The 67,236-nt window shown below is 42.1% G+C and overlaps 1 protein-coding gene and 1 long non-coding RNA gene across 4 annotated transcripts; one reads left to right on the top strand and one right to left on the bottom strand.

Moving 5' to 3' along the window:
• Window positions 1–18,735: 18,735 nt before the first annotated feature.
• On the top strand, window positions 18,736–47,043 carry LOC122690168. 3 transcript variants are annotated; one of them, XR_006339999.1, is made up of 4 exons: window positions 18,736–18,938; window positions 38,424–38,587; window positions 42,729–42,811; window positions 44,451–47,043. It is a non-coding gene; the product is annotated as an uncharacterized LOC122690168 (long non-coding RNA). The 3 variants fall into 3 exon arrangements; XR_006339998.1 differs by having other exon boundaries at window positions 42,705–42,811; XR_006339997.1 differs by lacking the exon at window positions 42,729–42,811 and having other exon boundaries at window positions 18,738–18,938.
• Window positions 47,044–56,003: 8,960 nt separating this feature from the next.
• On the bottom strand, window positions 56,004–56,333 carry LOC122689474 (protein FAM209B-like). The gene has a single exon (XM_043895918.1). It carries the CDS (start codon window positions 56,331–56,333, stop codon window positions 56,004–56,006), a length of 330 nt encoding a protein of 109 aa, XP_043751853.1.
• Window positions 56,334–67,236: the final 10,903 nt, after the last annotated feature.

The following is a 67,236-nucleotide window of genomic DNA, read 5'->3' as shown; positions in this document are numbered from 1 at the left end:
TTGACTTACACCTTTCCCAGTTTGGAAGCAGTCTGTTGTTCCATGTCCAGTTCTAACTGTTGTTTCTTGACCTGCATACAGATTTCTCAAGAGGCAGGTAAGGCAGTCTGGTATTCTCATCACTTCAAGTATTTTGGAGAGTTTGTTGTGATCCACACAGTCCAAAGATTTAGAGTAGTCAATGATGCAGAAGTAGATGTTTTTCTGGAACTCTTTTGTTTTTTTGATGATCCAGTGGATGTTGGCAATTTAATCTCTGGTTCCTCTCTCTTTTCTAAATCCAGCTTGAACATCTGGAAGTTCATGGTTCAGGTACTGGTGAAGCCTGGCTTGTAGAATTTTGAGCATTACTTTGCTGACATGTGAGATGAGTGCAACCATGAGGTAGTTTGAACATTCTTTGGCATGGCCTTTCTATGGGATTGGAATGAAAACTGACCAGTTCCAGTCCTGTGGCCACTGCTGAGTTTTCCAAATTTGCCAGCATAATGAGTGCAGCATTTTAACAGCATCGTCTTTTAGGATTAAAATAGCTCAGCTTAAATTCCATCACGTCCATTAGTTTTGTTTGTAGTGATGCTTTCTAAGGCCCACTTGACTTCACATTCCAGTATGTCTTGCTCTAGGTGAGTGATCACACCATCATAGTTATTTAGTTCATGATGGTCTTTTTGTGTAACTCTTCTGTGTATTATTGCCACTTCTTAATATCTTCTGCTTTTGTTATGTCCATACCATTTCTGTCCTTTTTTGTTCTGATTTTTGTGTGAAATGTTCCCTTTGTATCTGTAGTTTTCTTGAAGAGATCTGTAGTTTTTCACATTGTTTTGTTTCCTCTGTTTCTTTGCATTTATACCTGAGGAAGGGTATGTTATTTCTCCTTGCTATTCTGTGGAACTCTGCATTCAAATGGGTACATCTTTCCTTTTCTCCTTTGCCTTTAGCTTCTCTTCTTATGTTGGGATAGTTTCCCTCTATGCCCACTTTCTGGAGAGTTTTTATCATAAATGAGTGTTGACTTTTCTCAACAGCTTTTCTGTGTCTATTGAGATGATCATAAGGCTTTTATTCTTCAATTTGTTAATATGGTGTATCTTATTGATTGATTTCAGTATGTTGAAGAATCCTTGTATCCCTGGGATAAATCCCACCTGATCATGATATATGATCCTTTGAATGTGTTGCTGTATTTTGTTTGCTAGCATATTGCTGAGGATTTTTGTGTCTATGTTCATCAGTGAGATTCGTCTGTAATTCTCTTTTGTGTATGGTATCTTTGTCTGGTTTTGGTATCAGTGTGATGCCTCCTGGAGAGTTCCTCCCTCTGCAATTTTTTGGAAGAGTTTGCAAATGATAGCTGTTAGCACTTCTCTAGATGATAAATTTGACTTTGAAGCCATTTGGTCCTAAACTTTTTTTTGTCGCAAGCTTTTAAATTATGGTTCCGGCTCAGATGGCAAAGAATCTTGCTGCAATGCAGGAGACTTGGGTTCAGTCCCTGGATCAGGAAGATCGCATGGAGAAGGAAATGGCTACCTACTGCAGTATTCTTGCCTGTAGAATTCCAAGGCAGAAGAGTCATTTCTTCACATCAGGTGGCCAAGGCAGCTACAGTCGATGGGGTTACAAAGAGTAGGACACAACTGTGTGACTAACACTTTCATTTTCATTACTTGTGAAATTGGTCTGTTTATATTTTCAAATTCTTCTTGGTTCACTCTTAGAAAGTTGTATCTTTCTAGGAATATGTCCGTTTCTTCCAGGTTGTCCATTTTATTGGCATACAGTTGCTTGTAGTATTCTTTTATGGTCCCTTGTATTTCTGCAGTGTTGGTTGTAATATCCCCTCTTTCATTTCTAATTTTATTAATTTGAGTCGTCTTCCTTTTTGTTTCCTCTTGCAGTCTTGCTAAGATTTACCTGATTCTTTTTATCTTCTCAAACAACCAACTTTTACTTTTATTGATCTTTGCTATTGTTTACTTCATTTCTGTTTCACTTATTTCTTATCTGATCTTTATTATTTCTTTCTTTCTAATGACATTGGGTTTTCTTTGTTCTTCTTTCTCTAGTTGTTTTAGGTGTTAGGTTAGATTGTTTATTTGAGATTTTTCCTGTTTCTTGAGGTGAGATTGAATTGCTATAAGTTTCCCTCTTAAAACTGCTTTTGCTGCCTCCCGTAGATTTGAGGTCAATGTGTTTTCATTGTCATTTCTTTCTATGTATTTTTAACTTTTCTCTTTAATTTCTTTAGTGATCTGTTGGTTTTTTTTTTTAGCAGTGCACTGTTTATCCTCCATGTCCTTGTGTCTTCTTACAGTTTTTTTTCCCTGTAATTAATTTCAAATCTTCTAATGTTGTGGTTGGAAAGGATGCCTGATAAAATTTCAATTTTCTTAAATTTTCTGAGGAATGATTTGTGACCAAATATATGGTCTGTCCTGGAGGATGTTCCATATGCACTCGAGAAGAAAGTGTACTCTGCTGCTTTCAGGTGAAATGTCTTTTAATCGATTCAGTCCATCTGGTCTATTATGTCACTTAAAGATTGAGTTTCCTTATTAATTTTCTGTGTGGATGATCTCTGCCTTGGTGCAAATAGAGCGTTAAAGTCCTCCAGTGTTATTTTGTTAGTGGCAACTTCCCCTTTCATGGTTGTTAGCATTTGCCTTATGTATTCAGGTCCTTCTGTGCTGGATGCATAAATATTTGTAGTTGTTATATATCCTTCTTGGATTGATTCCTTGATCATAATATAGGGTCCTTCTTTCTCTCTTGTTGTTGTTCTTCAGTCGTTCAGTCCTGTCCAACAATTTGTGGCCCCATGGACTGCAGCATGCCAGGCTTCCCTGTCCTTCATTATCTCCCAGAGCTTGCTCGAGCTCCTGTCCATTGAACCAATGATCCATTCCAACCATCTCATCTTCTGTCATCCCCTTCTCCTTCTTCCTTCAATCTTTCCCAGCATCAGGCTCTTTACCAATGAGTCATCTCTTCACATCAGGTGGCCAAAGTATTGGGGCTTCAGCTTCAGCAACAGTCCTTCCAATGAATATTCAGGGTTGATTTCCTTTAGGATTGACTGGTTTGATCTCCTTGCAGTCCAAGGGACTCTCAAGAGTCTTCTCCAACACCACAGTTTGAAAGCATCAATTCTTTGGTGCTAAGCCTTCTTTATGGTCCAACTCTCACATCCATACATGACTACTGGAGAGACCATCGCTTTCACGACACACACTAGCTTTTGCTTGTCTGTAAAGTTTTTGATTTCTCCATCGAAGCTGAATGAGATCCTTGCGGGGTAGAGCAATCTTGTTTGTAGGGTTTTACCTTTCATCACTGTAAATATATCCTGCCACTCCCTTCTGGCCGGCAGAGTTTATACTGAAAATCCAGCTGATAACTTTATGGAATTCCCTTGTATGTTATTTTTGCTTTACCCTTGCTGCTTTCAATATTCTTTCTTTGTATTTAATTTTTCTTCGTTTGATTAATATGGGTCTTAGTACGTTTCTCTTAGGATTTACGCTTTATGGGACTCTGCACTTCTTGAACTTAGGTGGCTATTTCCTTTCCTATGTTGGGGAAGTTTTTGACTATAGTTTCTGTGAACATTTTGTCAATCCCTTTCTTTTTCTCTTCTTCTTCTAGGGCTCCTGTAATTTGATTATTAGTGTGGTTATTTTTCTCCCAGAATTCTCTAAGACTGTCTTTAATTCTTTTCAGTCTTTTTTTTTATTATTATTATTATACTCAGCAGTTATTTCCATCATTCTGTCTTCCAACTCACTTATTCATTCTCTTGCCTCAGTTAGTTCGCTATTGTTTTTTCTGGTGTATTCTTTCATTTGAGTTATTGTGTTTTCATCTCTATTTGTTTGTTCTTTAGTTCTTCTAGATCTCTAGACACTTAAACGTGTCTTGTATTTTCTTGATCCATGCCTCCATTCTATTTCCAATGTTTTGAATCATCTCTACTATCCTTGCTCTAAAATGTTTTTCCTGTAGGTCACCTATTTCCACATTTCTTTGGTCTCACAGTCATTTTAACTTGCTCCTTTGCCTGTAACATATTTTTTCTCATGTCATTTCTTTTGATGCATGGGACTGTGTTCCTATCTTACGAGTTGTTTGCCCTGAGGCATACAGCACAGGAGTTTCCAGGCAGTTTGGTAGAATCAGATCTCAGTGCTGAGATAGGGCCCTCCAAGAGACCTCACTTCAATTAATATTCTTTGGGGCCTGATTTTCTCTGTTAGTCCAGTAGTTTGGACTCCATGCTCCCACCACAGAAGCTGAGGCCTGATCTCTGGCCCATGAATCAAGATCCTGCAAGCCACATGGCACAACAAAAAATAAAGAAAAACAAGAAAGAGGAGCAGGACAATAACAAAAAAATAAAGTAAATTTAGAAAACTAACAGATATACTAGAAAAAATAAGCATATAAATGAAATAATCACTGGAGGTAGAACAAAACCACAATAGGATAATAGCCAGCCCCCCCACCAAAAAAAAAGCCTTTGTGCTGTGGAGGTGGGGCTTAGGTGGATGGAACTTAGCCAGGGTAGGGTCAGGCACGGGTGGGGCTTGGGGACCCCACAGGAGTGGGGGTGGGGTGAGGGGAACACCAGGTGTATTCCCCTGAACTCTGGAGGGTCCTTCCCATCCCAAACTGATACCATGGAAGTAAGAGTGTCTCTCCAGGTCAGGGAAAACCTTTCCTCCCCTAGCTGCCCCTCAGGGAAACCAACCACAGCCAGACTCCACTTCTCCTCACTCTTACTACCCACCCCCCGCCCCCCAACATCCTACCCCATTGCTCAGGGGTTCCTCTGTTCCGTCTGGCTGTCAAAGCTCCCTTCCAATCTCCAGTAGGTGCCCTAGCTGTCTCGCTTTTTTGATAATGTCCTTTGAAGGATAAAAGGTGTCATTTTGATGATTCCAAATTGCGCATTTTTCCTTTTGTTGCTTGTGCTTTTGGTCATATAAGGGAAATCATTGCTTAATCAAAGATTAACATTTACATCTATATTTTCTTCTGAATGTTTTATAGTTTTAGCTCTTATATTTAGGTTTTTGATCAGTTTTTAGTTAATTGTTATATACAGTGTGACATATAGGTCTAAATTAATTCTTTTGCATATGACCATCCAGTTACCCCAAGACCATTTCTTGAAACATTATTCTTTGCCATTGAATGGCCTCTGCACCCCTCACAATAATCAATTGAACACAGAGATATGGGTTTGTTTCTTGACTCTATTTTATTCCATTATCTATCTATGAACTATCCTTATGTCAGCACCATAATGTCTTAATCATTGTAACTTTGAAGAGGGGTTTGAAATTGGTAAGTGTAAGTACTTGTCCTTTTTCAAGACTGTTTTGTCTGTTCATGAACACTTTTATTTCTTACAATTCTAAGATCAGTTTGTTGACTTCTGGGGGAAAGAGCAGTTCAAATTTTGATAGGGGTCTATTAAGGGAGTACTGCCATCTTAACACTAATAGTAAGTCTTCCAATCCATAAATGTGAGATCTCTTTTTATCTTATTTTACCTTTATTTATCTAGACTGTCTTTACTTTCACTCAACAATATTTTGTAGTTTTCAGTGTAAAAGTCTTGGATGTGTGTCGAAATATATTTGATTTTGGTATATGATCTTGAGAGGGTAACAGGCAGGAAGGTTAGGGGCTCCCAAACGGAGGAAATACGCGGCAAGTATCAGACATTTTATAAATCTCTCTTAAGTGGCAGGAGGAAACAAACTACAAGTGTCAGATTTTTTTCCCTTCTCTATAAAAATTAAAAGGAGGTTTCCTTTAAAATTCTGTGTTGCCATGATGACACCTGGTTCCATCTGAACTTAACTTTGCTCACCTCTTGAGCTGACGAATGCGTTTTTCTTATGGAAATGTTTTTCTTAAGCTATGCTAATGAACCATGTATTTACCTTAGACTCTGTCTTTCTTCAAGTAGTTTCCACCCAAGACTCAGAACCAACTTGACAAACCAGTATGTTTTGCTCATGCAAATGTTCTAAAAGCTATGATAATGAGACTATGTATTTGCTTGGAAACCTGCCTCCCTTCAAGATTCATGTCAATCATTTTATGGCCCGGGGTGATGCACCTTGTGCCAATGTTATCTCAAAATGCATGTTGTGTGTGAGGGGCCTGGTGCCACTCTCTGAGTGTTGAGACATTTCCTTTCTCTACTCAGCAGCCTGCTAGTCGTTATATAACTTCCTGCTAAAGACTAGCAGGGGGCGCTCTTTCTGCCCCCTTCTGAGGTCTATGTCAGAAGCTTTCTCTATCTCTTTTATACTTACTAAAACTTTTTTTATACAAAGCTCTGAGCGATCAAGCCTCACCATTGGCCCTGGAATGAATTCCTCTTTTCTGGCGGCCAAGAATCCTGGCGTCTTTCACAGCTCAGCAACAACCTTTCAATCTGTACCCTGAGCCCCTGTATTAGATCTAATAGTTTTGGAGGAAGGGGGTTCTTTAGAATTTTCTATACACAAGATTATGTCATCTGCAAATAGAAAAGTTTCACTTTCTTTCCAATGTAGATTCATTTTATTTATTTCCCTTGCCTAATTATCCTGTACAGAACCTCCAGAACAATGTGGAACAGAAGTGGTAAGAGATGATATCCTTGTATTGTTCCTGATTTTAGGGTGAAGCATTTCTGCCTTTCATCATTAAGTACAGAGTTAGCTGTGGGTTTTTCATAGGTGTTTTATATCAAGGTGACAATGTTTCTTTCCTCTTCTAGTTTGAGTCTTTTTATCCTGAAGGGATGCTGAATTTTGCAAAATGCTTTTTATGTAGATACCGAGATGATAATGTGGCTTTTGTCCTTTATTCTGTTGGTGTGGTATATTAATTGATTCTTATTATTAAATCAATGTTGTATTCCTGGGATAAATCCCACTTGCTCATGCTATATAATTTGGTGTGCTAGTATTTTATTAAAACTTTTTGTGTCTATATTAATACAAATATTGGCCTGTGGTTTTCTTGCTTGTGCTATCTTTGTTTGGTTTGGTATCAGGGTAACAACAGCCTGATAAAATTAGGTAAACTAATTAACTTCCTTAATAGATATGAAGTTATTCATATTTATTTCTTTTTGAGTGACCTTTACTAGTCAGCATTTTTCAAGGAATGTTCTCATTTTATCTAAGTATCAATTGTTTTGGAAAATGTTTGTCTTCTGTCCTTTTTAAAATAGCTTTATTGAAGTATAAATGATATAGAACAAATTGTATACATTTCATGTGTACAATTTGATTAGTTTGGACATATGCAAACAATGATTATATCATCACCACAACCAAGGTAATAGACATATCCAACACCTCCTAAACTTTCCTTGTGTCCCTTTATTTTATTATTATTATTTTTTTTGTTAGGTTTTATGTGTGTGTGTGTGTGTGGGGGGGTATCCCAGGTGTCACTATTGGTAAAGAACACGCCTGCCAATGCATGAGACAAGAGATGCGGGTTCCATCCCTGGGTTGGAACGATCCCCTGGAGGAGGGCATGACAACCCACTCCAGTATTCCTGCCTGGAGAATCCCTGGATGTAGAAGCCTGACAGGCTATGGTCCATAGAATCGCAAAGAGCTGGATATGACTGAGCAACTTGGCACGCACAAGTGTGTGCATGTATGGTGAGAACACAATATTAGATATACTCTCAACAAATTCCAGGGCTTCTCAGGTGGCTGAGTGGTAAAGAATCCACCTGCTGATGCAGGAGATGTGGATTTGATCCCTGAATCAGGAAGATCTCCTTGAGGGGGAAATGGCCACCCGTGTAAACTCTAGAGCCTGGAAATTTTCCAGCTAGTATTCTTGCCTAGAAAAATCCCATGGACAGAGGAGCCTGGAAAGCCACAATCCATAGGGTCACAAAGAGTCCAATATGATTAACCATGCAACAAATTTTGAATAATACTTTAAAAATCTTCCTTCATTGTGCATTTAATATCTGAAAGCTCTGTATTGATGTCTCCTATGGCATTACTGAAATTGGTAATTAGTGTCACAACTTTCCTTCTCTCTCTCTTTTTTAAAATCAATCTGGCTGAAAGTTTATTATTCTGTTAATCTATTCAAAGTATCAACAATTGGTTTCATTGAATTTTCTGGTACTACTGATTTTCTGGTTTCTATTTAATTGATTTCTGCTCAGATGTTTGTTATTCTTTTTTTTTTTTTTTTTGGCTGGTTTTGGATTAAATTTTATTATACTTTTCTTGTTTCTTCAGTAAGATTATTGATATTTGAACCATCATTGGCCTTTTCCCTTTTCTAATGCAAAGATTTAATGCTATAAATTTCCCTCTATGAAGATTTGGTGTCACCTCATGAATTTTGATCTGTCATATTTTCTATTTCCCCTTTGATCTTTGCATTAATTTGAAATGCTTTTTAATTTATAAATAGTTTGTGATTTTCCAGCTATCTTTCCACAGCTAATTTCTCTTTTAATTCCCTTGTGGTCAGGGAATATACTTTGTATGATTTCAGTCCTTTTGAACTCTTGAAGTTTTTAAAATCACATATCTTATGAATTTCCATATTCACTTGAGAAGAATATGTATTTGCTTGCTGTTGTTCTGTAAATGGTCTTTCCAGGTGGCACAGTGGTAAAGACTCTGCCTGCCAATGCAGGAGAGGCAGGAGACGCAGGTTCAATCTCTGGGTCTGGAAGATCCCCTGGAGTAAGAAATGGCAACCCACGCCAGTATTCTTCCCTGGAAAATCCCATGGACACAGGAGCCTGGTAGGCCACAGTCCATGGGGTCTCAAAGAGTTGGACACAACCGAGTGACTGAGCACATTCTATAAATATCAGTTAGGTCAAGCTGATTAATAGTATTATTCAAGTCTTCTATATATTTTCTCTCTTTTTTTGTTCCTTTAGTGTATTAATGATTGAGAGTGAAAAGTTAAAGTCTCCAGCTACAACTGTGGATTTGTCTGTTTCTCCTTACCATTCTATCAGCTTCTGGCTCCTATATTTTTTAAATTGCATACACATTCATGATTGTTATGTCTTCTCAATGAATTGAATTCTCTATCATTATGCACTGTCCTTCTTTATCTTCAGTAAAAGTCCTCATTCTGAAGTATACTTTAACGTGATTAATTCAGCCTCTCCAGCTTTCATTTGATTTGGGATTTGGAGGTATAAGTATCTCCACCCATTTAATTTTAAATTATTAACTTATTTAAGGTGAGATTATTTTTGACCATACATAATGTGACCTGACAAACTAGGTCTTTATTTATTTATCTGGCTTCATGGGTCTTTGCTGCTCATGCAGGCTTCTCTCTAGTTGCAGTGTGTGGGCTTCTCTTGTAGCAGCACAAGCGCTTAGTTGCCTCACAACATGTGGGATTTTTGCTCCCAGACCAGGGATCAAACCTGTGTCACCTGCATTGGAAAGCAGATCTCTAACCACTGGACCACCAGAGGAGTCCCCCAAAGTAGGTCTTTTAATTGACATGTGTAGGCAACTTACAATTAGTGTGTAAACAGTTCAGTTTTAAATCTACCATCTGGATATGCTTTTCTTTATATCACATATTTTTTTTAGTGATCAGTTGTCCATTTCTTCTCTTCATTTAGATGGTTGTTTTCTTTAATTAGTCCATTCGATTGCCTCTATTGGCTTTCTAGCTATACATCTTATTAAAAATCTTTCTAGGGAAGTCCCTGGCAGTCCAAGGATTAGCACTTGGTGCTTTCACCGCCATGGCTCCAGGTCCAGTCCCTGGTCAGGGAACTAAAATCCAGCGAGCTCTGTGCACAGCCAAGAAACTCTTTCTAGGGGTGGCTCTGGAGTTTGCAATATGCATTTTATACTTCTTACAATATGCCTTCAAGTAATACTATACCCAGTTCATATTTAAAAACCTTAAAACTGTGTGTTTCCCTTTCCTTCCTGCTATCCTTTGTGCTATTGTTTTCTTATACTTTATTTTTGCATATGTAACAAACACCACAGTACACTTAATATTTTTGCTTTAGACAATTGTCATTTAAAGAGATTACATATTTTTAAAATGTATCTTTATAAAAAGTTTTACTATTTCCAGTATTAATCAATTCTTTGTACAGATCCACATTTTCTTCTGATATCATTTTCCTTCTCCCTTAAGAACTTCATTAAAAGACCTTGTAAGGCAGATCTGTTAGGAATGAATATTCTTAGATTTTTGGTTTGATAATCATTGGTTTAAATATTTTCACTTCATCTTCACTTTTCAAACAGCATTTGCACTGATTAGAAAATTCTGGGTGGTTTGAATTCTGCCTTTCTTCATTCTGTTCCTGTGTATGAAACGTGTCTTTTTGTTTCTCTTTCTGCCACTGCTGATGTCACATCAGAATCACTGCTGATGTTTGAGTTCATCTTTTCAGTAGTTGAGCTGGCCTTCAGTTGTTTTCTGGCTATAGACATTTTCAATGCAATATAATTTTTTACTGTATACTAGACATGGAGAATTTTACCTTGTTGGGTTCTGGATTTTATGATAATAGTAATAGCAATAATAATAATTCCTTTCAGTAGTTTTGAAACCAATCCTGTGATGTATTTCAGATGCTTAGAAGGAGACATCCTTTTCAGGCTTGCTTTCAATCATTGTTAGATTGGACAAGAGCAGTCGCTAATCTAGGGCTAATTTGCCCCACTAATGAGGTAATATCTTGCTGAGTAATGTACAAGAACCTGCATATTATTTTCTTCTCTCTGGCAGCTAAGAAGAACTATCTCCATCCCTCTGTGAGCTCTGGGATTGCTCCACCCACTCCTATTTGGTGATTCTTTTCTTGGCCTTAGGTACATTCTGCACATATATGAGCTGATCAGAATGGAGCAGGGGACTCTCAGGGAACCCTGTGCAAATATCGATAGCCCTTGCTCCTGTTCTCTCTCTCTCTGCAGTCCTCCCCCTCGGTGCAGCTCCCCTTTCTCTTGTCCTGTGTTCCAGGAATTCTAGCTGTGTTGGCCTCCCTGAATGCTGTACTCTGTTTCCTCAGATCTGGGAGAGTGCTGGCCTCTGGCTGGGTTCCCTCTTCCTGCACTAATGCTTGGAAAGCTTCTTCAGAAAGTAAGCTAGTGAAAATTGTAGTTCTCAACTCATTTTTCCCCTTCTCTCAGGCATTAGCATCCTATGTATGAAAACTGTCACAAAATTTTAGTTACTTAAAGTGGAAGGATAAATCCAAGCCTGTTAATTCCTCATGGGAAGAACCAATTTCTAGGTCAGTGTTGTTTTTTATTTTTTTTAAATTTATTTATTTATTTTAATTGAAGGATAATTGTCTTGTTTGTAAAAAACAGTTTATCTTTAATTGATCTCTCTACAATTTACATTTCTGTATGTATTTTGTAATAGACATAATTTATTAGCACAATTGTAAACCTGTAATATAAATAGAGAGTCTGTGCACCGCAAGCAAAGATCTGCAACTCAATTTGGGGTGCACGGACTCTCTAGTTGTGCCATAGGCTCAGTGGCTGCAGTGAACCCGCATGCCCTGTGCTACAAGGTGAATTCTTAACCATAGGACGACCAGGGAAGTCCCCTCAAATCCATCTTAGTTATTGAATTCTGGGTTCAGAGGATCAGTTATCTTTCCCTATGGCGTGTGTGTGTGTGTGTGTGTGTGTGTGTGTTTGTGTGTGTGTGTGTGTGTCCTGTGGTGAAAAGGTTGAGGGGAAACTCCCAAGAAGTTTACATCAGTGCAAAGATGTAACAACTTTGATGCAGTCCTGAAAATTACCACTATTTATGATGCAGAAAAGACCCTTACTTCTTGGAAGGAAAGTTATGACCAACCTAGATAGCATATTAAAAAGCAGAGACATTACTTTGCCAACAAAGGTCCGTCTAGTCAAGGCTATGGTTTTTCCAGTGGTCATGTATGGATGTGAGAGTTGGACTGTGAAGAGAGCTGAGCGCCAAAAAATTGATGCTTTTGAACTGTGGTGTTTGAGAAGGCTCTTGAGAGTCCCTTGGACTGCAAGGAGATCCAAACAGTCCATCCTAAAGGAGATCAATCCTGGGTGTTCATTGGAAGGACTGATGCTGAAGCTGAAACTCCAATACTTTGGCCACCTGATGCAAAAAGTTTACTCACTGGAAAAGACCTTGATACTGGGAGGGATTGGGGGCAGGAGGAGAAGGGGATGACAGAGATGAGATGGCTGGATGGCGTCACCGACTTGATGGACATGAATTTGAGTAAACTCCAGAAGTTGGTGATGGACAGGGAGGCCTGGTGTACTGCAATTCACAGGGTTACAAAGTGACACAAAGAGTTGGACACGACCGAGCGACTGAACTGAAATGAACTGATGATGCAGAGGAGGTTGTCACGAGGGTCTGGAGTCTGCACCAACCCCATCTTCCCTATTGTACCTACACCAGAAGCAGACCAGCAGGGAATGTTTACCATGGCCATGTGCTGCTCTTCCTACCCTCACATGAGCTGGGTTCCCTTATGCACACTAACTTCCTGGCCCTGGGCCATGTAAGTTTGAGAACCCTGTTCCTGGACATCTCCCAGAGGCCCTCACATACAAATGCTCTGTGGTACAGGTACTGTTTCATCATATGACCTTGCTTTATATATTAACAGTTACTCAAATATTATCTGAGTACGGGGCTGATGAAAGATTCCATTAGTATATCAGTACATGGACTAAACAAGTCATCTCTCTCCACTTTGTCTACTTCCAGGGCCTACCACTGGGGTTAGTTATTGCTGCCTCCTTGTTCCTTTCAAACACGTGTCTCTGTATTTAAAACTACACACACACACATGGGGCTTCCCTGCTAGCTCAGCTGGTAAAGAATCTGCCTGCAATGTAGGAGACCCCAGTTTGATTCCTGGGTAAGGAAGAACCTCTGGAGAAGGGACAGGCTACCACTCCAGTATTCTTGGGTGTCCCTGGTGGCTCAGATGGTAAAGAAATTCACCTGCAATGCCGGAGACCTGAGTTTGATCCCAGGGTTGGGACGATCCCCTGGAGGAGGGCATGGAAACCCACTTCATTATTCTTGCCTGAATAATCCCCATGGACAGAGGAGCCTGGAGGGTTACAGTCAGTGGGGTCACAAAGGGTTAGACACCACTGAGTGACTAAGCACAGCACAGCACACACCCAGACACACAGACACAGACACAGACACACACACACACACACACACACAGACACACACACAGCAGGCCCCACTATGAGCATCTCCCATTTGCTTCCACTTCCCACAACTATTACCGGCATGTCCTGAAGCAGTTCCATCTGATCAGTACACATTGGTCCCTTCATTGTGTTCCGTGGCCAGTGTGTGCTGCATGCTATATCATGAACCCCTCACCGTTCATTTACCATCCAAAGATCATTGACAATTAATGGACATAAGGAGGTTTTGCACAATTATTTGCTACCACCTTCCTTCTACACATAGGTCTACAAATGTGGGTGTGTTGATTATACATTTTTAAAGTGAAGCTGCTGGATCAAGACTCAGTCAGTCACCAATCACCCAATGAGTACCTACTATGTGCCACACACTGGGGTGACTGACAAAACTGGACAAAAAAATGTCCTTCCCTCAGGGACAGGACAAGGGATTTGTCAGGAGTTTTCACTTTGATAGATGCTGCCACAATGCTGTCCATATCTGGTGCAGAAGAAGTCAAGCTTGCTTACTACCTCCTCACATCATTCTTGGGGCAGACAGAGGGGAATCCCCTTTCTCAGATGTCCAGGAGGCCACTCCACACCCATCCATGGCAGATTTGAATACACTGGCGGCAGTGATTGGTTGTGGAGCTTGGGAGGCAAGGAATCCTAGACCACTCTGGGCAGCCCAAGTGGAAAACGCAGATGCAGGCTCTCGTGGGGTACAGGGACAGAGACCCCAGATCAGACCAGGGCTCACATAGTCAGGCACTGAGGCTGATGAGCAAGAGCTTGCAGTGGGGGCCTGGGGCCTGAGCACTGAAGGACCAGTGGAAGCCAGTCTCCAGGAGTGTTCGCTGCCCAGTCAAGAGACTGGTGACGCTTCTCCAATCAGTGGCTGTTTTAGTGAGGTCAATCTAGGAGTCAGCTGGCATCTATGGGTGGGGCTCTGAGTTTCAGGTAATCATTCTTCTGAATTGCAGTGTCCTAAGCACTTCTAAGGTGTCATCTCACTTCTTCCTCATTAGCCCCTTGAGGATAACCCCGTCACACCTGTGGGACATTGAGTCTAGCTCTTTCTCTCAGAGACCCTCTCCCTTTCCCACCAGCCCTGAGGGAAGTGCCCTGGACTCCTGGTCTGGGTTTGAATTTTCTCTGGATCCTGGAGATTTTCAGTTCCTGCCTCACCAGGACTTTATGACAGACCTCTGTGTGTGGGCAGGAGAGAGGTGTCCTGAAGAATGCAGGGAGTAGACAGGGTCCTCAGGGGATCCCCTGAGGCAGTGCAGGTGCTGGGTGAGAAGCCACAATTGGAGTGAGGGTGTAAATGAGGCCCTGGGAGTAGGGCTGGGGGAGGGGCTAAAGAGGCCCCTGAGGTGGGAGGGGAGGCCTCTTGGAAGATGGGGGGGGGTGGGAATTTTGGAGAGAGAGGAGTTGTGGCAGCTGTCACCAGGCGAGGGACTCTGGAAAATGACAGATGATTAGAGGGATGTAAGGGAGTTGTCATAGGCACAGTGAGGGGAAAACCTCTCCTATCTCCAGAATTCAGTAGCCCACAGTGGGTGCTGAGATAGAAACAACCAGGTCCCTGGGGCTTCTTCTATGGATCTGGGATTCATTCTGAACCTCTCCAGGGGAAGGATACAAAGTTACCATGACCAGAGGTGACTGGGGATCTGGGAGGGTTAGGGTCAAAGTCAGGACTCAGACATGGGAAATCAATTTCAGAACCCATCAACTCTAAGGCACACCACACCTCTGGAATGAACCTGCCTTCCTCAGAATGACATGCAGGTGAATGCAGACTCCAGGGGTTGCAAGACTGGTGGCCTCTCTCCCTTGGGATTGACTTAACAGAGCCTCACTGCCACTGCCCACACAGAAGCCCAGAGGGAAAGATTTGGTGCTCTGTGTCCCAGGGTGCAGCCTGTAGGCCCTGTGGGGAGGGCTGTGGGGCCTACGAGCTAAAGGCGAGGGGTTAGCTTGAGTAGTGTCTACTTAGAGAAAAACATACAGTGGAAGTGTTGTGAGTTTAAGTTGGATCCAGGGTCTTCTGGGGACTAGAGCCCAGGACACAGCTACTCTGTTAGCTCTGAGGAAACTGCTCTGAGGAGGTAGCAGAGAAGTCAATATGAGTTTGGCTAGAAAATACATGCAGTCAAGCATGCATATTGGTTAAAGATTACTGTGAAACACAGAAATCAGATATCACAAGTTAATGCTTTCATGCTTTTCTATGTTTGGGAAGATGCAAGAATCTGGGGTCACTGAACTTTTTCCTGAGGCATCCGAGTAACTAAATAAAGGCCAGCTTGTCCAGCCCATAGTGTGCCTCATCCTGTTTTTCACTCTCAATTCCTTCAGAATTCAGTCTCATTCAGCAACCACATAGGTTACAACTTCACCCCATAGAACTGGCTGTGAGCAATGCTGTTTGTTTTAGGGATCCTAATTCATCTGAGGCCACAGTGGGAATTTCTGAGCTGGTGTGGGTCTGTGTCCTCAGGTGTGACATATTTGAACTGATTGGAGTTGCTGTCCAGGATGAGCAGGCTCTGAACTATTTGTGGATCTCTGTCCAGGCATGGAGTCTCTGAACTATCTGGGGGGGGGGGTGGTCTTTGTTCAGCAGGTTGGGCCTCTGAGCTGTTCATGTATCTGCAAATGAGAGTGTTCTTGAGATGTAGGCTGGATGGACCCCACTCTCACAGGTCTTAGAAGTAGACCTGTGATTTCACAGTTGCTATGATTTCTACCATGCCTCCCTACAGAGGTGAAATCTTGGGGCCCCATCCTCAGGGAGAGTAAGTAATGTGCTATTCACAGGAGCCCATGGTAATAATCCTGATAAAAAACAAACCTTGCTGACATGACTACCACCCTTGATAGTGGCCCTGTGACCAAAACTGTGTTCACACACTCACTCATTCAATCTGCCCAACCCACAACAAGGAGGGCACCCTTTGCAGATGGGAGCCCAACGCAAAGCCCAGTGCAGATGGAAGGTCTCAGCACATGAGGAGGGGAGAAACTGGATGTAAGCTTGGGTTCCTTGGAGGAGGCAGGGAAGACTCAGCACAATCCTGGCCAGGTAGTGGGGGAGGGGGGCGTTTGCACTGGGCCACAAGGACCCTGTGACTGATGCACTATCAGGATATGTCTCTGTGTCTCCCCATCACACACCCAGCTTGTTACTGGACACATGGAATGTAACCTTCTCATTCCCTGGGAGGTGGTGCTGAAAGTCACAGAGATTAGCTTCCAACCAGGTGGGGAGAAACCTCACATTCACCAATTTGCATGAGGCTCCACCACAAATGCAGAGATCCCTGCCTCTTTCCCCCATTCAAGCATTCATTGGCACTGAGGTCAGCAGGAGGGCAGTCTGGACAGAATAGGTTATGAGGGACCCTGTGTACAGCATGAGCCTCCCCATGACTGGAACATGTCCTTGTGTTGATGGGCAGAGGCCCCTGATGTGTATCAAGGGAGCATGACTGAGGCCCAGGCCATGGGCAACTGAGTCATTCCCTAGAGGCAGTCCCTGGGGAGGGGCCTCTTTTCTCCTGTAGAGACAGGTACATCATCCAGTAGCAGGGCTGGGGCCCATAGGTGGATGATAACTAAATGGGGACACTTTGCTTCCAAAAATAGTCTGTCTGCTTCTGTCTAATGCTCTAGATTTGTCTTTCTCCCTGACAACTCTGTGACTGTTACATCGTCCCTCTTTGCCTTTGCAAGACTGAATGTGACCTCATTCACACCATGAGGGTCCTTTTCTGTCTCTCCTGAGGGTATCATCAATTGACATGGATGTTCACTGGGAGCAGTAGGGGGGATTCCCCTTGAGAGTGGGGGATTTGAGGAAAGGCACGTTCAGTTTCAGAGGGCCTGTGGTTTTCTTGGTTTAAAAAACGAGTTCCTCAACAATCATTGTGTGATCTGGGCCTCTGAATGAAGTATGGGGGCTTCTCTTGTAAAGAACCCTCCCGGGGCTCAAGTCAAAGTCCTCCCCATGGCTAGTAGGCACCATGGGCCCTGCCCCTCATTACTTCTTTCATCAGATCTCCTGGATTTCCCTCCATCACGCTGTGACAGTCACATCGGCCTCCTCACTGTTTACACACGCACGGCACTGAGTTCCACTCCCCAATTTTTCCACTGGCCATTATTTCTGTCTGGGGTACTTTTCTCCCAGATAGGCATCTCCTCTAGGTTTTTGCTCAAATGTCACAATCTTAGAAAGAACTTCCCTGGCCACTCTTTCTATACATGATCCCCTCTCTCTATTTCACTCACCCAATTTAATTTTAATCATGGCAATTACAAACACCTGAAAAATTACTTATGGTTTGGGGCTGTAATATCCGAACAGAATGTACATTCCATGAGGGCAAGCTTGATTTTCTCCTTCTTAACACTCATAGTTGTGCTTCACACATAATGTGGAGAGACTCAATGAATGACAGAATGAATAAATTTGTTGAGAGAGGCACAGCTAGACAGGCTGAGGATTCTGCTAGGGAATATATTCAGGGATGACAAGATGATGACAAAGCTGTGGTCTTTATCTCACCTACATGGTGTCCTTGGGTCCCCTTGGAGATGACCCCTTTCCTAACCGAAAGGAAAGTCCTGTTGTCCTGTCACCTGTCACTTGCAGTCAGCGACAGAGGCCGTCCCCATGCCAGGCCTTCAGATCCCATTCTCAGAAGCTTTATCTCTCCTGCCAGTTGGGGGACTGTGGCTGGCTTTCCCCATGAGACCTATTCTGTATTAAACAGAAAAGCACAAACAAGCACCAATGTCCAGCACAGAGAAAATTCTTTGAGTACTTCCTGTTACAATAGTGGCCATCACAGAGGAGCCATCTTTAGTTTATGAAGACTTTTTTCTGAAACCAAGAGTGTGGTAATCGGTGGGGTTTTCATCCTGACTTTGTCTTTCCATCCTTTGCATATCATCCTGGGATGGTAGGGGCATCTACGTCTGTTGTTCCCCAATCTCACCACCAAGGGGCGCTGGAGAAGAAACAGTTCTGTCCTGGGATGTACCACTGAGGAGTAGCGGTGGGACCACCCACTCTGGAAGGTACCATTGGGGGAGTGCGTGTGACGACACAGAGGGAGCCCTGACAGAGCGTCGCGCCTCGACCAAAGTTCCCAGCGGGTGCATTCATGGCGCTACTGGGTCCAACCACACTCGCTCCACTCTGTCTTCCCGCCGCATTTGAATTCGAGTGGATACCGATATTAATTTGCAACTTTCTTTGTCTCTTTTCCAACTCCACCCCTTCGTTTCTACACGGTCACATCCAAGGTGGGAATGGCTACAGAGCCGGAGACTGGCTGCCGCTTTGGGGGTACGGCGACCGGGAGATTGCTGGAATTAGCTCTTCCGGGGCGCGAGTACACCCGGAAGCCTGGCTACTCCCGCCCTCCTTCGTCTCCTGATCAGTTCCCATTGGCTGTCTGTCTTTGACAGGCACTGAGGTCCCGGAGCTGGAACACTGGGCGAGAGGCGTGTGTATACCAGTGCGCCTGCATTCGCTTTCGCGGCTTTTCAGAGTGCAATTTTTCTCCGAGTTTTACCGCTTTTCCCGAAGGGGTTGAATAGCTGCCTTGGTTAGTGGCGAGGCTCGGCACAGTCAGTGGCTGTGCAGGGTGACGGTGTTTCAGTCTTACTTAGCCCTCAGTCTGGATCATGTGGCAACGCGCGGTAAGTCGCACAGATGCACGCAATTCATGACCAGGGAGAGGTCTCTGGGCTTGTTTCGCGTCTCTCCCTGGAGAGTAACCTGTGTCAGGGAGCTTGGGGTTGTGTATGGCTACGTATGACATCACAGATGCTGTTTGGGGTACATTTGATCTCTCTGAGCCATTGGCTAGGATTGTGGGTGATGGGATATTTGATCTGAGTGGATTTTGCGAGCCATAGTCCAGAGCGTCTAGGATGTGTGTGCCTGTATGCCGGGATGTGCATTTTTGGAGCTTTCGGGCATTTGAGTCCCTGGGTGTGAGATCTCTGTGTAGGCATCTGCGCCCCGGAATTGGACATCTCTGAGCTTTTGATTCTGGGTCCCAAATTGTGATGTCTCTGAGCTGCTTTGAGGAGGGGTTTGTCTTAAGGTGTAAACTATCAGCTGCTTGGGGTCTGTGCACAGGGTGCAGGTTTTCCATTTGTCTGGGGACTTTATCTTCAGGTTGTATGATGTTCTTGAGTTACTCAAAGTTCTTTCTGTTTAGGGGTTTCTGTTTAGGGGTTTCTGTGTTAGGTTAATAAGTGTCCGGAGTGGTTCGGAAGTCAGTCTCCGTGATGTGACGTATCTGTGCAATTCTCATTTGTTTCTGTCTTGAAGACCTTGGTCTGTTTGGAGGCTCTTTGTCGCAGTGCGTTTGGTCTCTGTCGTGTTTGAGGGTCTGAGACTCGAGTTGTGAGCTCTCTGTGCAGATACTCAGTGACCTCTTTTTGGTGTCTCTGGGTATGTACCTGAGCTGTTTGGAGTCGTTGTGTTAGAAATAAAACCTCTTGCGTTCTTGGCTGTGAGGTCTCTGTCCAGGAACTGAAGATTTGGAAGCTGGCAGATATGATTCCGAAGCCTGGAACCTGACATGCTGACTCTGTGTTGTTGAGCGTGTCACTCATCTCCTGGAATTCCAGTATGTATGAGAATTAATACAGTGGGGCCAGTATCCGGCTGAGAGGGTACCTGTGCATGTTAGCAATGTGTGTAAAGGGCCTGGCTCCCGACTGTCCTTCAGCAAATGTTTTCTGAGCACCTGCCATATACCAGAGCACTATTTGAGGAGTTTGTGACAGGACAAAATGGACCAAGTTTCTCATTTCATAGACCTGGTAGTAAGTAAATCAAGTGTGGCAGGCACTATGAAGAAAGATAATGCTAGATCACGGGAAAGGGTGTGTGTGGGTATGATGTTATTATTTTATTCAAGATAATGAGGGAAAGTCTCCCTGAAAGATGGCAATTAAGCAGAGATATGGAGGAAGTGAAGGAACAGGCCTTGAGGTTTCCTAAGGGAAGAGCATTCCAGGCAGAAGGAACAATAAATGCAACAGTCCTGGCAGGGAAATCTACTTGACATACTTCTGAATGTCAAGGAGTTCTGTGATGCTCTGGGTTTGGCATGATTCAATGGGTTTAGCACTCATTAAAAAGGGTCTGGTGCTGCTGTCTCTGTTTCTCCCACAATTTGTGGTCATCCGCATTTCACAGAGGAAGGATTCAAGGCTCAAACGTGTTCCCTGCATCTTCTCTCCTAGCTATACCTGAAATTAGGAGTGAGACCTTCTGGTCCATGATGAGAGACAGAGATCTTGAGTATACCAGCAGCAGGGATGATAGCATCCATGCTGAATGTCAGTCAACCAGCAGATAGCAGTTATAATGCGAGAATCGTGCCTCATAATATTGCTACTCTTGATGGAGGGCAGGACTTGAGAAGGAGAAGGCAACTGGGGCAAAGGAGGGAGGCAGGAAGGGGAAGCTGGACGACAATGAGAAAATAAAAACCAATGGCTTCATCACATTGCTTGGATTTGGCCCAATTTACCTTGAGTAACTGATTGCATTAGAATATAGTCACATTTTCTCTGTCCCTACCTATTTTTTCCCTCCCTTTCTCTTTTGGACCAGGAATACCACCTGAGCATGGAGATATCTGTAAATTTTTCAACTACTAGCTCGGTTTTTCAATAAATTATTTATTTCTTTTCTTTTTGGCTGAACTTAGTTAGTTAGTTCATTTCACTGAAATTGCCAGATGTAGTTATGTAGAATCATTGACAGAATCCTTTTAATTTCTGTGGGATCTGAAATCTGTTTTACTCCTGATATTGGGAAGTGTTGTCTTTAGTTATCTTGCTTTTTTTGGTCTATATGGGTAGAAGTTTATGAATTTGTATTGATCTTTTGAAAGAGCCAGCTTTGGGTTTTGTTGATCATCTCTATATTTTTTTCTCATATCTGTTCTGATCGCTATTTCCCTTATTTTGCTGACAGTCTCACTACTAAAGGGGTTTAATAAAGTCCCTGAGAGTTTCCCAAGCATAGTGAAAACTGACAGATTCTAGGGCACTATTGTAGCTGCACTAAGTGAGATTCACTGAGTGCGGATCATGAAATCTGATTTTTTTTTTTTTTAGAATTCCTCAATTCTGATTCACATGGACAGAGGAACCTGACAGGCTGCAGTCCATGAGGTTGCAAATAGTTGGACACAACTGAGTGACTAACACTCTAATAGTGAGTGATGGCGAATGTCCCTTAATGTCTTTATTAGCCCTCTGTATGTCTTCTTTGGAGAAATATCTGTTTAGGACTTTTGCCTACTTTTTGACTGGGTTGTTTGTTTCTCTGGTACTGACTTGTATGAGCTGTGTGTACGTTTTGGAAATGAATACTTTGTCAGTTGCTTCAGTTGCTATTATCTTCTCCCATTCTGAGTGTGGTCTTTTCACTTTCTTTATAGTTTCCTTTGCTATGCAAACACTTTTAAATTTTATTAGCACCCACTTATTTATTTTTGTTTTTATTTCCTTTATTCTAGGAGGTTTGTCCTAGAGGATATTACTATGATTTACGTCATACAGTGTTCTGCCTATGTTTTCTTCCAAGAGTTTTATAGTTTCTGGTCTTACATTTAGGTCTTTAGTCCATTTTCAGTTTATCTCTGTGTATGGTGTTAGGAAGTGTTCTAAGTTCATTCTTTTGCACTTAGTTGTCCAGTTCTTCCAGCACCACTTACTGAAAATGCTGTCTTCTTCCCATTGTATATTCTTGCCTCCTTAGTCAAAGATAAGGTGCCCATATGTGTGTGGGTTTTTCTCTGGGCTTTCTATCTTGTTCCATTGGCCTATACTTCTGTTTTTGTGCCTGTAACGTACTGTCTTGATGACTGTAACTTTGTAGTATAACCTGAAATCAGGTAAGTTGAGTCCTTCAACTCCATTCTTCTTTCTCAAGATTACTTTGGCTATTCAGGGTCTTTTGTGTTTCCGTATGAACTGTGACTTTTTTGTTCTAGTTTTGTGAAAAACGCCATTAGTAATTTGATAGGGATCACATTGAATCTGTAGATTGCATTTGGTAGTATAGTCATTTTCACAATATTGATTTTTCCTACCCAGGAACCTGGAATATCTCTCCATCTGTTTATGTCATCTTTGATTTCGTTCATCAAATTATAATTTAATGTATACAATTCTTTTGTCTCCTTAGGTAAGTTTATTCCTAGATGTTTTATTCTTTTTGTTGCAGTGGTGAATGGAATTGATTCCTTAATTTCTCTTTCTGGTTTTTCATTGTTAGTATATAGGAATGCAGATGATTTCTTTGTATTGATTTTGTATCCTTTGACTCTGCTAAATTCACTTATTAGCTCTAGTAATTTTCTGATAGTATCATGGTTTTCTATGTACAGCATCCCATCATCTGCAAACAGTGAGTGCTATACTTCTTCCTTTCTGATCTGGATTCCTTTTATTTCTTTTTCTTCTCTGATTATTGTAGCTAGGACTTCCAAAACTAGGCTGAATAATAGTGGTGAAAGTGGACACCCTTGTCTTGTTCCTGATCTTAGGGGGCATGCTTTCAGGTTTTCACCTTTGAGAATAGCATTTGCTGTGGGCTTCTCATATGTGGCCTTTACTTGTTGATGTAGATTCCTTCTATGCCCATTTGTTGAAGTGTTTTAATCAGAGCCAGTGTCCCCACAGACTGAGGGGTCCACAGGTAATGATTTTAGAGCCACACACCACTTGATTTATGCTGGATGACTCTGCAAACCCTCCAAGCCCTCTTACGGATACAAACACACACAATAGCACAGTAGAAATTGTGAGCCTGTCTTTGACTCCTGAGGTAATTGCAGATTTGTGGACTCACTACCCAGAGCTGTCACAGGCCATCCTTTGCTCATTCTTGTCCTGGACAGGGGCACCACAGAGATGCGAGGACCAGTCTCCCCTAGTCTATGAACGTCTCTTGCCTCCTCTACTCATCATTAGACATCTTATGTTCTTTCGCCTTCATCTCCGTGTCAGCAGGGGGCTGGGCTCATGCACACACATGCAAACACAGGTGACACAAGCACACACTGGTACACACGCATGTCCAAGCCACAGGGATACAAATGGAACAAATGTGTCAGTATCTGAAGAACCAGTGGTTCATACAACATACAGTGATTTCTTATTTCTATAGGAAAATCTCCATTCTGATCTTCAAATGTGAAATATACAGAAGTCCAACTTCCATGAAAGTGTTCCAAGCCTAGATTTTGATATAAGAAATACAAAGAATTTTATATGTCAGGGAAAAACAGTGGTGCACATATTTTCATTTGTGAAATAGAGATAACTCCAATACCATATTGGCTCTCCATATCTTAAGAAAACCAAAGCCATGATTTTCATCTGTGAAATACAGAGATTTCCATATTTGGTGTAAGGAAGTCACCACCCAAATTTTCATATATGAAGTATAGAAAATACCATATTTCATATAAGAAACTCAGCATACAGAGTTTCATAAAGTAAAATACAAAAAGTTCAATATTTCATGACGTCAATTCAGCACTGACATTTTCATATGTAAAATATAGAGAATTCCATTTTTAACTGAGTAAAATTTTACCCTGATTTTCATATGTGAAATATGCATATTTTAGGTGGTAAAATTGGTGTATAGAGTTTAATATCCAAAATATACATGATTCCAGATTGCACATGTTTTTAGCACCCAGTTTTTCATGTGTGACATACATAATGTTCAGTACTTCCTAGAGGATAATTTGAGCAGAGACTTTCATATGTGATATATAGAAAATTTCATAGTTTGTGGTAAATGGGTGCCTAGGTTTCTAATGTGATATATAGAGATTTCCACATTTCATGTGGGAAAATTGGCAATCATATTTTCATATATGAAATATAGAGTTCAGTATTTTTTGTATGAAAATCTGTTCACTGATTAATATATGTGAAAAGTAGAGATTTCATATTTCATGTAGGTATAGTTTTTCCCAGTTTTGCATAATGTGAAATATAGACAGTTACATATTTATGTAATCTTAATTAAATCTTAATTAAGATTTTCATATATGAAAAAATCCAGAATCCCATGTAATACAGAGGTCCATATTTCATTTAGGAAAACTTCCAATGTGATGTCCACATGCAAAACACAAAATTCCACATTCATATTTGAGAATCTATGCCTACAAAACCCATGCTAATGTTTTAATATGTGAAGTTTAGGGAATTTAATAGTTAGTGTAGAAAAATGAATGTCTGTATTTCCTTTTTTTTAATTTATTTTTATTAGTTGGAAGCTAATTACTTTACAATATTGTAGTGGTTTTTGCCATACATTGACATGAATCAGCCATGGATTTACATGTGTTCCCCATCCTGATCCCCCCTCCCACCTCCCTCCCCATCCCATCCCTCTGGGTCTTCCCAGCGCACCAGCCCTGAGCACTTGTCTCATGCATCCAACCTGGGCTGGCGATCTGTTTCACACTTGATATTATACTTGTTTCAATGCTATTCTCTCAGAACATCCCACCCTCGCCTTCTCCCAGAGTCCAAAAGTGTGTTCTATACATCTGTGTCTCTTTTTCTGTTTTGCAAAATACCAATACAGTATACTAATGCATATATATGGAATTTAAAAAGAATGTCTATATTTTCAAATGCTAAACACAGAGAACTCCATATACCATGTAGGAAAATGTGCAACCAATATTTATAAATGCAGTACAAAAAATTCAATATTTCAATTGTGAAATATAGAGAAATACATATATTGTAGAATACATAGCACCCATATTTTCATATGTGAAATATAGATTAGTCTATATTTAAATCAAGGAAATTTGTGCTCAGATCTTTTATATGAAATGTAAAGAGTATCACACATCATGTAAGACAACCACTATCTTGATTTTCATTTGTGAAATGTACACATTTTGTAATTCTGGAATGAATATTTGCTTATGGAATTTCATATTTGAACTATAGAGAATCGCATATCTCTTGTCAGAAAATTTAATTGAGAAATTCATTTATGAAAGTAAATTCCATAATTCAGCAGGAGAATGTATGCTCAAATTTTCCTATGTGAATAATACAGAATTCCCTATTCATGCAGGAAAATATGTGCCCATATATCCACATGTGAAACATGCAATTTCCATATATTATGACCAAATATACACAGCTAGATTTTCTAACATGAAATACAGATTTCATACTTCATGTGGAAAAATCTGCACCCATATTTTTGTGTATGAAATATAAAAAGTTACATATTTCTGATAGGAAAGTCATCATTCAGGCTTTCCTATATGAAATATAGAGAATTCCATATATTAAGCAGGAAAATCTGCTCTAATACTTTAATACAAGAAATGTTCAGAATTTCATATTTCATGTAGAAAATCTATGCCTAGATTTTCATATGTGAAATAAAAAGAATTCCATCTTTCATAAAGTTAACCTGTCCTCATACTTTGATAAAGGAAATACAGAGAATTCCATATTTCATGTGGGAAAATCTAGACCAAGATATTCCTATGTGATATGTAGCAAATTACACATATTATGGAGCTAAATCAGGGTCTACATGTCATATAGGAAATATAAGAATTCTGTATTTCATAGAAGCATATCTAAGGTAAGATTTCCATATTGGAAACAGAAAATTCCACATTTCATGTAAAAAAATCTGAACTCAAATTTTCATCTCTAAAGTATACACGGTTCATATGTCATGTAAGAAAATCTATACCCTGGTTTTCATATGAGAAATGAACAAAAGTCCATATTTCATCTCAAAAATTCCTCATCTTGTTTTTACTTGGGAAATATAGAGAGTGCCATATATTTTCTAAAATATCTGGACTGAGATTTCCACATATGAAATGTGAAAATTTTCATATGTGATGCGTGAATTACAGAGATTTCATATTACATGTAGGAAGATCTGTTCCCAGATATTTATATGTGAAATTAGTTACATATTCTATGTCAAAAAAATCATAACAAAGGTTTTCTTATATGAAATATGCAGAATCCCATATAACAATATAGCAGAAAATCTACACTTATCATCTGTAAGATATGCATGATTTCATACTTCATTTAGGAAAATTTGCACTCAGATTTCCACACATGAATCATACAGAATTACATATTTTCACAGTTGAAAAGCTAGGCTCACAAAACCTGTGCTAATATTTTAATATGACTTCTATAGAGAATTTAATATTTAATGTAGGTTAAGGAATGTCTGTATTTTCCAAAATTAAACACAGAGAATTCCATATATCATGTGCAGAATGTGCACATAGACCTTAATCAGTGAAAAATAAAACATTCAACATTTAAGCAGGAAAACGTTTATCCAGATTTTCATATAACATATTATATGTTTCATGCAGGAAAACTTGTGTCTAGATTTTCAATGGGAACTACAGAGAGTTATATATTTAATGTAGAAACATCAGCACCCATGTTTTCATATGTGAAATATAGAGTATCCCAAAACAAGGAAATCTGTGTCCATATTTCTTTATGTGAAATGTGAAATATACCAACTTTCATGTGGGAAAATCTATACCTAGATGATCATTTATGAAATGTACAAATTTTCTAGTTCAGTAATGAAAATTTGCCTCAGTGTTTCACATTTGAACTATGGAGAATTATATACTTCATGTCTGAAAATCTTAACTGAGATTTTCATTACAAAATTACAAAATATTCCATACTTTATTCAGGAAAATATGTGCTCAAATTTTCCTATGTGAAATATACAACATTCCATATTTATGTAGGGAAAAAGGTGCAGAGATATCCAGATGTGAAGTATGCAATAGTCCATCTATCATGACCAAAAATATACAGCTAGATATTCAAACATACATACAGATTTCAAATTTAATGTAGAAAAAACTGTACCCATAACTGATATGTGATATAGAGAAAATTGCGTATTTCATGCAGGGAAATCATCATTCAGGTTTATATATACATAAAGGAGGGCATTCAAAACCAGTGCTCTAGAACAACCCATAGAAATAGGGTAGGGAGGGAGGTGAGTGGGGCTTGAGGATGTGTGGGACACATGTATACCTATGGCTCATTAATGTTGATATATGGCAAAAACCATCACAGTATTGTACAGTAATTATCCTCCAGTTAAAACAAATAATTTGAATTTAAAAAAGAAAACAGTGGAAGGAACTCTACTCAGTGCTCTGTGGTGACCTAAATGGGAAGGCAATCCAAAAATGAAGGGATCTATGTATGCCTATAATAGATTGACTTTGATGTACAACAGAAACTGATATAAGGTGGTAAAGCAAATCCATTCCAATAAAAATTGTTTTAAAAATATTACAATTCAACTATAGCTCCAGCAGTGAAGGAATGAATGGTTCCCCCATTTGCAATATATATGTCCTAGGGGACATTATGCTTTTTAAGTATAATATTTCAGTTAGAGGAAGATAAAAACCATATCATCACATGATATTGTTAGTTAATTTATTTAAGCTATAGAAACAGAGTAGAATATGATTACCTGGGGCTAGTGGAAATAGACCATGATGTTTTAAGTTCCCAACTTTCAGTGAAAGGTTGCATAATCTCACCAAGGAAGATACTGTAATAGGGGCAAGATGGACATGGAGCTGCTGTCCTTAGCTGAAGACCATAGAGGTTAGAAGACCAGGTCCTCCAATAGTCAGCCTGTCAGCAGAGTGTAGTAAAAGATACATTTCAACCTTCGTCCATGGCCCTTCAGGTCCTCTGGCCTTGGTCTGGGTAGCAAGGTGTGGAGCCTCAGGACAGGCTAAAGGCTGAGTCTCGCAGAGGTCCAGAGACCTTGCTAGAGCCACTCACTGGCCTGGCCCAGGGTTCAGAGCAGTAGCAACCTACCTCTGCCATCCCCACCTCCATGACCTAACGCTTGAGGCAATCTCATTGGGTCAGAGTCTACAGGACCAAGCACCACCACCCCCCACCCCCCACCCGCCAATTAGGGTAAACTGAGAAGGCTGAGGGCAGCTGTGGGCTGGGCACCTGGCTCCCTCATTTAAGGTGGCTGGGCAGGGTATGGGGACCTTGGTAAGAGGAGAGCCCAGAGACTGAGATCTGCCTCTTCAGCTGTGACTGGCCACTGGTGGGAGGACCAAGACTGGGTGCTGGATGAATGTCTCAGACAGGATAATCAGCTTGCCCAGGAACTCCCTCCTCCTAAACAGGACCTTGGAGTGTGAAAGTCAAGCTTGGAGTCTTACCTTTCAGCATAGAGAATAGTATTTGTTCTGCTAGAAGTTTACAGGAACACAATTACCTCACCGTGACTTTTCTTCAAGAATAGAATATCTGACAGCAAGCAGTTTGTCACAGTGAATCACATCCCTCCCTCAAGTTTTGTATAAGTGGACATTCTTGAAAGATTTTGGAAAGTCCAGGATTTTTAAAGGCATAAGCCACCCATCTCCTTGCATGGCCCTGCAAGAAAATGCTCTTTTCTTTAAACTCCAGTGATGTAATATTGTTTGTCTAACTAACCCATGGGTACATCAGTTCAGTTCAGTTTAGTCGCTCAGTCGTGTCTGACCCTTTGCCACCCAATGGACTGCAGCACGCAGGCCTCCCTGTCCATCCCCAATGCCCGGAGTTTCCCCAAACTCATGTCCATTGAGTTGGTGATGCCATCCATCCATCTCATCCTCTGTCGTCCCCTTCTCCTCCTGCCTTCAATCTTTCTCAGCATCATGGACTTTTCAAATGAGTCAGCTCTTCGCATCAGGTTGCCAAAGTATTGAAGTTTCAGCTTCAACATCAGTCCTTCTAATGAACACACAGGACTGATCTCCTTTAGCATGGACTGGTTGGATCTCCTTGCAGTCCAACAGGCTCTCAAGAGTCTTCTCCAACACCACAGTTCAAAAACATCAATTCTTTGGCACTCAGCTTTCTTTAGAGTCCAACTCTCACATCCATACGTGACTACTGGACAAACCACAGCCTTGACTAGACAGGACTTTGTTGACAAAGTAACGTCTCTGCTTTTCAATATGCTGTCTAGGTTGGTCATAGCTTTTCTTCCAAGGAGTAAGCGTCTTTTAATTTCATGGCTGCAGTCACCATCTGCAGTGATTTTGGAGCCCAAAAATGTAAAATCTGCCACTGTTTCCACTGTTTCCCCATCTATTTGCCATGAAGTGATGGGACCAGATGGCATGATCTTAGTTTTCTGAATGTTGAGCTTTAAGCCTACTTTTTCACTCTCCCCTTTCTCTTTCATCAAGAGGCTCTTTAGTTCTTCTGCACATTCTGCCATAAGGGTGGTGTCATCTGCATATCTGAGGTTATTGATATTTCTCCCAGCAATCTTGATTCCAGCTTGTGCTTCATCTAGCCCAGCATTTCTCATGATGTAATCTGCATATAAGTTAAATAAGCAGGGTGACAATATTCAGCCTTGACATACTCCTTTTCCTATTTGGAACCAGTCCATTATTCCATGTCCAGTTCTAACTTTTACTTCCTGACATGCATACAGATTTCTCAAGAGGCTGGTCAGGTAGTCTGGGATTCCCATCTTTTTCAAAATTTTCCACAGTTTATTGTGATCCACCTAGTCAAAGGCTTTGTCATAGTCAATAAAGCAAAAATAGATGCTTTTCTGGAACTCTCTTCCTTTCTCAATGATCCAGCAAATGTTGGCAATTTGATCTCTGGTTCCTCTCCCTTTTCTAAAACCAGCTTGAACATCTGGAAGTTCATGGTTCATGTATTGAATGCTGGCTTGGGGAATTTTGAACATTACTTTACTAGCATATGAGATGAGTGCTATTGTGTGGTAGTATGAGCATTCTTTGGCATTGCCTTTCTTGGGGATTAGAATGAAAACTTCTGAGTTTTCCAAATTTGCTGGCATACTGAGTGCACCACTTTCACAGCATCATCTTTTCAGATTTGAAGTAGCTCAACTGGAATTCCATCACCTCCTCTAGCTTTCTTCATAGTGATGTTTCCTGAGGCCCACTTGACTTCACATTCCAGGATGGCTGGCTTCAGGTGAGTGATCACACAGTCATGATTATCTGGGTCATGAAGATCTTTGTTGTACAGTTCTTCTGTGCATTCTTGCCACCTCTTCTTAATATCTTCTGCTTCTGTTACGTCCATACCATTTCTTTCCTTTATTGAGCCCATCTTTGTGTGAAATATTCCCTTGGTAACTCTGATTTTCTTGAAGAGATCTCTAGTCTTTCCCAATCTATTGTTTTCCTCTATTTCTTTGCAGTGATCACTGAGGAACATTTTCTTATCTCTCCTTGCTAATCTTTGGAACTCTTCATTCAAATGGGTACATCTTTCCTTTTCTCCTTTGATTTTCACTTCTCTTCTTTTCACAGCTTTTTGTAAGGCCTCCTCAGATAGCCATTTTGGTTTTTGCATTTCTTTTTTCTTGGGGATAGTCTTGATCCCTGTCTCCTGTACAGTGTCATGAACCTCCGTCCATAGTTCATCAGGCACTCTGTCTGTCAGACTAGTCTTTTAAATCTGTTTCTCCCTTCCACTGTATAATCAAAAGGGATTTGAATGGTTTTCCCCACTTTCTTCAATTTCAGTCTGAATTTGGCAATAAGGAGTTCATGATCTGAGCCACAGTCAGCTACCTGTCTTATTTTTGCTGACTGTATAGAGCTTCTCCATCTTTGGCTGCAAATAATAAAACCATTCTGATTTCGGTGTTGACCATCTGGTGATGTCCATGTGTAGGGTCTTCTCTTGTGTTGTTGGAAGAGGGTGTTTTCTATGACCAATACATTCTCTTTGCAAAACTCTGTTAGCCTTTTACCTGCTTCATTCTCTACTCCAAGACCAAGTTTGTCTGTTACACCAGGTGTTTCTTGGCTTCCTTCTTTTGCATTCCAGTTCCCTATTATGAAAAGGACATCTTTTTTGAATGTTAGTTCTAATAGGTCTTGTAGGTCTTCATAGAACCATTCAGCTTCTTCAGCATTACTGGTCAGGGAGTAGACTTGGATTACCATGAGACTGAATGTTTTGCCTTGGAAATGAACAGAGATCATTCTTTCATCTTTGAGATTGCATCTGAGTATTGTATTTTGGACTCTTGTTGACTATGATGGCTACTCCATTTCTTCTAAGGGATTCTAGCCCACCGTAGTAGATATAATGGTCATCTGAGTGAAATTCACCCATTCTAGTTCATTTTATTTATTCACCCATTCCAGTTCGCTGATTCCTTAAATATCAATGTTCACTCTTGCCATCTCCTGTTTGACCACTTCCAATTTGCCTTGATTCATGGACCTAACATTCCAGGTTGCTATGCAATATTGGTCTTTACAGCATGGGACCTTGCTTCCATCCCCACTCACATCCACAACTTGGTGTTGTTTTTGCTTTGGCTCCATGTCTTCATTCTTTCTGGAGTTATTTCTCCACTGATCTCTAGTAGCATTTTGGGGACTTCCCAACCTGGGGAGTTCACCTTTCATTGTCCTATCTTTTTGCGTTTTCATACTCTTCTTGGGTTCTCAAGGCAAGAATATGGAAGTGGTTTGCCCATGGGGACATGGTATATGTTCATAGTAGGATCTTACCTCTCAATTCTTAATAGTAGCATCTTATCTCTCACTTCTGTGGAGGGTAACAGGCTATCCGAATGTATGCCTCATTCCAAAGCCACCCTGAATCATAAAAGTATGTGAAGTTTATCATTCTTCTGTAGAAACGAATTAGCAAACAGTGATGGTTACCCCAACTACTATGTAAATTTAGGACAAAATAACTGTGACAAATGTTTTAATCAGGTCTTATTTGAGGACTGCTTATTATTTTGAATATTTTGTAATAAACTGTGCTTGCCAGGATCACTTCAGTTGCCTTCTCGTGTCTGAATCTTTGCGACCCCATGGATTGCAGCACGCCAGGCTTCCCTATAATTCTTTATCTCCTGGAGCTTGCTCAAATTCATGTCCACTGAGTCGGCGATGGCATTCAACCATCTTGTCCTCTATCATCCCTTTCTTCTCCTGCCTTCGGTCTTTCCCAGCATCAGTGTCCTTTCTAATCTGTTGGCTCTTCGCATCAGGTGGCCAAAGTATTGGAACTTCAGCCTCAGCATCAGTCCTCCCAGTGACTATGCAGACCTGATTTCCTTTAGGAATGATTGGTTTTATCACCTTGCTGCCCAAGAGACTCTCAAGAGTCTTTTGCAACACCACGGTTCAAAAGCGTTAATTCTTTGGCACTCAGCATTCGTTATGGTCCAACTCTCACATCCATACATAACTACTGCAAAAACCATAGCATTGACTATATGGAACTTTGTCAGTAAATAATGGGTCTGTTTTTTAATATGCTGTGTAGGTGTGCCATAGGATTTCTTCAAAACAGCAAAACTCTTAATTTCATGGCTGCAGTCACGTTCTGCAGTGATTTTGGAGCCCAAGAAAATAAAGTCTGTACTGTCTCCTTTGTTTCCACATCTATTGCCAGGAAGTGATGGGACCGAATGCTGTGATCCTAGTTTTTTGAATGTTGAGTTTTAAGTCAGCTTTCTTCAGTCGCCTCTTTCACTTTGAACCAGAGGCTCTTTAGTTCCTCTTTGCCTTCTGCCATTAGGTTGTTGTCATCTGCATATCTGAGGTTATTGATATTTCTCCCTGCAGTCTTGATTCCAGCTTGTGTGTCATCCAGTCCTGCGTTTCCCATAATGTAGTCTGCATATAAGTTAAATAAGCAAGATGACAATATTCAGGCTTGACATACTCCTTTCCCAATTTGAACCAGTCCGTTGTTTCCTGTTTGGTTCTAACTACTGCTTCTTAACCTGCACGCAGATGTCTCAGGAGGCAGGTAAGGTGGTCTGGTATTTCTATCTCTTTAAGAATTTGCCACAGTTTGTTGTGACCCACACAGTCAAAGACTTTAGCGTAGTCGACAGTTTGCTAGGATACATATTTAAAATATCTCTTTTCGTTGCAATGGTGAATGGTGTTGTTTCCTTAATTTCTCTTTCTGTTTTCTCATTGTTAGTTTATAGAAATGCAAGGGATTTCTGTGTGTTAATTTTATATCCTGCAACTTTACTATATTCATTGATTAGCTAATGTAGAGGATCATGTCGTCTGCAAACAGTGAGAGTTTTACTTCTTCTTTTCTCATCTGGATTCCTTTTATTTCTTTTTCTGCTCTGATTGCTGTGGCCAACACTTCCAAAACTATCTTGAATAGTAGTGGTGAGAGTGGGCACCCTTGTCTTGTTCCTGACTTTAAGGGAAATGCTTTCAGTTTTTCACCATTGAGGATAATATCTGCTGTGGGTCTATCATATATAGCTTTTGTTATGTTGAGGTGTGTTCCTTCTATTCCTGCTTTCTGGAGAGTTTTTATCATACATGGATGTTGAATTTTGTCAAAGGCTTTTTCTGCATCTATTGAGATAATCATATGGTTTTTATCTTTCAATTTGTTAATGTGGTGTATTACATTAGTTGATTTGCAGATATTAAAGAATCCTTGCATTCCTGGGATAAAGCCCACTTGGTCATGATGTATGATCTTTTTAATATGTTGTTGGATTCTGTTTGCTAGAATTTTGTAAGGATTTTTGCATCTATGTTCATCAATGATATTGGCCTGTAGTTTTCTTTTTTGTGGCATCTTTGTCTGGTTTTGGAATTAGGGTGATGGTAGCCTCATAGAATGAGTTTGGAAGTTTCCCTTCTGCAATTTTCTGGAAGAGTTTGAGTAAGATAGGTGTTAGCTCTCCTCTGAATTTTTGGTAGCATTCAGCTGTAAAGCCCTCTGGTGCTGGGCTTTTGTTTGCTGGAAGATTTCTGATTACAGTTTTGATTTCTGTGCTTGTGATGGGTCTGTTAAGATCTTCTATTTCTTCCTGGTTCAGTTTTGGAAAGTTATACTTTTCTAAGAATTTGTCCATTTCTTCCAAGTTGTCCATTTTATTGGCATAGAGCTGCTGGTAGTAGTCTCTTATGATCCTTTGTATTTCAGAGTTGTCTGTCGTGATCTCTCCATTTTCATTTCTAATTTTGTTGATTTATTTTGATTTCGTATTTGATTTCTTCTATGATTTGTTGGTTATTCAGAAGCGTGTTATTTGGCCCCCATATGTTGGAATTTTTAATAGTTGTTTTTCCTGTAATTGACATCTCATCTTACTGCCTTGTGGTCAGAAAAGATGACTGGAATGATTTCAGTTTTTTTGAATTTACCAAGGCTAGATTTATGTCCCAGGATGTGATCTATCCAGGAGACGGTTCCATGTGCACCTGAGAAAATGATTAAATTGTTTTGGGGTGAAATGTCCTATAGATATCAGTTAGGTCTAACACTATATGCAAAACAGAAAAAGAGACCCAGATATATAGAACAGACTCTTGGCCTCTGTGGGAGAAGGCGAGGGTGAGATGTTCTGAGAGAATAGCATTGAAACAAGTATAATATCAAGTGTGAAACAGATCCCCAGCCCAGGTTGGATGCATGAGACAAGTGCTCAGGGTTGGTGCACCAGGAAGACCCAGAGGGATGGGATGGGGAGGGAGGTGGGAGGGGGGATCAGGATGGGGAACACATGTAAATCCATGTCAATGTATTGCAAAAACCACTACAATATTATAAAGTAATTAGCCTCCAACTAATAAAAATAAATGAAAAAAATATCTCTTTTCTCTTTGCAGTCTTTTAGTAGTTTGCTTATCATGTGCATCACATTATGCTTTAATACTTATTCAATAATAGAAAAGTTTTCCATCCATTATGTCTTTGTGGAGAGGATTTCTAGATTGATAAGAAATTTGAATTTTGTTTTAATCTGTATTACTCCCAAACAACCCGTTTTTTCTTAAGAACTGCTTTCTGTGTCAGGCGACCTGGTTAGTGGGGTGAGCTTTGGGAGACAGATGAATACATAGCAGTACCAAGTTGAGAGAAGAAAATCAATATTATGAATAAATTGTATTCTCTCAAAATTTGTATGCTGAAGATATAACTCTCTGTACATTATATTTAGTCAAAATGTTAGTAGATTGCCCTTTCTTCTGACCCTATTTGGAAATAGGGCCTCTAAATAGGTAGTTGGGTTAATTCGACTGCTTCTTTATAAGAAAAGGAGATCAGTCACAGACAACATTACAACAACACAGAAACATTACTGTGTGAAGACAAAGCCAGAAAATTCTGGACTGACACAGTCCAGAACAGAACAAATCTCCTGATCCTTTAACTATTGATTTGATCCCCAAAAGCTTGAAAAAACATTTTTAAAGCTACCTGGTATGGTTCTCATTGTTCTGGCAACCCTACAAAACCAGTACACCCACTTCCTCTTGAAAAGAGGCTTTCAGTTTCAAATGAGGCCTCCTTTTCTTACCTAGGTTTCATGGAAAGGAAACTGGTAAAGGAATCTCTAACACATAAACTGATGATCCTCACAGATACCTAACTCCCCCTAAGAGTTTTCATTGTTTCTTTAGAGATCCAATTGGGCTAGTACTTGTTCCTATTTCATGGGTAAAGTTGGCCTGGGAGTACTAGAATGAGCATCATTTACAGTAAGCGGTAGAAGAAAATAAGCCTATCATGAAGGCAGCCCCGCCTCATAAAATAGATGCAGTCCTCTCCTTTCATCTGTAAGAGGCAAAGGGAAGTGTTCAAGGCATTGCTGCCTATTGCTTTAGTAATGACACAGAGTCGTGAAGTCATGGCAACCGTGCCTCCCTAAACCTCCCCTAACCAAGACACTAGGCTGTAGTAGCCATGGGGCAGCCTAGAGAATCACAGGCCCTCCCAAACTGTTAAAACCACCTGGGTTTTCCCCCCAGAGAGTTTGCGAGGTGTGTTAGTGTTACCTTCTCCATGGCAGAATTCGTAGTCTGTGGCCGCCACACTTATCAGCAGTCCTCTGGTTTCCTGAGAATCGCAAGAGACCAGCATTCCTACTTGCAAAGTACATATCTGGAGGAAAAAAAAAGAGAGAATGCAATCCAGTCCAAACTAAAGGGCTCCAACCCATGGAGATGTACAGGGCCTTCAATCCCAACAAGGGCTGTACAAGCAGGAAAACCACAGTTCCAGGCAACCTCAGCATTAACACCTGCAGCCATGCCAGCGATATGTCACAAGTTCCACACTTCAAGAGCGCAGACTTTAAGGCCTCTACGAACTTGAGAAATTGTGCCAAGAAGATCTCTTGACTTCCATCTTAACCAAGCCTAAAAGACAGACTCTGTAGTGTAGCACATCAGGCCAAATGCATGATCAACTGAGAATATTTGTATGTAAGAGTACCAGGTACAGGGTATTGTGGAGAAGATGTGCAGCGCAAGTGAAGTCACATGAAAGTCTTTTGTGCCACTTTCAGAGGGAAGCTATTCATCTTCCAGATGATCCAGTCGATAGGATTCGTATCACTAATAAAATTCAACTCAGCCACAAGGCAGTGCAGGGTCCCTCTGTGGAACGTAGTAAAGAAGTTCCCGTGCAAGCCTGTCTGCAGCCTCTAATTTCCATTCCTCAAAGGTTGTCATTCAATCAGCAGACAGTTCAAAATATGGACAATGGGCAGGCACTCGTGGAAGATGATGAAGACTGCAAGAACAGAGCATCTTTCCAGGGCAATGAACACAGAATGCTGCAGGTTGGTGATAAGATGGAAGAAAGATGGACCGGAGAATGAAGGGGAGATTTCAGAGCTAGGATCTGGCTTTTTGGGGTGTGGTGGGAGCTGCTCCAGACCTGCGTGCAAGCCTTGGGGACATATTTCAAAATGTAATAACCAATGTGATCTCTGGCCTCAATGAGCTTTGACAGTCTTAATGCCTCAGCATACTAGGCTAGACCAATTGCAGTGCAACAGCTTAGAAATTCAGGAGATATTATTTGGGGGAAGGGGGATCAGTGACTTAGAGGAGACTTGCTTGTTGGAACAGTGTGAATACTTAATAGAGCTGGAGCCGGGATTCACCTATATACAGACTGTTCTCTTAAGCATATTTCAATTTCGAGATCATAACTAGATAACCACGTATCTGTGATTTCATTTTCTTTCTCGTTGAATACTTCTCTACTTATACAACCGGAAGATAGCATTAACTTGGAAGTTACATTTTTGTATTAGGACTTTTCTCTCACTTTTCCAACTGTACCAGTTGTGCTAAATGACTTCCTACCAATAAAGATGGCCCAGTTCAGAGTAACTCCTCCTGCCATACAAGACTCTCTCAGAAAACCAAAAAGACAGATAGAATGCAAAAGCACAGACAAGCCAAGTTTCTGAAGACTGTTTGAAATAAAGAAAGGCCATGGGAATGTAGGCCATGAGTTGGCTGATTGACATAGTAGTGTTGTTATAGAATCTGTGGCACCAGAAAGAGACAAGCAACACTCAAAGAGGCAGAACAGCCAGGTATATTCAGCAGCGGTGTGGGCTCAGTGGAGTCGCCTCCAAAGACTGAGTGCCCCGGCTTTTTCTGGGTATCTTTTTGTTGTTGTTGTTTGTTTGTTTTTCATTTATTTGTATTAGTTGGAGGCTAATTACTTTACAATATTGTAGTGGTTTTTGCCATACATTGACATGAATCAGCCATGGATTTACATGTGTTCCCCATCCTGAACCCCCCTCCCACCTCCCTCCCCATCCCATCCCTCTGGGTCATCCCAGTGCACCAGCCCTGAGCACTTGTCTCATGCATCCAACCTGGGCTGGTGATCTGTTTCACACTTGATAATAGACATGTTTCATTGCTATTCTCTCAGATCATCTGCCGATAACCCTATATGCAAGACAGAAAAAGAGACACAGATATATAGAACAGACTTTTGGACTCTGTGGGAGAAGGCGAGGGTGGGATGATCTGAGAAAATAGCATTGTTCTGGGTATCTTGTAACACCGTAAATTTCCTGCTCAAACGGCTCAGATCCCTCCCTTCCCTAGGTAGCCCTAGTTCCCGACAAGGTAACCAGCAAGCAAGAGATCAGACATGGAAGCGGTGATTGATGAGCAGCAGCTGTTAACACAAGATAAAGGAAGGGAAAGCAAAAGATTGTTACTTTAATTGGGGGCTTTGACTGGTTTCTACCTCATTCCCCCTCTTGATGTTTAGGGTGCATCTGCAGCTATCAGAGGACATCATCATCCAGAACTGGCTGGTAGCCCTTTAAAAGCAACAACTAGGTGGCTGTTCTCCGTTTGACAACTGTTTCTGTGAATGAACCCTGTTACGTTTTTGATTAGGATGGGTATGAAGCAGGGAATAAGCAGACATTGGTGAGTATGACTACGGCAATCCCAGTTATTGTTTTAAACAGAAACATTGTCTGAACCAGAGCATATGCAATCTTCCCAATAGTTTTAGCTTTGTCTGCCACAACTTTTCCATTGTCAGCTATTTGTTTTTTTTTTTTAATTTTTATTTATTTATTTATTTTTTTGTCATACATTGATATGAATCAGCCATAGATTTACACGTATTCCATTGTCAGCTATTTGGATGCAACAGTCACAGTCAGTTTGGTAGAATTTCCAACAAGCTCCTCCTTCCTCCACAATTCGACTGGATAGATGGCAGTCCTCATCTGGGATTGTTGCTGTGCCAACAGCAGTTGCAATTTCATTAGTTAAAATGTCAAAGACCGCCTGCAGTCAGATTATTCGGTTGAGCATGTAAATGGGGGCCCTGCATCCCCAACTCCCGTCTTGTGCCTATATGGCCGGACCATAATACTGGATTATCTGTCGGGGAGGACCCTCATCTTTGCCCCAATTTTGTTTTCTCCCTAGCTCGAGGAATCATTTTACTCTGTGTCTCAGGTTGTCGCAAACTGGGAACACCAGCGTGTCCCCTGGTGTCGGGTAAGAGGAAGAAACCTGGCTAAATTATTCTTATGGTGCAGATTCCTCCACATCTGGATGGGAGACCTGATTAGGCCCCTCTCCCGCAGAACCAAAAAGTCCCTCTCGGGGCTGCCATAAGTCTGGGTTTGTGGAGTAAAGATGCTTCCAATATGGGCTAATGCCTGGGATTGCAAGTAAGGGATCAGGTTGATTAGTATCAGGTTGATTTCCTGTACAGTTTTGCTCTAGAATCCCAGAAGTGGAGTTGAAGGGAGTGCAAATGTGATTTCCATTCCCTCCTTTTTGGGGAGCCCAATACCAGGTTGGGGCCCCTGGCATCATGGAAGTTTCTTACAGGTATCATTATATACCAGGGCTCTTCTGCATTTTGTTTCTCCAACCCAGGTATAATTTATTCCTTCTAGGCTTAGGCATTCTTTGCCTACTGTTTCTGTGGACAGGGTCCAACTCTGAATAGCACCCCCTGCCCGCCTGCTGGTTGTTCGATTCCATCGGAATAGCAGAAAGGCATCCAATGCAGTAGACTTCCAAGGCCATGTTTTACACATCAGATCCCCTCCACAAACCCAGCAGCTAGTGACATGAATTCTGGGGCCACCTCCTCGGCTAGATGGATAAAAGGATTATTTCCAATAGTGGGCATTTCTAACTTAGCTTTGAGGGAGGCTCGAAGCTGGTTGTACAGTCCAGAGGACCCCGTCTTTGGACCTGATGCCAATGGATCTGGTTTGATTACTTGGGCCTTTAACCGTTTGACCACCTCTTGGGCTGGTTCTTTCCTATCCTGGATTGCCACACCCCCATCTGACATCCCAAATTGAATCTATCGAGTCCAGCAGGCCATCTGTCTTGGGGTGCCATAGCACGTTAGGCCATTCACACTGTGGGCTCTAATTTCTCCCTTCCAGTAATGCTTCCCTTCCCTAGTGCATGGGAAAACTGAACTATAACATGTGGCTAGTTTGTATGTATAGTCAGTGAATCCTTGGGCCCATGTACCCTCATGGTAGAAAGACTCCATACATTCAGAACAATCATCCTAACTCTCAGATGAGGAGGGGATTTTACAACTTAACAGAACTGTGAGGCAAAAATACAGTCTTTTCATATTTAAGATGATCACAGTTGGAGGAGACTCCCAAAACCAAGAATTATGAAGAGGTAGGCAAAGCAGAGAGAGAGTTTTTGGATACAAGTCCACTCTAGGGGAAAGAGTAAAGCCCTATTCCAAATGAGATGAATAGGGGGAGTCTCAGACCAGTTACTAACCAATACATCTGCCTTTTGTGGGTCCTATTGGTTCCTCAAGCTTCAGCCATGCTTTTATTGACCAGCTTCCAGTGTGACCAGAGAGGGGCTTTGGGGTGCTTGTTTCCTTTGCAAGGTCAGGCACAGGGCTTCCTCCAGACTAAGGGTCGTTTCTCACTTCTCCTGGCTATCAGTTGGACTTGCAGGTTTGACTCTGGAGTAATGGATTGAAGGGTCTGTTCCTGCCACCTTGAGATCAGTGTGTGTAGTTAAGATTACAAAATAGGGCCCTTTCCACTTGGGTTTTAAAGACTCTTTTTTGCAATCCTTTACCCATACTCAGTCCCCTGGTTGGTGAGGATGTAGTGTTATGCCTAAGGAAATGGGTATTCTATTAATTATCCATGTATGTATTTGAGAGATTGTGTGTCCTAACCCTTGTGGCTGCCTATATAAGTCCAAGTTCCCCGGTTCTCTGGTGTCTCCCCTTAAGTTGACTAGCGGGGGTGGTCATTCATACAGGATTTCAAATGGCAAAATCCCTATCCCTGCCAGGGGTAAACACCTCACATTTAAGAGGGCCACAGGCAACATGCCTACCCAAGATAAGCTGGTCTCCTGGCATAGTTTTGGTAGGGTTTGTTTGAAGGTTCGATTCACGTGTTCCACTTTCCCTGAGCTCTGGGGATGGTAGGCAGTATGCAGTCTCCACTGGGTTTTCAAAGCCTTTGCCACCTGTGGTTCTGCCTCAGATACAAATGCCAGTCCGTTGTCCGATCCTATGGTAAGAGGCATTCCATATCTGGGGACAATGTCTTTCAGGAGTGCCTAGGTTACTTGTCTTGCTTTTTCAGTTCGGGTAGGAAAGGCTTCCACCCAGCCTGAAAAGGGGCACATACAAAGTACAAGGTATCTAAATCCTTGATTTGGAGTGATTTCAGTGAAACCTGCTTCCATATCCTCAGAGGGGGATATTCCACAATGTTGTGTCCCTGCCAACCTACTAGGCCCCTGGTGAGCACTATTTTGTAAACAGATTACATATCCCTGGGAGACAGAAGAACAGAGTGCGGGGAGGTGAGCAATAAGATAGTATGGGCCTAGCAAAGTCTCTGAGGCAGTCTTGCCCATATGGGTCAGTGCATGTTGCTGGTGCACCAGCTTGTAGGCAAGTTGTTCCAGAACATAGACTCATGGTCTTGTGTGAGCCACCATTCCATCTTGGCCGTGGTTTCTGCTTCCTTTTTTATCCATTTTTCCTCCTCGGGAGAATACCTGGGGGCAGCTGGTATCTCCAGGGCTAGCAGGACTTTCAATTTTTTTGGCGGCTGCCCCTGGCAGCCTCCTTCATGGCTGCATCAGCGTGACGGTTCCCTTTGGCCACCGGGTCATCTTCCTTCTGGTAGCCTTTGCAGTGGACAATTGCCACTTCCTTTGGTTCCCAGACTTCTTCCAGAAGTTTCAGGATTTCGGCTTGGATTTTGATCCCTTTTCCTTCTGCTCTAAGGAGTTCTCTTTCCTTGTATAAGGCTCGGTGGATATGTAGAGTAGCAAAAGCATAGTGCAAGTCTGAATAGGTATTGACTCGCTGCTCTCAGCTGAGATCCAATGCCCTGATTAATGCCCATAACTCCACTCTCTGCGCTGACCATCCTTGAGGAAGCACCTCTCCTTCCTCCACTTCAGAGTCAGACACTACAGCATACCCAGCCATCTTCTTTCTGTTTTCTATTAAGCTACTACCATCAGTATATAGGACCAGGTCTGTGTTGTGGAGTGGGTTGTCAGTCAGGTCTGGTCTATTAGAAAATACTTCATCTAGTAATTCAAGCAATCGTGTTCCAAGGGCCCTGCTTCTTTTGGTAGGAAGATAGCTGGTTTTAGAGTTTGCATAACTTCTAGTTTTACCTGTGGATGTTCACATAGTAACCCTTGATACTGAGTCATCCATGCATGTGTGAGCCAATGGTGGCCTCCGCTATCGATCAGGGTTATAACTGAGTGCATGACCTTAACATTTAGGTTTTAACCCAACATTAGTTTGTCAGCCTCCCTCACTAGCAAGGTAGTGTCTGCCTTTGCCTTTGTGTCTGCCTTTGCCAAGGCCTGGATTTTTGGGTCAAGCTTCCCAAGGCCATTTTGTACTTTTGATGAACACAGAGACTGAACTCTCCGGTTACATTGGAAAGCTCTAGGGCTGAGGCATCAGAGACTTTGGCCTTAATTGTTTGAAGGCCAATTGTTGAATTGGCCTTACTTGAACTCTTGGCTCCCATTCAAGGGGAGCCTTTTCTTCTCCTTTCAGGACCTCATTCAGACCAGGTCTGAACATCCAGGGATCTATATCCTGCAGAATCCTGCTTCTTCCAAGAGTTCATGGACCTTCTGGTGAGTGGTAGGGGGAGGGTTGGCGCAAACTGCTTGTTTCCTTTCAGTTCCCAGCATTCACTGGCCCCAGATGATGTTAAACCTAGATATTTGACTTGTCTTTTACACATTTATGCATTTTTCTTTGACACCCGGTACCCAGCTTCCATTAACAAGAAGACGAGGGCCTTTGTTCCTTCTAGGCATCGAGCCTGTGTTGTGCTCAATGACCTATTTCAGCAGGGCACACTCTAAATCCTGTCCAGGAAATTTCACGAAGTCAGTGGCCAAAGCTCCACTGAAGAGAGTAGGGGAGTTCTTGAAACCCTGAGGAAGCCTCATCCAAGAGAGCTGTTCCTTGTTTCCCATGTGTGTTTTCCCATTCAGGGGCAAATAGTGGCTGGCTGGCAGGTGCAAGCTGGAGGCAGAAGAAGGCATCGTTGAAGTGCGAGCAAGTAACCTGTTCAGCTGTGGAAGGGATCAGTCCTAATAGGGTGTACGGTTTAGGCACTGCCAGATACAGAGTAATTGTTGCCTCGTTTACAGCTCTTAAGTCCTGAACCGGATGGTAGTCATGCATCCCTGGCTTCTTCACGGGTAGTAGTGGGGTGTTCCAGGGTGACTGGCATTTCATCAGAAGTTTGTGTTGAAGTAGTCTGTCTATATAAGCCTGGATTCCCAGCCAGGCCTACTGGGGAATCAGATACTGTTGTAGTTTTAGAGGCTGAGCTTCTGGTTTCAGATCAGTCAGGATGGGATCAAGGGGTTTTGCCAAACCTGGAGCATTTTCCTCGGCCCAAACTGGTGGATACTGTCTCTGATTGAGGAGGAATGGTCCCTTCTCCTGGAAGGAAGAAATACAGGCGCCATTCTTCTTCTCACCTTATGGCAAGAGTCATAATCAAGGAGGAGGGTGGGCCTGCTAGCTTTAGGTGAGGTTGCCGAAAAGGAAATCTGGGCCCCCGTCATAGCAAGCAGTTCTCTTCCCATCAAGCAAGTAGGGTGAATAGGGCAGATAGCGGAATTCGTGTTCTACCTAATGGCCCCCCAGTCAGCATTGTCAAGGACTGCAAAATGGCCTGCCAGTCTGGGTGCCTGAGGGTCTGGGTGCCTGTGCCCACGATGATGGTAGTTTCTTTTCCCGATAAGGGGACTATCTCCTGGGTGACCCCAGAATGCTCAGCACCAGTGTCTACCATAAAGTCCACTGGATGGCCCCCTACTTGAATTCTGACCATGGGCTCCCAGGGACCCAGTTGGAGAGAATCCAGTCCCCTCTAGTTGGTTTCTGCTTGAGCTTCCCTGATCAGACTAGTGCTGGGTGGCTCGGGTTGATACCTGCTCTGTGGGCCTGCTGCTTTGGTTTTCTTCTCAGGGTGCCTGGGGCACTCCTTTTTCCAGTGTCCCTTTTCCTTGTAATAGGCACACTGATCGTGGCTGAGGGGAATTGTCCTTTTCGGATCTAGGCCCCTTGCCTTATGGTGTGGTCCCACCGGGGTTGCATGCTTTGACAGGCCAAGTGCCAAGAGTGGAACTTTTTGCTTCATCCATTTTTTGCTATCTGGTTGTGATTGACAAAGACTTTGTTGGCAAAGCAGTTCTGTGGCATTTTTACCTGCAAACCCTTCTAACTTCTGTAATTGTTTTTTTTTTTTTTCAGATGTCCAATGGGGCCTGTCCCTCAAAGGCTGAATTTATCATCTATTGAATTTCAGGGGTTTCAGGATCAAAAGGAATGAAAACCCAGAATGCCTCACAATTCATTTCATAGAAATAGTCCAGGCTTTCATCTGGTTCATGTAGCACCTCAGTGATCTTTGCCATGTTAACAGGCTTCTTAGCCCTGTCTTTTACCCCCTGTTGGAGGGAGGGCCGGTGGATATCTCTCCAACTGGTTTCTCCCCCCCGCCCCGCTCAGTACTGGGGTACCAGTGAGGCTCTTCCTCTGGGAAGTTCTCCAAAGTGCAGTTCTCCACATCTAATTGGGCCCCTGGGGCATTGGCCTGGAGTCATTTTCTAGCGTTTGTCATGACTACTTGGCGTTCCTCTGTATTGAATAAGGTGAGGAGATGCTGCAGGCAGTCTCCCCAGGTGGGACAGTGGGTCTGGAAGATGGATTCTAAGACACCAATCACCTCTTGGGGCATTTCAGAACTTGAGAGGGTGTGTTGTTTCCAGTTAAGGAGATCAGTCATGGAAAAAGGCTGGTAGTAAAACATGGGTCAGCACAGCAGAAACTGTGAGCTTGTTTATGTCTCTTGATGTAATTGTAGATTTCTGGAACCAGTGTCCGGAGCTGTCATTGGCCATCCTTTCCTCCTTCCTGTTTTGGACCGGGGCGCCACAGAGATACATTGACCTGTCTCCCCGAGCCTGTAGATGCCTCGTGCCTCCTCTTCTTGTTCCTCCAAGTCTCATGTTCTGTCACCTTCATCTCTGCGTCTGATGTGGGCCAGACACATGCACACACACAGAAACACATGCAAACCAGGTGACACAAACATACCTGTGTAAACACACATGAGGAAGGCACAGTGACACAAATAACAAACAGGGAACACAGGTGTTTCAGTAGCTGAAGATGCCTGGGTCCAGCAATTTGGGAGATGGCATCAGTAGGCACCGTGTCCTGCCCTTTTGGGATCCCTGTCCATTTCTTCCCCCAGATGTTCAGTATTATCACCAGCCAGCCTTAAGTCGTTTCTGGCTTTTCCTGTGTGGTGGTGGTGAGAGAGAGGTCAATTGGTGGATGTGGAAATTCACAGAAGACCCCAAAGTCAGCACAAAAGGGCCAAGGGACAGTGGAGAGAAACCCATTCCAACTGGTGGTGCTTTCCAGGAAGAAGGGCGGGACTTAAGAGCCCAGGGGAATCTTAAACTCAGTGAGCAGCAGGAGGCCTGGGAGTGGCCAACCTGGGAAAAGATGATTCTGACAAAGGTGCTTGATTCACCCTGCCTCTATCAGAATCACCTAGGGCTCTCTCATCTTGTAATCACAGCTTCTTTGAGTAATGCTTGGACACACGAAGTCCCCAAGCCTCCAGTCTCAGCTTGTCACTTGCTACCAGTATGACCCGAATCCAGGCTCCACATCCAGCCTGCATGAGCCTGAGCATCCCCATTTGGGAAAGGAGAGTGTCCCAGCCTCTGCATGGCTGTCCCTTCAGAGCCCACCTTTGATGCCCTCACAACCTGTGTTTCTGTCAGTAACCTCCCATGGTAAGATCTACCTCTCTGGGAAATACTGCAGGAGGTCGACCCACAGGTCTTTGCTGATTCTCTGCTGGCAACACGAACAAGATCAGCATGGGGCTCACGAGGACCCGAACGCTTCATGAACAGTGAAGAACTCCAACACAACTCGCCAATTCTGCAGAGGCCCAGAGCAACCCCATCTCAGCTTTCCTGTTTGATCCTCGGCTGTTGTGATCCAACAACCAGTTGAGGAAGTTAAGGCTGCTGGTTTCCAGCCTGTGGCTTAGAGCTCCCCATTTATAAACCCAGAACCAGTGGACTGGCATGCAGTGACACGGCATATATCCTGGAGAAAGACAGGGGAGGCAGGGAAGGATCGTGCAGGAGGAGCATCCACTCCCTTCCCCACCCACCCACACCACCCTGGGAGGCAGGTTGTACCAGTGATGTCAAGGTAGTACTCCTTAATGATCACTGTGTTCCTGAAGTAGGGTTTGCTTCGAAAAGAAACTTAGCAGCGTGCAGCGGGACCAGAGATAGCTCAGTTCCTACACCTGCCATGACCAGAAGGAGGGAAAATGTGCCAGTTTCTAGGGTCTGCAGCTTGCCTGCGGTGCAGGCATCAACAGCTTCTGCCTCTCCACTCAAGTGCTCTCACCGCATCAGATGATCCCCCACTTCCCTGCCCAGCTCCCCTACCTGTCCTCATTTTCCCTCACTGACCTTCAAATCTATCATGTGGCTAAGCAAGTCTTCATCTTGTTCACTGATCATGACGGATAGTTGGTGATTGTTCACAATCCGCTGCAGGTCAAGGAGCCAGTCATGCCACGTGCCAGGCCAGGTAGAGCCACAAGCAACAGGGCTGGTCTGGGAGGGAACAGGTGAGAGGGTAAGAGGCAGAAACCCTAGGGGCCTGCAAATGGAAGAAAGGGTCAGACATGTTATATCTTTCTCTTAAGCGGCAGGAGAAAACAAACTACAAGTGTCAGAATTTTTTTCCCTTCTCTATACAAAATTAAAAGGAGGTTTTTTTTTTTAAAATTCTGTGTTGCCATGACGACACATGGTTCCACCTGAACTTAACTTTCTCAAACCTTGAGCTAACCAATGCGTTTTTCTTATGGAAATGTTTTTCTTAAGCTATGTTAATGAACTATCTGTTTACCCTAGACTCTGTCTGTCTGCAAATTGGTTGCACCCAAGGCTCAGAACCAAAAATGCCTCAATAAACCAGTATGTTTTACTCATACAATGGTTCTGCTAATCTGTGTTAATGAGACTATGTATTTGCTTGGAAACCTGCCTATTTTCAAGATTCATGTCAGTTGTTTTATGGCCCAGGATGACTCAACTTGTGCCAATGTTATCTCGATGCATGTTGTGGGTGAGGAGCCTGGTGCCACTCTCTTAGGCTTGAGATATTTCCTTTCTCTATCTAGCAGACAATATCTGCTAAAGACTAGCAGGGGGACACTCTTTCTGCTGCCTTCTGATGTCTATGTCATCATAAAGAAGGCTTTCTCTATCTCTTTTATACTTTAATAAAACTTGATTACACAAAATCTGAGCAATCAAGCCTTGTCACTGGCCCCGGACTGAATTCCCCTCCTCTCCAGGCCAAGAATCCCAGCGTCTTTCATGGCTCAGCAACAACCTTTCACAGGGTCACTGGAACAGGCATCTGCAAGCATTCTGGGCACTCACGCTTTCCTGCCCTCCTCACCAATGTCCCCAGCCAGTGCCATAACATCAGACATGCTCATGGCTCTTGGTCCCCTGTGGTCTTCAGCGTCTGAAGGTGTCTGCATTTGCCAAGAGAGGGTCGGTTTCTGACCACTTCTGATCTCTGACTGGCCTGTGTGTGCTGAGTAGTGGCATATCACTGCTTAGAACGTCAGGAACTGCAGTCCCTTTGGCACACCTTGTCTGCGGGCAAGTGTGTGTGTTGTGTGTGGGTATGTGTGTGTGTCTTTGTTAGTCTGTGTGTGTTTAGCAAGAAAGCCCTGGGTCTCTCACCTGCTCCCTTTCTTCACAAGGGTGTGTCTGGAGTCATCTGGCACTCATAGTGTATCAGATAGCAGCCCCTTCCAGCTCCACCTTGGGTGTGGAAAACCTCGTGCTTCTGCACTGCACTAGTGGGACTGTCTCTGTTATGTCATGGGATTATCCACAAATACAATAATAAACCTCTGGGAATGCTACTCTGGCTTAATGTTTCTGGTCACTTCTGATATAGAATCCCCACCCCCGGGTACTGCTCCTCTTCAGATGCAGGCCAAAAGGAGTCACCAAAGTCATGGCTTAGACACCTACAGGTGTCTCCTACAGGTGACTCCAGCCCCTCCAGTGTGGTCCAGTAGATCACTCGGTGTTCCTGGCCTTGCACGTTCCTGCTCCAGCTTCTCCTCTGGCTCCTGCGAGGACAACTGCTCCTGCTCCACGTCTGCCACCACCTCCCCCTCCTCCGTGCTGTCTTTCCACCAGCAGCCTGACCTCTGGCCCAATCCCCACCATCTCTCCCTCTTCCAGGGCCTCACCTTCCTTTCTTTGCCTCCACACTGAAGAGAGCCGCCTCCTTTCTTGGTGCGCCACCTGGTGCCTGCAAGGTCCCTGACGCCCCCACCTTGAGGGCAGGCCCCAGGGCCTCTGTCCCCTGAAGACTTGGCCTCACAGCTAAGAAGATCCAGCGTCCCTGGGTGCTCCTGCCGTCCTCTGGCAGCATCTCGCTCTGGACGCGGCCCTGGCTGTGGCCCGAGCTGGTGCAGCTGTGAAGGGGTTGGACGTGACGACACAGCAGGTGGCCTGCACAGCCGATGCAAATGCTGCCGTCACCCAGTGGCCATCGCTGCCTCCTTCTGGGGGTGCCCTGAGACTGAAGAATGCGGTGGGGAACCACCCGGAGCAAGGTGCACAGGCCGGTCTGATTGCCCAGGCCAACGGGCCCCCTAGGCTGCTGGAGCTGTGAACCACTCCCAGACTGCTGGGCCCAATCTCAGCCATTGGCAGAGAGCGTAGTGGGCGTCATGCTCCAGGGACAGGCCCCTAGCCCAAAGGGAGTCACCTCGGTCCCACCCCCCTACCCCCAGGGCCCTCCCTCCCCCGGCTTCCAGGACTCCAGCAAGCCACCTGATGCCTCTGCTTCACTGAGTGCCTGCCTCCAGGCACATTGCCTGTCTTCCATCTGGCAAATCCCAGGTGCAAGTTGCCATTTCCTTGGCCTCCAGAAATTCAAACCATGAATTCCCACTTCCATATCTGAAAAGGACACTCCTGTGTCCCACAGGACCTTTAACCTCTGGGTGCTCTCCCAAAGTGTCCAATGAAAGGCATGGGGGCAATGTGCCTGGATAATTTCCTCCATTGAGCAGAGAGCCCGATGTGGTCCGGATTCCACGCTCACACTCTGTCTCTCCTAGGATGCCTGGGGATTCACTCTGAGAGCCTACCTTAGCATGTCATTTGTCTCACATGGTGCCAATATGTAACACACTTGGGGAGGGAGTGTGCTGGCTGACAGGCTGATCCTAGGCAGCACTAGCCCAGGACTTTCCCAGATCTCCTTCTCACGTGTGTGGAACAATCTGCAGTGAAGCAGGCTCTCATTCCAATCCTCCTCCTTCCAGTCTCTTCCTTTGTCTGAAAGACACTGGCCTCTTCAAACGGGGGTCCTGCCCTAGCCTCGTCCAGGATTTCCACATGGTAGCCAATACACCACAGACTGAGGGGTCCACAGACAGTGGTTTTAAATCCCCGCATCACTTTATTTATTTCTTCTGGGTGACTCCTGAAACCCCCCCACCACTCTTTACTGATACAAACACTCCACACAGCAGAAATTGTGAGCTTGTTTATGCCTCTTGATGTAACTGCAGATGTGCAGAGTCACTGTCCAGAGTTGTCACCTGTCATCCTTTCCTCATTGTGTCCTGAAGAGGGGCATCACAGAGATGCATGGACCAGTCTCCCCTAGTCTCTGAATGCCTCGTGTCTCCACTTCTGGTTGCTCCACATCTCATGTTCTGTCACCTTCATCTCTGTGTCTGCAGTGGGCAGGACCCATGCACACACACGCACACACACACATGCAACACAAGCACACACATGTAGGGGACAGGGACACAAATGCAAACAGGGAACACGTGGAAGTACATGAGTAACCACTGGTTCCTACAAAATCTAGAGATTTCCATATTTCTTATAGGAAAATCATTCTGATATTCAAATGTGAACTATACGAAAGTCCAACTTCCATGAAGGAGCATTAGCACCTAGATATTGATATAGGGAATATAGGGAATTCCATATTTCATGGCAGATGTCATTGTCTTGATATATGTATGAGAATTGCAAAGCATTCCATATTTCATAAAGAAATAGTGGTACCGATATATTCACTTGTGAAATAGGGGCAACACCAATACCATATTGGATCTCCGTATCTTAAGACCAATGCCTAGATTTTCATGTGTGAAATGTAGAGTATCCCATATTTAATGTAAGAAAATCACCACCCAGGTTTTCATGTAGGAAGTATACAGAATTTCATGTTTCATGTAAAAAACTCTGCATACAGATTTTAATAAAGTGTAATACAAAAAATTCAATATTTTGTGTAGTAAAATCAGCATTGTGATTTTCATATGTAACATATAGAGAATTCTATTTTTAATAGAGTAAAAATGTCACAGTGATTTTCATATCTGAAATATACAGAATTCCATATTTTGTGAGGTAAAATTGGTACACAGAATTAGATACATACCTTATTTTTTCCCCTCCCGTGCCCCCGGATAAATATCTTAAATGTACAGAACTCCAGATTATTTGTGGGGAAATTGGCACCCAGGTTTTTCTATGTGATACACATAATCTTTAATACTTCCTCTAGGAAACTTTGAGCAGAGATGTTCACATGTGATACTTAGATATTTCATATTTATGTAGAAAATGGATGGCCCTATTTCAAATATGATAGAGAATTCCATATTTCATATGGGAATATTGGTGCTCATATTTTCATATATGAAGCATAAAGATTTCCATATTTTTGTAAAAATATCTGGGCCAACGTTTTCTTATAATCAGTGTGAAAGCTCTGATATGACATGTATGAAAATCTGTTCACAGATTTCTATATGTGAAATGTAGGGAAGTCGATCAGTCATGTCTTATTCTTTGGGACCCCATGGACTGTAGCCTTCCAGGCTCCTCCATCCATGGGATTCTCCAGGCAAGAATACTGGAGTGGGCTGCCATGCCCTTCTCCAGGGGATCTTCCCGGCCCAGTGTTCAAACCGAGGTCTCCTGCATTGCAGGCAGATGTTTTACCCTCTGAGCTACCAGGGAAGCCCATGTGAAATGTAGAGATGTCCTAATTCATGTAGGAAAATCTGTTCCCTGATTTCTATAATGTGAAATGCAGAAAATTACATACTCATGTCAGAAAATCTTAATTAAAATTTTCATATATGAAATATACAGAATCCCATATGTCAATATAGCAGAAAAGTCATTGTTCCAATTATCATCTGTAAAATGTATGTGATTCCGTATTTAAGAAAATCTGCACACTGATTGACACATGTGAAACATACAGAATTATGTATTCCACATTTGAAAAAGCCATGCTAATATTTTCATATGTGTTGTAGACAGAATTTAATATTTAATGTAAGAAAATGAATGTCCATATATTCAAAGGCTTAACCAGAGAATTCCATACATTGTGTAGGAAAATGTGCTCACAGATATTATTCATAAATGTAACATACAGAAGTCAATATTTCCATCGGGAAATCTTTTCCCAGATTTTCATAGTGAATTCCAAATATCATGCAGGACAATCTGTGCCTAGATTTTCATATGTGAACTATAGAGAATCACATCTATTTAGTGCAGAAATAACAGTACTCATATGTTCATATGTGAAATGATAGAGTATTGCATATGTAAATCAAGGAAATCTGCTCCCAAATATCTTTGAGAGAAGTATAAAATATACCAAATTTCAGGTAAGATAATATGTACCTTGATTTTCATTTTTGAAATGTACAAAGTTTCTATTTCATGAGTGAAAATTTGCATCACGCTTTCATATTTGAACCACTGAGAACATACTTCATGTCAGAAGATCTTAATGGAGATTTTCATATAGAAAATATATAAGATTCCATACTTCAAGCTAGAAAATGTATGCTCAAATTGTCCTATGTGAGATATACACAATTCCATATTCATGTAGGAAAAAGTGTGCACAGACATCCAGGTGTGTAACATCCCATAAACCATGTATCATGACCAAGAATATACAACTAGATTTACAAAAGGGAAATGCAGATTTCATATTTCATGTAGAAAACTCTGCACCCATATTTTCATATGTGAAACATAGACAAGTACAATTTCATGCAGAAAAGTCATCCTTCAGGTGTACATATGCATGAAGCAGGGCATCCAAAGCTAGTGATCTGGAAGAACCCAGAGGAATAGGGTGGGGAGAGATGCGGGGTGGGCTTAAGGATGTGTTGGACACATGTGTACCTATGGCTCACTAAGGTTGATGTACAGCAAAAACCATCACAATGTTGTATAGTAATCACCCTCCAGTTAAAATAAAGAAATCAATTTAAATTACTAACAAAATAAGAAAGAAAAGCACAAGGAACTCTACTCAGTGCTCTGTGGTGACACAAAAGGGAAGACAATCCAACATGAGGGATCTATATAAGCATATAATTGATTCACACTGATGTATAGCAGAAACTAATACAACAATGCAAAGTAACTATACTCAAATCAAATTTGATCTAAAAATATTACAATGCAACTATACCTACAGCAGTGAATAAATAAATGGTTCCCCCATTTGTAATATATATGCCTTTAGGGCCATCACGCTAAGTAAAATATTTCAGTTAGAGGAAGACAAAAGCTTTATCATCACATGATATTGTTAGTTGAAATACCTGAGTATAGAAACAGAGAGTTGAATGTGGTTATCGAGGACTAGTGGAAATGGGCCATGATGGTCCAAGGTACCAACTTTAGTCATATGTTGAATAAGCTCTCCTAAGAAGATACGGCAAGAGGGCAGGAGGAATATGGAGTTGCATATTTAGCTCATGTCCATTAGTGAAGTTCGAAATTCAGCTCCACCAGAGTCAACCTCTCAGAAGAGTTTAGTTAAAGATATATTGCAGGCTTTGCCCAGGGCCCTCCAGGTCTTCTGGCCTTGGTCTGGGGAGCAAGCCAGGGCACCTGGGGACAGGCTAAAGGCTGTATCTTACAGTGCCCCAGAGCTGCTTGCTAGAGCCACTCACTGGCCTGGCCCCAGGTTCAGAGCAAAAGCCAAGCTCTCCCATCCCCACCTCCATGACCGAATGGTTGTGGCTTCTGCATGAGTCAGTCTACAGCACTCAGCCCCTAACTGCTGGGTAGATTGAGGAGACTGAGGGCCAGCTGCATGCTGGAAGATGGTTGGGCAAGGTATGGGGATCTTGGTAAGAGGAGGGCACAGAGAACTGAGAGCTGCCTCTTCAGCTGGGACTGGCCAATGGTGGGAGGATCAAGACTGGATGCTGGATGAATGCTCCCAGTCAGGATAACCAGCCTGCCCAGGGATCCCCTCCTCCTAAACAGGACCTTGGAGTGTGAAAGTCAAGCTTGGAAGCTTTTCTTTCAACATAGGGAATAATAATTGTTTCGCTAGGGGCTTACATGAACACTGTTACCTCACCGTGATCTTAGTTCAATAGCAGAGGATGTGACAGGCAGACATTTGCAACAGTTAATCACACCCCTCCCTCACCTCTCCCAGAAGTGCGTTTTGCTGAAAACTCATGGGGAGTTCAGGATGTTTAAAGCCATATGCCACCCATCTCCTATCATAGCCATGCAATAAAACTGTCTCTGCTTTAAGCTCCAAAGTTCTGATATCACTTGGCCTAACTATGTTGGGTACACGGGTGTTCATTAACACTAGCACCTAAAGTCTCATTTCTGTAGAGGGTAACTATCTGAGAGAATGACTCATTCCAAAACCACATTCAGTCATTAAATTATGTGCAATTTATTATTCTTCCATAGAAAGCAAATTACCAAACACTGATGGCCACAACAAATTACCAGGTGAATTTAGGACAAAATAACTGTGACAAATGACATCAGGTCTTATTTGAGGACGACGTATTATTTTGAAAACTTTATGATGACTGTGTTTAATAGGATCATTGCAATCCCTCAGTCATGTCTCCTTTTTTGCGACCCATGTACTTTTTGGACCACACATGCCAGGCTTTCCTGGCCTTCTCCGTCTCCTGGAGCTTACTGAAATATGGGTCCATTGAGTTGGTGATGCCAATCCAACTTGAAATCAGTGTTGGAAGTAAACAGAATGTACATTTTACTAATGACAACATTAAATAGAAAAATATTCATCAGGCACAGTACCAGACACTCGGAAACAAGTGTCTGAAGATTTCTCTTCTCTTGAAAATCCAAAGCATATGAAGAGGTTGATTAAAATAGTCTTTCCCCCAAAGAGAACTAGCACACTCTCCTTGCTAACACGAAAACAAGACTGTGGATAACTGAATTATAACAAGACTCTAAGTGGAACTAGTTAAAACCGAACATTATTTTCTTCAATAAGTATACAAACATATTTTACGATTCTTCTGTTTCAAACATTATATAAATGAATTTATTTGCATCTCAATGGAGAAGAGGCACAGACTGTTAAAAACTGAAATAATGAGCATATAGTTTTTCAAAACAATAAGAGGAAGACACATAATAAAGTCAAGATTCCATTAAAATACACATATGCTTCTAATAAAACTTCATGATAAATGTAAAACTGCAACTGAAAAAACTGGTACAAATACAGATTTGGTTAAAATCTAGTAAGTACAGAAGAGAATCAACACAAACCAAAGTAAAAGGGGAGAAGTTCATGCTGAACTTAAAGTTTTGTGTGGAAGCACTAAACATTAGTGGACAAAGCCATACTCAGGAAAAGAAAATATGCTCAGTGTTGTTCAACTAAAAATAATCTTTTTTTTTCCTAATATACATGATTTCAGCTTATGAGTCCTTCATGAAAAAAAAATATTAGAAGACTAATTAAGGACAGTAATCACTGATGGCATGAACAGAGGCAGAAGTTTTGCTGAGCCGAAGATCTTTTTAAACCTCAGATTAAAGATAAAACTCCTGAAGAATTGAGGGTAATAAAACACAATGGAAATATGGAAATAAGATAACTTTTTAGAGTAGACTGGTGAAATTAGAACAATGAGATACATCTACAGACTTATTGGAATGGTCAAAAACAAAAATCTGACAAACCATTTACCGGCAAAGATGAGGGACAACAGGAACTCTCATTCATTGTTAGTGGGAATGCAATTTGGAAGCAATTTCTTACAGAGCTAAACATTGTCATACCACATGATTTAGCAATGATGTTCCTAGATAGTTCAGCAAATGATTTGATAGCTACTGCCCACACAAAAATATGCACACGAATTGTATAACAGCTTAATTCATACTATCTCTCTCCCTCACACATACACACACACAGATTGGAAGCAACCAAAGTGTCCTTTAATAGATGGCTGGATAAACAAACTATGGTACATCAACATAACAGAATATTATCCAAGAATAAAAAGAAATGAGCTATCAAATCACAAACAGAAATGGGTGAAACCTGAATGAATGCTAATAAGTAAAATAATCTAGCCTGGAAAATATAATACACCGCATGCTGCCAATTATATGACATTCTGGAAAAGGTAAAACTATAGAGTGAATAAACATTATCAGAGGCTTTTTTATTTGCTTCAGAATAGTTTTATTAGTTTGGATAAGGTATATCAACTCTCAACAATTCCTTTCCTGCTTTGACTCACAAATCCACTCAGTCGGATTCTTCGTTGCCCCAGAGCTCATAGGTCTGCAGGAATCTCGACATTGAGGGGCTTGAGGTTACCACCGGTTGATGTGGTGATTTTCAGATTTCGCACACTTTCACAAGATCCATCTCGAGCCGGGTTAATGTATGGAACATATAGTCTTCTTCAGAGGATGTCTTTTCCTTTTGCCTTCCGAGAGAGCCAAATGAGCGGGCCTGAAGGGCAGCAGGAGTCTGCACTTTACTCTCGCCACTCTCTCCTGCCAACTTCACTGTCACGTACCTCAGGACAATGAAGAAAAGCCAGAGCAACGTGATCTCAAGCCAGTCTTGAGCATGTTCTTGTCGATTCTGCCAAATTAAAAAGTGCCCTCTGCAGAGCATCTTCCCCTGGATTTCTTTGGCTTTCTTTCCCAGAGAAGTAAACATTAGGCGTAGACACAGGTAACACCCATGGAAAAGCACAGGAACGATTGGAGGGACCACATGGTGAGCTTAGAGGAAATGGCTCCTGGTGTGCTGGTCTGCCCTGGCACCTGGAGACTGAGGACCAGCCAGGGCTGGGCCCTTGCTGACGTCATAGAGGGCCCCACCCCAGCCAGAACCCATGTGGCCATTGTGATGACTTCAGGGCTGAGGACAAGGAGGCTTGCAGGGGTCATCTGGTAGTAGGGCCTAAAGGAAAATGGGGACATTTCCAGCAGGTAGTTGAAAAAGTGTCGGGGGCTGACAGATTGTCATCTCCTTCCCAGTGTATTCTTCCTGATACTGGTGCTCTACTGGGAGGGTGGGTCCATCTTTCATTTTTATTTTCCCGTTCCTTAAATCCAGACAATGGGTGAGCAGAGCAGACCCATGGGCATGTGCCCCTGTGGAGCAGAGGGCCAAGTGGGAATGAAAGATAGTAAAAGAGGGGCCACAAACTAGGAGCCGCTGATGTGTTTTTTTGTGGCCTTCACTGTTTCTACAAATGACTATGGTCAGTTGCTAAGTTGTGTGTGACTCCTTGAGACCCCATGGACTGTAGCCCACCAGGCTCCTCTGTCCTGGGATTTCCCAGGCAAGAATACTGGAGTGGTTGTCATTTTCTGCTCCAGGCATAGAGGATGTTTTAGGGCAGTGAAACTATTCTGTATGATGTTATGCTGAACAGATGACACTGCATATTTGTCAAAACCCTTAGAATGTTACAGCATATAAAGTGAATCAATGTATGCATATTAAAAAAATCATATTGAGAGGTCAACAAATCACAGAAGAAATCAAAAAATAAATCAAAATATGCATATTTTAGTTTTAAGTCTATTTTATCTGATATGAGTATTGCTACCCCTGCTTTCTTTTGGTCTCTATTTGCATGGAATATCTTTTTCCAGCCCTTCATTTTCTGTCTGTATGTGTCCCTTGTTTTGAGATGGGTCTCTTGTAGACAACATATATAAGGGTTTTGTTTTTGTATCCATTCAGCCAGTCTTTGTGTTTTGGTTGGGGCATTCAACCCATTTACATTTAAGGTAAGTATTGATAAGTATGATCCCGTTGCCATTTACTTTGTTGTTTTGGGTTTGAGTTTATACACCTTTTCTGGGTTTCATGTCTTGAGAAGATCCTTTAGCAACTGTTGGAGAGTTGGTTTGCTGGTGCTGCATTCTCTCAGCTTTTGCTTGTCTGTAAAGCTTTTGATTTCTCCTTCATATTTGAATGAGATCCTAGCTGGGTACAGTAATCTGGGTTGTGCATTTTTCTCTTTCATCACTTTAATTATGTCCTGCCATTCCCTTCTGTCCTGAAGAGTTTCTATCGAAAGATCAGCTGTTATCCTTATGGGAATCCCCTTGTGTGTTATTTGTTTTTCCCTTGCTTGCTGCTTTCAATATTTGTTCTTTGTGTTTGATCATTGTTAATTTGATTAATATGTGTCTTGGTGTGTTTTGCCTTGGGTTTATCCTGTGTGGGACTCTCTCAGTTTCCTGGATTGGGTGACTATTTCTTTCCCCATTTTAGGCAAGTTTTCAACTATTATTGCCTCAAGTATTTTCTCATGGACTTTCTTCTTGTCTTCTTCTTCTGGGACTCCTATGATTCGAATGCTGGGGCGTTTCACATTGTTCCAGAGGTCTCTGAGGTTGTCCTCATTTCTTTTAATTCTTTTTTTTTTCTTTTTTCCTCTCTGCTTCATTTATTTCTATCATTCTATCTTCTACCGCACTTATCCTATCTTCTGCCTCCGTTATTCTACTGTTGGTTCCCTCCAGAGTGGTTTTGATCTCATTTATTGCATTATTCATTATATATTGACTCTTTTATTTTTTCTAGGTCCTTGTTAAACATTTCTTGCATCTTTTTGATCCTTGTCTCCAGGCTATTTATCTTTTACTCCGTTTTGTTTTCAAGATTTTGGATTATTTTCACTATCATTATTCAGAATTCTTTATCGGGTACATTCCCTATCTCTTCCTCTTTTGTTTGGCTTGCTGGGTGTTTATCCTGTTCCTTTACCTGCTGAATATCTCTCTGCCTTTTCATCTGTTTAGATTGCTGTGTTTGGGGTGGCCTTTCCCTATTCTGGCAGTTTGTGGTTCCTCTTTATTGTGGAGGTTCCTCACTGCGGGTGGGGTTGGATGGGTGGCTTGTCAAGGTTTCCTGGTTAGGGAAGCTTGTGTTGGTGTTCTGGTAGGTGGAGCTGGATTTCTTCTCTCTGGAGTGCAATGAAATGTCCAGTCGTGAGTTTTGAGGTGTCAGTGGGTTTGGTGTGACTTTGGGCAGTCTGTGTATTGAAGCTCAGGGCTATGTTCCTGTGTTGCTGGAGAATTTGCGTGGTATGTCTTGCTCTGGAACTTGTTGGCTCTTGGGTGGTGCTTGGTTTCAGTATAGGTATGGAGGCTTTTGATGAGCTCTTATTGATTAATGTTCCCTGGAGTCAGGAGTTCTCTGGTGTTCTCAGGTTTTGGACATAAGCCTCCTGCCTCTGGTTTTCAGTCTTATTCTTCCAGTAGCCTCAAGACTTCTCCATCTATACAGCACCAATGATAAAACATCTAGGTTAATGATGCAAAGTTTCTCCACTGTGAGGGACACCTGGAGAGGTTCACAGAGTTATGTGGAGAAGAGAAGAGGGAGGAGGGAGATAGAGGTGACCCAAAGGATAAGAGGAGGGATCAAGAGAGGCGAGAGCAAGCTAGCCAGTAATCACTTCCCTATGTGCTCTCCACAGTCTGGACTCCTCAGAGATGTTCACGGAGTTACACAGAGAAGAGAAAAGGCAGGAAGGAGACAGAGGTGGCCAGGAGGATAAAAGGAGGAATCAAAAGGAGAGAGACAGATCCAGCCAGTAATCAGCTCCCTAAGTGTTCTCCACAGCCTGGAACACACAAAGGGATTCATAGAGTTGGGTAGAGAAGAGAAGGGGGAGGGAAGAGATAGAGGTGACCTGGTGGAGAAAAAGGAGAGTCAAAAGTGGGAGAGAGCAATCAAGCCAGTAATCTCACTCCCAAGTAAAAATGGGTACTGAAGATTGCGTTCTTAAAGGTACAAAATTGATAACAAATACCAAAAAGCAAAGATTAAAAATCTAGAGTAGAAGTTAGATTCTCAAAAATACAATATTAAAAAAAACCACAAAGTCACAAATATTATATATATATATTTATATTTTTATATATATATATGAAGTTTGCTTTAAAAATATGGTCTTTTCTTTGCAAGGTAATAGTAGGTTATAAAAATGAAAACTAAAGCAGTAATAGAGGACATTAAAAATTAAAAAAATGTTTTTTAATGTAAAAAATGATAATAGTAAAATATATATCTAGGAGTTTCTCTGGAGCTGTTGCAGACAGTGTGGGGTCAGTTCATTTTCATATAGTTCCTTGATCCGGCTTATACTTCTCAAGATCTATAGGCCCCTTCCTATGTAGAGGTGCTAACTACAGGGTTTTAATCTATTGCACCTGTCACTTCCAAAGTGGTTCCCTCTGTTATTTTAGCTTCTTCTGTTTGCTGCTCTCTCCGGTGTCTAATTTCTGCCCTGACACAAGGGGGCGGTGGTGGTCACTTGTTTAGGCTCACTTGTTCAGTCCTGCTGTGGGGAGGGAGGAACATTGCAAACAAATAAAACTGACGTGTGTGGGGAGTGCCTGCAGTGTTTCAGCTGCACTGGGTTTGCCCCCGCTCACGGCGTGTGTGCTTTCATGGTCTACACTTCTCATTCTCTAGTTTGCTCTGCTGGGAACTGTCTGAGGCGGGCCCTGGGTTGTGTGCACTTCCCAGGTCTAAGCCGCTCAGGTTCAGGTTCTCGGGTACCCCACAAAGGCGCAGACTCGGTTGGGTCTGCGTTTTGTACCCTTCCTAGGTCTGAGCAGCTCAGGTGACCAGGTGCTTGGTGAGCACAGTCACCCCCAGGTGGGGGGGTGCGTCTTATCACATCCCCTGTCCCAGCCGCTCAGTCTTCTGGGTGTGGAACGGACGCGCCTTCTCAGGTGTGCCGTGTGTCTCTTCTGGGGAGCTGATCTCTGGGTGCTACCCTCCCGGAGGATGTCAACCGTCCAGAATCCCAAGATGTCTTGGTTAGCTAGGAAGCCTGCTTGCAGTTTGCGAGAGGATGCCTCTCTGTGGCTGTGATTGCCCCCTTCCAGTTCTGGCTGCCCTCGCCTGCCTGTCTCGGGCGGGGGGCGGGGGGGGGGGGGGGCCGGTACCGCAGCCGGCTAGCTCTGCTCAGTCCTTTGTTCTGTGAGCGGGCCTGGCAGTGTTTTAGGTTAGGGCTTTGTGCAGGATAGCTATCCCACAGTTTGGGTTGCTATCTCAAGTTAGTTCCCTCAGATTGCCCTCCGGGCAATCAGGCCCAGTCCTTACCCTAAGCAATGCAGCCAGCGCCTGCCTGTCCAGCCCCTGCTTGCTAGTGGCGGATGCGAGAGTCTGTGCTGCTTTTCCACTGGGAGTTGCCATTAGGCACATAATCTGTTGGTTTTAAATATTTATTTATTTATTTTTCCTCCCGGTTATGTTGCCCTCTGAGAGTTCAAGACTCACCACAGACCCTCCGGTGAGAGTGTTTCCTGGTGTTTGGAAACTTCTCTCTTTCTTCAGACTCCCTTCCCGGGACGGATCTCCATCCCTAATCCTTTTGTCTCTCTTTTTATCTTTTATATTTTGTCCTACCTCCTTTTGAAGACAATAGGCTGTCTTTCTGGGAGCCTGATGTCCTCTGCCAGCATTCAGAAGTTGTTTTGTGGAATTTTCTCAGCGTTCAAATGTTCTTTTGATGAATCCGTGGGGGAGAAAGTGGTCTTCCCGTCCTATTCCTCTGCCATCTTAGGACCACCCCCCTGGTTATCCATTTTAAAGAGAGCAGTGTGTACATGTCAATCCCAAACATATTTAACTGAAATATGTCTTTTATCATAAGTCAGTGTAAATCAGTGTTATAATTGAACAGAATATACATTTTACTAATGATAACATATTAATTAGAAAACATTCATTAGGCACAGTACCAGACATTCACAAACAAGTGTCTTAAGATTTCTTGTCTCTTGAAAATCAGAAGCATAGGAAAATATTGAGTAAAAGTCTTCTGCCCAAGTGAACTAGCACATTCTCTTTACTGACGTGAAAAAAAGAATGTTGATAATTGAACTATAAGACTCGAAGTTAAATTAGTTAAAACCAAACATTAGATTTTCTACAAGTTGATGTTCAATTGAGGTGCTTGCTGATTTATCTTCTCTGCTTATAGATTATATGGAAGAGCATTTGGACTTTCATAATTACAAAATACACTGAGGGAAAATTTATTGTGTTATCAATAGCAAACAGTTAAGTTACTGTTCTTTTTAAAATATTTTTTCAATAACTGTACCAACATATGTTATAAGTATTCTCCATTTATATCATTATATATGGATTCATTTGAATCTCAAAAGAGAAGAGGCAAAGACTATTCAAAACTTGAATAATGAGCATGTCGTTTTATGAAACTATATGAAAACACATAATAAAGTCCAGTTTCTGATAAAATACATATAAGCTTGTAATGAATCTTCAGCATAAAGTTACAACTGCAACTGGTAATGACACAGATTTGGTTAACATCTAGCAAGCATATAAGTGAATCTAAACAAACCGAAAAAAAAAAAAAAAAAAGGGTGGAGGGTAGAAGTTCTTGCTGAACTTAAACTCTTCTGTGGAGGCACTCAACATTAATGGACAAAGTGATACTCAGGGTGGGGGGGATATGGTCATTGTTGTCCAACTAAAAATAAATATTTTCCAATATACATGATTTCAAGTTATGAGTTCTTCATGAAAAAAATTCTTAGAGGACTAATTAAGCAAAGTAGTCACTGATGGTATAAACAGCAGCAGAAGTTTTGCTGAGCAGAAGATCTATTTAAACCTCAGAATAAAGATAAAACTCCTGAAGAATTGATGGTAATAAAACACAATGGAAATGCTACAATGGAAATATGGAAATAAGATAACTTTTTAGAGTAGACTGGTGAAATTAAAACAATGAGATACCACCACACACTTATTGGAATGGTCAAATACGAAATTCTGATAAACCAATTACTGGCAAAGATTAGGAACAACAGGAATTCTCATTCATTGTTAGTGGGATTGCAAAAAAGTAGACTCACTTAGGAGGCAATTTGTTACGGAGCTAACCGTTGTCATACCACGTAACCTAACAATTACACTCCTAGATAGTTCACCAAATGATTTAATAGCTAATTTCCACACAAAAACAGACACATGAATTTTATAACAGCTTAATTCAGACTATCTCTCTCTCACACTCACACACACAGAGACACACACACACAAATTGGAAGCAACCAAAGTGTGCTTTAAAAGACAGCTGGATAAACAAACTAAGCTACATCAACATAACAGAATATTATTCAAGAATAAAAAGAAATGAGCTATCACATCATAGAAAGAAATGGATGAAACCTGAAAGAATGTTATTGAGTAAAATAAGCTAGTCTGGAAAAGGTTATACACTGCATGCTGCCAATTTTACAATATTCTGGGAAAGGTAAAATTGTAGGGTGAATAAAAAATATCAGAGGATTTTTCTTTTGCTTCAGAATAGTTTTACTAGTTTGGATAAGGTATGTCAACGCTCAACAATTCCTCTCCTACTTTGACACACAAATCCACTCAGTCGGAGTCTTCATAGCCCCGGAGCTCATGTACTGTCATGTGATTGGGGGCATCTGCAGCAACCTCGACATTGGCAGGGGTGAGGTTACCACCGGCTGCCATGGCGCGTTTCACACTCCACCCTCTGGAAACAAATTGCATAAGGTCCATCTCAAGCAGGGTTAAGGTGTCGAACATACAGTCTTCGTTGGGGGAAGTCTTTTTCTTTTTCTTTCCCTGAAAGCCAAATGAACCGCCCTGATGGGCAAGAGGTATCTGCATATTACTCTCGCCATTCTCTCTTGCCAACTTCACTGTCACGTACATCAGCACGAAGAAGAAAAGCCAGAAAATGTGATCTCAAGCCAGTCTTGGGTATGCCTTGGTAGATTCTGCCAAATTAGAAAATGTCCTCCACAGAGCATCTTCCCCTGGAGTTCTTCAGAGAAGTAAACATTAAGGCATAGACACAGGTAACATAACTGTGAAGAAGCACAGGAACCATTTGAAGGACCACATGGTGAGATGAGAGGAAATGGCCCCTGGTGCTCTGGTCTGCCCCTGGCTCCTGGACACTGAGGACCAGCCAGGGCTGGGCCCTTGGTGAAGTCACAGTGGGTCCCACCTCAGCCAGAACCCATGTGGCCATTGTGATGACTTCAGGGAAGAGCGTAAGGAGGCTTTCGGGGGCAACTGGGAGTAGGGCTTAAAGGGAAATGGGGACATTTCCAGCGGGCAATCGAAAAAGAGGTGGGGAGTGACAAAATGCCATCTCTTTGCTAGTGTATTCTTTCTGAACCTGATGCTCTACTGGGAGGGTGGTTCTGTCTTCTATTTTCATTACTCCATTTGTTGAATGCAGACATTGGGGTGAGCAGAGCAGACCCTTGGGCATGTGCCCCTGTGTAGCAGAGAGCCAAGTGGGAAAGAAGGATATTAAATAAGAGGCCTCAAACTAGCAGCCACTGATGTGTTTTCTGTGGCCTACACTGTTCCTAATAACAACTGTGCTCAGTCACTAACTCGTGCCTGGCTCTATGAGACCCCAGATACTGTATCCCACCAGACTCCTCTGTCCCTGGGATTTCCCAGGCAAGAATCCTGGAGTGGGTTGTCATTTCCTTCTCTCCAGGCATAGGGGATTTTTAAGGGCAGTGGAACTATTCTGTATGATGTTATGGTAAATACATGGCACTATATATTTGTCAAAACCCGCAGAACCTTGCAACACAAAAAGTGAACCATTGTATGCATATTAAAAAAAACCATTTCCACATCAAGAATGGAATGCAGAATTTGACTAAACCATCTAATTATATTATAAATATTTGAAGCCACCTCACTAACATCCCCTTACTTAAGTAACTTTGAAAATGAATGTGGTTTGCAAGATTGAAACAAAAGATAAAAGCAGTGTAATGTAGTTGATAGTGTTTTTTTTCATAGGGTTACAGGTTAACAATCCTGATAGTCTTACACACGCATACTTGTGTTGAATAGTTAAATAGATGGCACATGAGTATACATACATATATTTCTCTGTCTTGCTAGCCGAAAGCATCTAAGAGAAATGATACTCTCAAAATCCAAAAGAAACAATGATGTACAAATAAGCACAGATCTTGGTTCCCAAAACTCTTTTCCAATAAAACTATCCAGGCTTCTTAGAGAAATTAATGATTGTAGGGCTCAGAGAGGAAATATAGAAGAGGAGTCTGGCAGATTTCATTGTATCAGAAAGGAAGTAGTAACAAAATAATTTTTTAAAAGCCCTAGACTAATGTAAGTAAGTGTTAGTTGCTCAGTTGTGCCCAACTCTCTGCAACCCCATGGACTGCAGCCACCAGGCTCCTCTGTCCATGAGGTTTTCCAGGCAAGGATCCTGGAGTGGGTTGCCTTTTGCTTCTCCAGGGGATCTTCCCAAATCAGGGATCAAACCCTGGTCTCCTGCACTGCAGGCAGATTCTTTAGTGACTAAACTACAAGGGAAGCACAAGAGAGTAGAGTAATGGGGATATGTCACAGAAGATAGGAATGAGCTTCCAATGGCCAAAGCTATAAGTTGAGTAACATAATAAATTAAGTCTTCTTTTGGTATTATACTCCAAAGTATAAAATGAATATCTAAGAGTCCATACCAATATAAATAAATGATTGAATACATGTGAGACAATAGACCAATTTCCCATGCAGAAGTACTTCAGATATTTGATGTAGGTAATTCTGCTCTCAGGGAGGTGGAGTGTAACTCCCTATTCCTTTAGAGGGAGTTAACATAGTGAGTTCCTTCCAAAAAATACACGGATATGGAGAGGGAGAAAAACAGTAACTTGAGAGTGGAATAACCTGACAAATACTACTTCAGCCAGGTGGTCAAGATCAGCATTACCAGGGAAAAGGCATGTTGACCATATCACGTGATGAAAAGGACAAACCACCTCTGCAGCCTTCTTCCCCGAAAATCCATGAAATAAGAGTGAAAGTCGCTCAGTTGTGTCAGACACTTTGAGACCCCAAGGTCTATACTGTCCATGGAATTCTCTAGGATAGAATACTGGAGTGGGTAGCCTTTCCCTTCTCTAGGGGATCTTCCAACCCAGGGATCGATCCCAAGTCTCCCGCATTGCAGGTGGATTCTTTACCAGCTGAGCTACAAGGGAACACTGCCCCCCCGCTAAGAATCCATAGTCCCAGGCTAATAGGAAAGTCATCAGACAAATCCAAGGTGAGGAACACTTTATAAAATACCTGACTACTATTCCTCAAAACTATCAAGGTCATAAAAAAAGAGAAGTCTGAGAAATTGTCACATCTAAGATAAACCTGAAAGACACAGCTAATACGTGAAGTGTTGGATCTGGGATGCGTTTCTGGAACAGAAAGTAAAAACTAAGAAAACCTTAGTAGGAAAAATCTTAGAAATAACTTAGGCACTATAGTTTATAACAATATGCATGGTCCTTGGGAACTTTTGATATATGGAAAATAACTTTGCTTTGTTGTAAATCTAAAATCATCCTAAGGTTTTTAATGTTTATTTTTAAAACATAGAGCAACCGAGGCAACATTAACATTATTTGCTGATGAAATAATTGTATATCTGGGGACTCCAAGAAAAAAGTACTCTATGCAGTCAGCATTTCCTATCCATGGGATTTGCATCCAAGGATTCAACCAACTGTGGATGTAAATACATAAAACTCCAGAAAGTTCCAAAAATCAAAATTCAAACTTACCACATGCTGCCAGCTATTTACATATCTTTAAATTGTATTAGGTATTATACGTAATCTAGAGATGATCTGGCTGGATGTGTGCAGTTTATATGCAAATCTTAAAATGCTGTGCTACATTTTTAAGGGACTTGAACATCTGTGGGTTGTGGTATCTGATGGTTGGCAGTGGTGTCCTAGAACCAATCTCCTGCAGATATCAAGGGACAGCTGTATTTTAAGGGAAGTGAGCTAGATGGCTGGATAAAACTAGTTATATATGTAACAGTGTTTTATACACTAACAAGGAATTACATTTATAAAGGAAGACACCATTTATAATAGCTAGAAACAGATAAATAAGAAGAATATATGTAAGAACAAATATGCAATAGCTATTTGAAGAAAATACTGAAATCCTACTGAAAAACGCAATGCAATGCCTGACAAAATAGAAAGATATCCTTTTTGGGAGTATGAAAAGATTTTATACAGATATCAATTGTACCCAAATTATTGTATAATTACAGTAAGATCTCAACAAAAATACTAATGTGATCGGTGTCACAAATAAGCTAAATCTAAAATACATGTGGAAAAAAAAAACATGCAATAAGAGGCGGGACATTTCTGAAAAAGAAGACTAATGAGCATGAAGGATGTCCTTACCAGATTTTAAAGCATGTGAATAGCCTACCTACTTATAAAGAGAAGTACTGGCATGCGGCTAGTACTGCTACATGGCTCGCCTTACAGTTCATGAGGTAACAAGTGAGGGAAGAAATCAACTCAACTACACACACACATACACACACACATACAGCGTTTGTCTGAATGTGGCATTCCCAAAATTCATGTTGTAAACCTAATGTCCAGTGTGATGATATTAGAAGGTGGGGCCTTTGGGAGATATTTAGGTCGTGAGGGTGGAGCCCTCAAGAATGGAGATTAATGCTCTTACAAAGAGAACTCAC

The sequence above is a fragment of the Cervus elaphus genome, chromosome X, assembly GCF_910594005.1.
Source record: "Cervus elaphus chromosome X, mCerEla1.1, whole genome shotgun sequence".
NCBI classification, from domain to species: Eukaryota; Metazoa; Chordata; class Mammalia; order Artiodactyla; family Cervidae; genus Cervus; species Cervus elaphus.
This window is presented reverse-complemented; position numbering and strand designations above follow the sequence as displayed.

Coding starts and splice junctions, on each gene's coding strand:
- LOC122689474 (XM_043895918.1), bottom strand. CDS start 56,333: ATGTTTACTTCTCTGGGAAAGAAAGCCAAAGAAATCCAGGGGAAGATG.